This window comes from Emys orbicularis, chromosome 4 (genome assembly GCF_028017835.1).
Source record: "Emys orbicularis isolate rEmyOrb1 chromosome 4, rEmyOrb1.hap1, whole genome shotgun sequence".
NCBI classification, from domain to species: domain Eukaryota; kingdom Metazoa; phylum Chordata; order Testudines; family Emydidae; genus Emys; species Emys orbicularis.
Genome location: NC_088686.1, coordinates 148918437 through 148990525, shown reverse-complemented (window position 1 = coordinate 148990525; position 72089 = coordinate 148918437). Strand labels below are relative to the sequence as shown.

The following is a 72089-nucleotide window of genomic DNA, read 5'->3' as shown; positions in this document are numbered from 1 at the left end:
CATAGCGAGGCAATCAATGCCTCTCAGCAAGATGCCCAGCTCTGATTGCTACCCTGCTAGTCATGCCCACCACCCCGTCTGCGTTAGCCTGAAAGGACCTGAGTGAAACCGCAACAACGGAATCCTGACCTGTTCTAGTCTGAACATTTAAAATCTCTCTCTGCCAGAAGAGAGAGAGGGACAGCACGTCTGAAAAGAGTTGAGGAGGAGGTGAGAATCTGATACTGTCTCATTCCATTCAGCTCGGTGTCCGGAGTGGAAGGCTCACGTCAGGGGAGTCTGCACAGCCCAACTGTGGGGGTTTATTTTCTTTTACATTTCAAAGAAAACATCCAGGCTACAGCAGTCATTGGAGAGTCTTAGGCTAATTGTCAAGGTTTTGCAAGCTAGCAGCCTTGGGAATGAGAAGAGAGAAGCCCCAGAGCACTGCAGCTATTTGCATTCCCACTCTTTCCCCCTGTCCTAGCCCTAAGGCAGAGGAGACTGGCTAGTGGGAATGCTCAAAGCACTCTGGACTCAAGGGACAGGCTGAGGACATTACTTCAGCAGCTCCAAAGCCCTGAGGCACGATGGGAAGGTTGGCTGCAGAACCTCCAGTAAGGGCTCAGTCCAGAAGCCTCACAGCACCTTCAGACTCAGGCTGCAGGCACACTGGGGTAAGCCACGGAACCCCGCAGGAGGGACTGCTGAGGAACACAGCTTTGCTTTAAATCTCTCTAGGCTCTTTTCATTCTGTGGTGTTTAAAGACATTTGGGCTCTGATTTCCAGATGTGCTGAGCACGCGCAGCTCCCACTGACTGCACCTGAATTCCAGGTGGTCAGGCCCTGCAGGGGCACAGGCTGCTATTACTGCATGCTGGCTCCAATACTCCCAACATCAAGGGCTGGGCTCTGGGCATTATTTTGCCTGGGATCATACAGGCCATCCTCGAAAGGAAACCAGGGTAGCTATCAATGTCCTTATAGAAGGATGGGGAGCACAACACAGCCCCATGCCCACCAAAAGCCAAACAGCCACATGTCACCAGCTCCTCATCCTCAGCCAACCTGCAGTGACCCGTAGCCCAGTTCCTGCTGGTCCTGTCCATCACATGTCTTATTGTTGCAGCTGGGAAGATTCCTTCTGCTATCAATGCCACCTCACTTGTCTTCTGCTAGCCTGAGATTTCTTGACCTGTACTCAGGTTGGGTGGGTGGAACTGGGCTGATTTACCCCAGTAGCCTTTTCCAGACAACTGCTCATCATTACCTACTGGCTGAGATAGGCCTGGTGTCATCACATCCAAGACAGTCTGTTCAGACTGGCTGCATTATTCATATTCAAGGTCACACTGATGCATCTAATTGCACTGAATCAAACTGAAAACTGAAGTGCCAAGTGCAATTTAAACTATTACTGTGAGTTCCTCTTGGCTAATTCACCTTCTTCAGCACTGATGAAGAAAAATAAATCAGCATCATCGTTCGATCCCAAGCAGAATCTAGTGCATTGTGTAGAGGCAGGCGCAGCAAGGGGGGTCTGTGTGAACAACTGCAGAGAGCAGTGACTGTTGGACGTATGCAAGGTGCAGCACCCACCCTTCCTCCCCAAGTAGCGATGTGATCTCCCCCCCCCCCCCCACTGCAATACCACTCGAAGTCAGGAGTGGACAATACATTGCTGTTCATCAATTCCCTGCAATAATTCCCATCCTGTGCCGGTACCGTCCAGGTCTGAGGGAAGGGATGGCACTGGCCCTGGAGCTCACAGTCAGAGGTCAGGGCAGGAAACAACGCAAGGGGATTTACTCTAGAAGCCAGCCAGACCCACTCCGGGCAGCAAGTCAGTAGTGGGTCTGCAACAGAGACTTATATGTACTCCAAGAAAGAGCCTTGTGGCAAGCTTAGGGAGGCCGTGCCACGCCGTGCCTCACCTCACGAGTTATGGCTGGCATTGCAGCAGTGCCTAACAGCTCCGAATCAGGACCCCAACTGCACAAAACACACAGTGCAACAGGCCCGGCCCTGGAGAGCTTCCATCTTTTCTAAACACCTGGAATGGCATCTCTGCCTCTGGTCAAGGGAGATTGCCCCAGTGCTCAGGGCCGACGGAAACTTGCAAGGAGGAGGTCAACACAAGACGGGGGGGGAAGTGGCCTTGGCGGCGAAGTGGCTTTGCTTCTCCCCCTTTGGGCATTTGCAGTCCCGGTTCATTTGTGGACTGGGTGGTTTTGTTTCTACTCGCTACTTCACTGGTGACATCTGGCCCCTTCTGTTTAGTTTCATAGATCCATAGGCCAGAAGGGACCATTGTGATCTCCTGGGCTGAGAAACTCCCCCAGTGGATCTGCCAGTGAAACCCTCGGTTAAAAATGATAATGACTATTCTATCGTTCTGAAAAGGTGATGACATCAGCCAGCCCAATTTGCTCGCAGAAATGTGAGTAGCAGCTCCCTTCTACCCAGCTGCTTTGCTGTAAAATACCACATTGAGAAAGCACCAGAAACTTTGGGTGCTGTGGGATGAAGGCGAGATAATGAGAAGAGGAGACAGATGGGAAGGGATTTTTTTCTGTTCCTTCCCCCCGGCCCACCCCTTTTCTCCACTGTCTGAGCCGCTTCACTTTGTGTGCAACAGGAAGGAGATTTTATGATGTTTCCTTGGCATTCTAGGGCCTGTATCGATTTCTTTATAATTGCATAAAGTCTGAATTGCATGATTCATGATCCCATAGTCTCTTCTGCACCAGATGGGAATTTCATAGAACTCCCATCACAACGTAAAAAGAGTGTACGATATGAATTGTTTAACGCATTAAGTGTCTAGGACAGAAACACGAGCAAGGGCAGAACAAGCAAAGGCTGGGGTGGAATGGATCCACACATCGGCCTCTGAGGCCGAAGCCATTCCTAAGCTGAGTGCCACCATTCACAGAACATTGCTGCCATTGCTGGTGGCAGAGAAGGTCCATCTCAGATGGACAGATCATGTCTCTCCAGCTCTTGAGTTTACTAAAGGAGAGCTGGAGCTCTTAAGAAATCCCTCAAGAGATTTCCAGTCCCCCTACTTGAGCTGAAAAGCACAAACAGGCTCTCTCCTAGCACACCAGCCCTTCCTCTGCTGTTTGAAGCCAGACCATGCTGTGAATATATACTTAACCTTCAGAGAATGGTTCCTCTGTTATTTTAGATGACCTGTCCCCAGCCACCACACTAGGACCAACGGAGAGTCTTCAGGGCAGAAATGTGGTCAAAAAACATATAAATGACCTTAATGACAACAGCAACAACCCAAAGCCTTCTGAACATACAAATTAAAGTTAGCAGAGACCCTCTTCCGGCTGCCTCTTCGCATTCTAGCAGGAATTTGTACGGTGCTTGTCACAGTGGTTGTAGGTGCCACTTTACACAGTCTGGATTGGGAACAATGAAGCCCAAAGCAATAAATGAACATAGGGAGCAAATTCATCATGACCCCAGCCTCCTGCACTGGAACCCAAAGGGCAGACAGAGAAACATCAGCGATTTCAGAGTGCTTAGAGCTGAATCAGGGCAGGGGGTGGAGAGACTTTCAATGCATTATAGATATGGCAAGGTTTGGGCTAAACCAGGTTTCCAGTGGGGACTAATTCTAGAAGGAAAGGTCTCCTGCGGAGAGCACTCTAATCTGTCTCTCTCATCTCCCTGTTTACAATGCCATGCCTTTCACCACCTGTCTAAACACCAGCAGCACGGTAACCATGTTCAGTACAATTTAAATGCATCAGCTCCGATGGCAAATATTTCCCTTTGCTGCATCCGTCACTGCCTGTGGCTGGCTAATAGGTGCTATTACCCCAACCTGAGCTGGTCGTGGCTTGGTCATCTCTTGCAGGAGTCGTCCTTCTTGATGCAGAGCCAAATTCCCCAGCAGTGGGAAGACTGTCAAACTGCCCAGAATCAGCAAATCAGGGTCACCAACTTATTTGCCTGACCCCTCCCATGTGGTGCTCAGGGCAGAGGGAGAGGCACACAACCCGCACTGTGCACACCCAGCCTGGTGTTCGGGGTACCTGCACCGAAGCCTGATAGCAGGCAGAACTGCTGCAGTGCGGTGAGTCCGGGGCCAGAGGATTGGTTCTCCGGCTCTTGACCTGGATAAGCAGCAGAGTCACATTCTCCCAGAGCAGCACTTTCTTATCAATAATAAAAGGCAATTTCCCCACACAGGGGCTGGAGATAGGTGGCCATTCACTCTCTTCAGCTGCTGCCGACAGGATGGGAAGGAGCTTTAATAAGATGCGATTTGACAGTAACACAAAAAACAACAACAACATTAAGGAAAGAATAATGGCAAAGGCAGCTGTCAAAAACTTCCTGTTCTGTGACAGTGAGAGTGAAATCAGAGCTGTCAGGCTTAAGTAGTGGAGTGAAGGGCAGCCGAAAGGAAAGGAAAGACCATGCAGGAAAGGCCAGGTACTACCAACTGCAAGGAAGAGAAGAGCACTTACAATTCCTGTTCCCTCTAGCATGGCAGCATTAGTAGCATGAGACACTGAAGGAGAATTCCACTGTGCTGGGTGGAAATCTCTCCCTGATGAGTATTAAACCTGAAAATCTTCCCATCAAACATCCTTCACATCTCTAGTGCCTTCGCCTCCAAGGATCCAAAGGGATGTTCCAACGATATACGCGCGGTGCCCCTGAAACGCAGTCAGCTCTGGGGTAGATGAGTAGCAGTCAGACAGCACAAGCATCACATTGTGCAGGGAACAGGTGCTCCATAGCTCGGCCTCCTAAGCAAGTGTCACTACCTGGTGAGGTAAGAATGAACAGAGCAACAGTGAATCCACAGCAGCGGAGCATGAATCTGGAGAGAGAGAGCGCCTTGTTCACAGAGGGACTGGACATTTACATAGATCATACCAATATCTGGAGACTGAGTGGTAACAGTTAATGTTTAAACGTTTTGGAAAAGCTGTAACACCTCATGCTTCCGGGGTTAAGAATCTCTGACTACTAAGGATGAGGAGGATACCTTAATTCCACATCTCCCCACTCTACAGTTCGTGCACCCTCCTCTGGAGCATCTGGTGCTTTCGCCATCTGAAACAGGTTACTGGGCTTGGGTCTGACCCAGTCTGGCTACCACTACATTCCTCTCACCTCGTCCAAATTCCTGGAGCAGAGCAGCCCCAAATTCTGTGCCTCTGGCCCATTGTCAGTTTCACCCAGGTAGACACTGGATCCTGAGCGACAACATTTGGGAGGAGAGCAGCTTTTGCTGGTGTGTGTTTGAAGCACTACAGGTATTGGGGCCTCATTAGCCATTTCTTGGTACGCTGGGGCTCCTAATGGGTGTGGCTTGAAGCCATACGCCTAAGAAAGTCCAGCGCTCAGGTTCCTGATCACTCTGCATCCTACATGCACCTTTCTACCAGCCAAGACTGAAGGGACAGAGAAGCCGTTACAGTTAAAAGAGCTTCAGCAGCAGTAGCATTTGCTACCAGATCAGCTGAATGAGTCAGCACTTCCCACCTGCTTCACTGGACACTGGAAGGACGGAGAAAGATGGAATGGGATGGAAGATGGGATAGAAGAAGAGGTCGGGGGAAGGTGTGATGTCAACTAAGGCCTTGAAACTGGGGTATCATCATGGCTGGTGATTACACACGGAACATGCTTCTCCTCCCACAGAATCTCTATCGAGATCAGATTATTGCTAAGTAAGTAAAATCTGTTTATTCACATTTGAATATCGGTGACATCACTGCAGAATTTTTGGAAACCTTCTTGACCCAATCGGTAGCTTCAAGCACTCAACAGCTGACCTCCCAGTGGCCTGCCACACATCATCTATCCATCTCCCTCACTGATCGTCCCCTACAATCGTCCTCTGCCACCGTTCCTTCCATGATAACTTCCTTGAGAAAGTTATTTCCCTCTCTATGCCTGATGTGACTAAAGTTTGTGCCTGTTGATTCCTGACAGCAGGGTCTGCTTCTCTCCAATAATATTTCTAACAAACATTTGTTTTCTTTTCCATCCAGGCGAGAAGCAAGAGTCTTCACCAGCACTACATCTCCAAAGCTTCAATTTTCTTCTTGCCAGCAGCATTGGTTTCCCATGACTCACATCCATGAATTGCTATGGAAAAATTTAAGTTTACCAGTCGAATCTTTGTACGTTTTTAGAAGTCATGGCTTTTCCAGACTTTCACAAGGGAAGCCATCATTGAGCAAGCCATTCCTTGTCTTCTACAAAGGGATCTCACTAAACTGGGTGACTGGGCAATAAAATACCAGATGAAATTCAGTGCTGATAAATGCAAAGTAATGCACATTGGAAAACATAATCCCAACTATACATATAAAATAATGGAGTCTAAATTAGCTGTTAGCACTCAAGAGAGATCTTGGAGTCATTGTGGATAGTTCTCTGAAAACATCCACTCAATGTGCAGCGGCAGTCAAAAAATGCAAACAGAATGTTGGGGATCATTAGGATAGGGATAGATAATAAGACAAAAAATATATTGCCTCCATATAAATCCATGATACACCCACATCCAGAATGCTGCGTGCAAATGTGATCACCCCATCTCAAAAAAGATATATTGGAATTGGAAAAGGATCAGAAAAGTGCAACAAAAATGATTAGGGGCCCGGAACAGCTTCCGTATGAGTAGAGATTAATAAGACTGGGACTTTTCAGCTTGGAAAAGACGACTAAGGAGCGATATGATCGAGGTCTATAAAATCATGATGGGTCTGGAGAAAGTAAATAAGTGTTATTTACTCCTTTTCATAACACAAGAACTAGGGGTCACCAAATGAAATTAATAGGCAGCAGGTTTAAAACAAACAAAAGGAATTATTTCTTCACACAATCCAGAGTCAACCTGTGGAACTCCTTGCCAGAGGATGTTGTGACGTCCAAGACTATAATAGGGTTCAAACAAGAACTAGATAAGTTCATGGAGAATAGGTCCATCAATGGCTATTAGCCAGGATGGGCAGGGATGGTGTCCCTAGCCTCTGTTTGTCAGAAGCTGGGAATGGGTGACAGGGGATGGATAACATGATGATGACCTGTTCTGTTCATTCCCTCTGAAGCACCTGGCATTGGCCATTGTCAGAAGACAGGATACTGGGCTAGATGGACCTTTGGTCTGACCCAGTATGGCTGTTTTTATGTTCTTATGTTCTTAATTTCTTTGGAACAGCCTCTCTGGTTGGATATGTCTGATCCCAGATCATTTAATAATTTATATCATACACTTTTTTTTTAAAGTTGTGATGGGAGTTCTATGAAATTCCCATCTGGTGCAGAAGAGACTATGGGATCATGAATCATGCAATTCAGACTTTATGCAATTATAAAGAAATCGATACAGGCCCTAGAATGCCAAGGAAACATCATAAAATCTCCTTCCCGTTACACACAAAGTGAAGCGGCTCAGACAATGGAGAAAAGGGGTGGGCGGGGGGGAAGGAACAGAAAAAAATCCCTTCCCATCTTTCTCAGGACTTTCACTTCCATTAGACTGGAAAGAAGAGCAAGTTAGCCATATCTGTTTAGCCATTTGCAGGATATAAGAGCAATGGAACATTCAGTGACGTTGGAAGACAACATTAAAATTGGTAAGAGGAATCAGACATACAATGAACATGTGGAACTCTCTGCCACAAGATATCACTGAGCCTAGGAGCTTAGTAGGATTCTTTAAAAGATTAGGCGGGTGTCAAGCTAATGAGAACATAGAATCATAGAACTGGAAGGGACCTTGAGAGGTCATCTAGTTCAGTCCCCTGCACTCAAGGCAGGACTAAGTATTATCTTAAGACCATCCCTGACAGGTTTATCTAACCTGCTCTTAAAAATCTCCAATGATGGAGACTCCACAACCTCCCTGGGCAATTTATTCCAGTGCTTAACCACCCTGACAGGAAGTTTTTCCTAATGTTCAACCTAAACCTCCCTTGCTGAAATTTAAGCCCATTGCTTCTTGTCCTATCCTCAGAGGCTAAGAAAAACAATTTTTCTTCCTCCTCCTTGTAACAACCTTTTACATACTTGAAAACTGTTATGTCCCGTCTCAGTCTTTTCTTTTCCAGACTAAACAAACCCATTTTTTTCCAATCTTCCCTCATAGGTCATGTTTTCTAGACCTTTAAACATTTTTGTTGCTCTTCTCCGGACTCTGCAATTTGTCCACATCCTTCCTGAAATGTGGCGCACAGAACTAGACACAATACTCCAGTTGAGGCCTAATCAGCGCAGAGTAGAGCAGAAGAATTACTTCTCCTGTCTTGCTTACAACACTCCTGCTAATACATCCCAGAATGATGTTTACTTTTTTTGCAACAGTGTTACACTCAGTTGACTCATATTTAGTTTGTGGTCCACAATGGCCCCCAGATCCCTTTTTGCAATACTCCTTCCTAGTCAGTCATTTCCCATTTTGTATGTCACTTAAGAAAGGACAGAGTATTTATGGGTATATAAACCTTCCTGTCTCAGGGTACAATCCAAATACTGCCTGGACAATAGGGCGTTTTCTCGCATCTTCCTCTGAAGCATCCTGTACTGACCAGGGACAGGAGACTTGGCTACACAGACCACAAAACAGCAGTTTTTAACATTTGGGGGTTTTGCACTTACACCTTAGCGTCTGACTTGCTCTGTGCTCCAGGAACACAGCCTCTTTGCAGTTATCAAAATGCGGCAATTTCGAGCACTCAGCAAGAGGCAGCCCATCATCCGGAGTGACCTGGGGTTTCATAGCTCATGTGCAGTTGTCTTGGGACACCTCCTTGAAGTTAACAGCTGAACACGCTGCAGGCTCCTGATGGAAGAGAGTGGCGATGACATAGGAAAAGAGCCAGTATTTTCTAATACCTTTGGTAGACATTTGCCAAAGGCCACAGGAAGCAGCAGCATAACCCGAGAATGGCACCATCTATAGGATTTACGAGCCAGGGACATGTGAAGCCTGAGCAGAGACTGGAATGCTGATGAGCTCTGCTCAGGCTGCTCTGGGAGCTCTTTGTAGGTTGTTCTTCTACAAGTGTGGATTTCATGCTGACTTGACAGCCCTGGAGACTCTCCCAACACAAAGCTCCCCCTCCACGCACTGCCCCATCAGAGTGCCTCAGTAACCTCACCCCAGGTCCCCTGGCCTCTCTGCTGGGACTGCCAACGGTGCCAGTTGCTGCATCAATCTGAATGACACTAAGGAGCTGAACTGAGACCCTCCATGCTGCAGAACAGCCATCCTCAGAGGGCAACAATTTTCAGGCATGGCCAGCCTGGTGACTAAGCAGCAAAAGGCCCCACTACCCAATCTCTGAGCCATCCAGTCCAGCACTGGGAATGTTGTCTTGCCTCCCAGCACCTTGCAGTGGAGTGGGGGAGGCCCTAGATACAGACATTGAAGGGGATGTGCAGTTAGCACCACCTAATGCCAGAAGCGAGGGAAGTCAATGTGGCAGCATGCCAGTGGCTAATGGATGCAGATCCCTCGGCCTGGCCATTAGAGTGAAGCAGGAGCCTTTGATCAATACCGAGCACTGGGAAACAGCATTTGGAAAGTGACCTTTCCACCTGGCCTTCAGTCTGAGCAGCTGCTGTTACTGTTAATAACGCCTCAGCTCACTCCAGCGAGGCTCAAGCCAATTAGACCCAACCCAGGCTGGCGGGGCACTCTCCCTTTAACAAGGTCACTTGATTTATAGATGTTTGCATATTCCCCACCTTTAATTTGATCTGGTGTCAATGATTCAATTTTGCTCACAAAAACCATTGCGGTTAATCATCATACTGTGGAGAAATCTATCACACAATCAAAGCGCGGAGCTCTCATCATCTGAGAGCACTACCCCCTTTACTGGAATGCAGATTAGCAGGCAGCAGCCGCACAAAGCACTACAAGCATCTCGACAGATAAGATCTCATTAAGATTCTATTGTGTCTCAAAATTTATAATTAAAAACCGAGGGCAAGTGACTCCGAGGCCCCAGTACTGACTAGATTTTTTTTTTTTTTTTTTTTTTTTTTTAATACTATCAGCTGCATTTTATGAACCACTTTAGTACACAAAACCCAGAGAAAGAGAGATTTGGACCCCTTGGGTAAGTACCCTGCCGTGAAGAGATGCTGGAGCATTGCTGCATGATATTAGCTCCTTTAAAATCCCCACACTAGGCTACTGTGGTAAAAATGCTTCCATCATCGGACTTCAGCAAATCCCCTTTCTTCCCAGTGAGGGCACAGGAGCCCAGTGAGGGGCAATGGGGAAACCTAGCACCATAGAGAGACACTCAGTTCTCCACCAGCCAGGCCTAGCGTTAGAGCGGCAACAGGGTTTTGAGACAGGTGCTGGCACTGTACACAGTATGCATTGAGTGGGCTAAGGGCAGGTCGGAAGCTAATGTGGGTCACGGTAAGTCTAACGGCATTAAGGAAGCTTGTGGATAAGGAGGCAGGAGATATGGCTTCCCCACATCATCTGCTCCAGCACATCAGGACCACTGGCAGATTTCTAAGTGGAGTGAGTGGGCAGTGGCAGTGTTGTCCCGTGGAGGCCTCCTGCAATTCTGGGCCCCCTCCTCGTGACCTCTCACATACGGCTCAGCGTGACCTCGCATGTACGGAGGATGCCATTTTGAGGCCCGGGCAGCACTGAGCAGGACGGAGCAGATGACACCCGACAGGCTGGATCTGGCTTTTATTGCATGGGTTGCAGGTGTCGAGCGCCGTCACTGTGGGTGGGCACAAGCTATCCAAGCCAGAGAGGCTTTGGTTAACATTTCATGTGTGTCACTCTGCTCCTTTCACTGTGACTGCAACAGAAAGGTGCACAGCATAGAGGGAGATGTGGTTATTGGACACTAGAGCAAGTATTTTAGAGCAGGGTGCTTCTTAGCAGTGCGGTTGCAGGAGAACTCAGCCGCAGGATTGTAATGGAATTTAAGTAACCTGAGCACCTGTTGTGAGAAGCACACTGAGGTGCTGGCTAAAGAGAATGTAGTGTCCCCAACACAATCGTGCCAACACCGAGGAATGCAGGTGAAAAAGGGGACAGTTAAAGTGGTCATGGATAAACGCACCCAGACAGGACAGACCAGTTACAAGCTGTTAGAAACAGGCCTCAGGAGCTCTGACAGCCTCTTCAGGCAGGGACCTGTGCCAAAGTAAAGGCAGATATTTAGCTCTACCTACCCCAGACACATGTTTACACAGCAGTGGTTTGCAGATAGCTAGACAAGAGACTCCGTTTCCACGGCCAGTGAGTCAGATATTGGATCCCAATGGGACTGGTGTTCATTCCTAGGTTGGGTACATTGTTCCACTTGAGTGTTTGCTATCGTGTCAGGTTACACTACAGCTTGTCGCCTTCATTTACTTTGCACCGTGTTGAATTTAACATGAGTTACTCCAGCACCATGGCATCAGTTACGTAACTCAATAATTAACATTTCAAGAGAGCACGGATTAAGGTTTCAGTCAGCGAGGCCCATTCAGGGAACAACGCTGTCCCAGGGACTGGGGAAAGCCGACATGAGAGCCCGCAGTTACGCTGCTCCCTTCCAGGGGGATCAGTCTGCCAGCCAACACAAGCTAAACAAGGGTTCCAGCTGGAGACCTACTCCCTGATCTTTCAACAGAGGAACATCTTGGATGGAGGAGTGACCTCGTCCTTTGGCCACTCACCTCACTGCTCATTCTGTAATTTCCTCTCCTTCATTCCATTGGTCCCCTATTTTTTTTTTTTAATTCAGTAAAATAACTAAGTGTTTTTTCCCTCCAATTGCTTTTGGCTATACAATGCCAACAGCCACTGGTTTGACTCTTGTACAGCATGGGCCTGGACAGAGCTGGGACCTCTGTCTTCCATTAAATTGGCATGTAAGGCCCTCTGGCATTGCACACTCACTGCTACTGTATATTAGGTGGCCTGGGGCAGAACTTATTAGTTAGTGTACTTTTGGAACACGCCAGCAAACTAACAGCAGTAGCGAGACTATATGCACCTCTCTGCAAAGAATGCAGTGAAAAGCCAACACCGCAGGCATGGAACAACATGCTGAGAACCAGGGACTGCTCCTTGCTCTGTGTAAGAGGGATGCTGTGCTAGGAGGCACTGCACCCCTTAGATGATCAGGAAAGTCTCTTTGTAAATGGTAGATGATGCAAAGAAGTTTGTTCAGATGTCTGAGCACAAGAGAGGAGGAGGAAAATGCAATTCGAGCCTTTCCTGTATTTTATGACCATGGTGAAAAACCAGGCAGAAGACAAGTTCCATTTACGAGGACATCACAAGCCAAGTTTCTATCAGCACAGATATTATTCCACTGCCTTGAAGCAGAGGCTAGCAGGGAAGTGTACTCTGGAATTTGCACAGGAGGGGCTGGGCTCTGTCTAACTGAGGTTCTTGTCTGGTCCCCATTGCCATACTCATATGTATAGCCTTTACCCTCACAACCCTGGAGAGGTCGGATAGCGCTATTATCCCCATTTCACAGGTGAGGCACAGAAAGGTTACGTGATTTCCCAAAGGTCACACAAGGTCTACGGTGGAGCAGGGAACTGAACCTGGATCTCCTGGGTCCCAAGCTAGTGCCCTAACCAGCGAAATGCCGTTCTCTGTGAGCGACAGGGGATGGATCACTGGATGATTCCCTGTTCTGTTCACTCCCTCTGGGGCACCTGGCATGGGCCAATGTCAGAAGACAGGATACTGGGCTAGATGGACCTTTGGTCTGACCCAGTCTGGCCGTTCTTATGTTCTGTGCCATAGAGTTGGTTCAATGGCAAATGCAGCTGGCCCCCAATTCCAAACCAAGGCACATCAGAAAATAAAGGTTCTGCCTCACAGAGCGTAAGGCTGGAAGAGACCGCTCCAGTCATCCTGTCCAACCCGCTGCCTAACACAGGCCAGAAAATTTCATCCAGAGAGTCCGGCAGCAAGTGAATACTGGAGCCCAGTAACTGTTTGATGGTAAATAATGTAGGTGAGGAAACAAAGGGAGTTTGGATTTAAATCCTGTTTATGCATCCCTCTCAGGTGCTTCTCTGACCCCCAGGACTGCACACACTGAATGCCTCATAACTGTTAACATACTTACCTTCCCAGCACTGTGAGGCAGGGCAGTTCTGTTATCCCCACTGTTATACAGCTGGAGGAGTGAGGTAGTAAGAGGCTAAGGGACGTACCCAAGATTGCTAAAGATGACTCTGCTGAGGGTTTGGGACAGAGTTTGAAGCAACTCTGGAAAGGTTTTTTCCTGGATGTCTGCAGGGTACGAGCTAACAATTCACTCCTGAGAACAGCTCATGCAGTCAGAGTTCTGCTGAGTGTGAACCTAGCTCCCGAGCCAGATTTGGTCTTACCCCTGTACCCAACCCTAAACCAGAGCTGATTGCCTCCTTTTCACTATTCCCCGGTGAATTTCTGCATGACAGCCACTGCAGGAGAAAGATTTCCACTAGTAGAAAGAGTTAGCCAAGCCCAGGGTTGTTTAAGATGTTAACACCAGTCCAAAATGTAGTCTATGAAATGTAGTAAAGAGTTAAACGGCTCACACGTCTGGCAAGACAAACAAACAGGGCTTAACGAAACCTTTATTTGTAAAATATATTTTTTAATTTAAATGCAAATGGGGTGCTGCATTGTGTGCAGGTCACTCATGCCAACACGCTGCGCAATTAGCAAGGCTGCATCTCAGGAAGCCAAGACTGCTAATGGGCCAGCACTTCCCGTGCATTTGTTTTAAGTTAATTAATTTTTTTTCAAAAAAGGATGAGTCTTGCTTTGCAAAATACACGCCGGACTCCATTCAGCGAAACCTCCCACAGCCAACGATGGGGTCAGGGACACACTCACAGCAGCCCATTAGATATTAATCGAGCGGGACACAATGATTTCTGTATCCTGGAAAGCCTTTTGGCAAGCCACAGATCACAGCCCAGTGGTCGATACAAGCTCCCAGTCTGGGTCCTGCAACAGTCAGTGCCAGATGAAATGTTATGGACAGTAAATCTGAGCAAGGCTCTGGGAGACTTTTCTAAATACTAGGATGAATTACATACAAGTCTTCTAAAGAGACATTAAACATAATGTGAAACTGCACCTTAAAAGTGATGAACAGGCCAGTTTAGCAGAGCAGTTCTTCCTAATGCTGCACGTAAGTTATAGGCAAGTTAATAAAAACCCTTTTGTAGGGGATTTCATGTGGAGAAAATCTCCCTGTACCAAGAAAGATGAGCTGGAATTGGGTCATTATGATCCATGCCCTTCAGGGACGTGCTAGAACTTACAAAGCCTCAGATGGTGTTTAGCTCTTTTTCTTGCTGGTCCAACTCTGCTCTACTGCGGCCGCCATTATCTGCTGAAGGCATCTGGACCTCCAGCAGCATGGGAAGCAGTGAGGAGCTCATTGGTAGTGGCCAAGCGGCTGTGTGAGCACTCTGCTCCCAGCCTGTCAAGCATGTGCCAACAAGCAGCTGCTGGAGTTCGAGCAAAGCAACTGAGGTAATGTATATTTACAGGAATGATCTGAGTCATTGGCAAAGGGTGGCAAGGGACTGGCTCAGTGAACTGAAAAGAATTTGTGTTTATGGCTTCTGGAAATCACACAGCAGCTCATATTAGTGCTACCATGAGGGCCTCAAAGCCAAAGGAAGTAATAAGGATTGTAAAATGACCGCATGAGCAAAATACATCACAGTTACAATCTATGGCTGCTCCTCCGCTTCTCCTCCTAGGCCAATTTGGTTGGGAAATTCACCTTGCCCTGGGACAGGCTGAGGAGGGAAGTTCTGCTGGGAGGCTGAACATGCTGCAGAGTCCACACCATCCTACGCTCCCATGACTTTAGAGCACGAGGGAAGGATATTTGGGTCTCGTTCATAAATCTGACAGTGGTAATGGATGTGTGATGGATGAGCTCTTGAAACGTTTTTGAGCATCTCACATTAGAGAGAAAGAGAGAGAGAGAGAGAGAGCGCGAGACTCATCCACATGCAACAGAGCCAACCTCTCCTTCTCCCCACCCCAGACATATGCACTTTCTAGGGGGTTCACTGGGCTTCCATTTCTTTGCTAATCTTTCTCACTTGTGCAGGATAAAGCAATGAGCTCTGCTGAGCGGGGACATACTGCACCACACACATAATGGGGAGCTGCTAGTCATATGATGCCCAGTACCCCAGAAACCTCAGGGACACATCAGGGACACCCCAGATTATGGGACCGAGTGGCTTAGTGGACTGCATACTGAACCCTCCCACTGCCCCAGGACACCAACTCTAGCCCAGCCTGGGTAGGGACTGGGTGCTGTTACCACCTCCCAGTTGGCTCATGACCTGTGTAGAGAAAAATTGGTAGCCTCTAGCACCTGCTCACCTGGTAATACTGTAATGGGGGTCACTGACCTCTTGAGCGCCTCCTGCTGCTGCATGCAGTACGGCAGCACTTGTCCCACTCCTGGTGCCCCCTGCAGGTTGACAGCCTCGCTTGGTGGATCTTCAGTGACTCAGCCCTCTGGCCAGGTCACCCAGTCAAAATGAACCCCTTCCGGGGTAGCAAAAGGTCCAGCAAAACTGTCTTCCCTCACCAGGGTCTTGAGCCCCCACTCTGTCTGCACCCCTTCACTCAGGCTTCCAAAGTAGCCTTGTTCCCTTCTCAGGGCTTGGCTTAGGCCTGACCCCCCTCTCCCAGGGTTTATACCACTTCACTGGTGGCTGGGGGGGGGGGGGGGGGGGAGGGGATGGAGAGAAGAAAAGAGAGAACCTGGGCTCACCCACTACTCTGGGTTCCAACCCAAGGATCCTATAAACAGCAACCTCTTGCTGCTTCTTCCCTGGGCCTCTTCCCATCTGGCCCTTCATCTTCACCCTTAGCTCAGGGCTGAAGTTCCTAGGGCCTCGCTCTTCTGCCTTATACAGACACAGACAGAACCAAGCTCTGGTTGTCTCTTGAGCGAGGCCAGGTGAGGCAAGGCATGGCCTGTCCTGCCCCGTCCCTACCTTCTGGTCCCAGCTCAGAACTGTCTTGCTACGACCCTGCAGCTCCTTTTACCAGAGCCTGCTGGGCTCTAATTAGATGCTTCCATAAGGCCTCTAGTCAGACCTGGAGGCCCCACCTCCGCTGCTCCTTTCCTGGGATGGGATGTAGTAGGACCATAGGGCTTCCATCAGGAGACACCCTGTCATCAACCCCCCACTGGCTGCCTCAGCAGGGAGCGCAATGACTGCCTAGCTTCTGGAGGTGGAACTCCACTCCCAGACAGGGCCAGGCACACGGATTGGGCAGAGTGGGCAAAAGCTGTACTTGTTCTGTAGTTAAAAATACAGAGAGGGCTTTGCTCTCAAGCCGGCAAATCCACCAAGCACTGAATTAACTGCCAAAGGCACAGGCTCACAGCTGGGAGCTTCATCTGCCCATGGAGATTTTCACATTCCAACTAAAAATCAGGTATGCCATAACTGTATTTTGTGCAACATTCCTGCTTCAATGACAGCTCCGAAGCAAGCTTCACCAGAGACCAGCTGAGCCCATCTCTAGGCTGTGAGGAAGGGGATTAGTCTGTTCGCACCAAGCTGTTCCCTTCATTTACAAGAACACTTACCATGGCTTTATCTACATATGCGCTTGCTGTTTAAGGAGCTGCTTTAACTGGAATTATACAGAGGCTGTTATTGCTTTGCAACAGGCACTTGCCGAACGGTAGCAATCTTGTTCCAGAAAGGAATTAAATTGGGATTTTAGGGAGAAGAATGTAGGCAGCACAGCTCCTCAAAGGGCAAGAATTCCTGTGGTGTAATGATTTAACTATTTGGTCAGTTCTGCTTCATGCTCCAGCAGCAGCTAAGATGGTCACTCAGATTGTCAAGGCAACAGGTTCAGGGGAATTCACAGTAACATGGGATGAGTGAACAGATGACACACCCAACAGTTTCTCCACGTGGGAGAGATGCAGAAGCAGCAGGCAAAGATTAGCATGGTGGTTCTTTGCAGGGCGTCGGTACTTGTTTCCCTGTCCACAGTATAAAAGCAGCGAACATGAGACCTGCGCACATGTACCACATAGAGAGAAAGAGCTGGAGTATTGCACCCTATCCAACAAGTGATCGTAAGGGCTCTGACCTAACCGAGCATCAGGCAGGTGAAGCAACAAAGTCAATGTTACATAGGGGGCCACACAGAATCCCAGATGTTAGAGCATTTCAAGCCACTAGATGCTGCAATTTGTCATTTAAATTTTTCCCACAAAACACTTCTTAAAAGACAAACTAGAGAGAAGCAGTGTAAAGACAAGGTGTGTCCCCCAGGGCTGGGAAACACGGAGACGGGGGCTAACTCACCATCCTTCTGCTCTGCTGTTTCCTTCTCCTGCCCTGGCAAACAGACAGGCTCACCTTGTGGGTTACCCACAGCTGTGATACTGGGCTAGGGGCCAGTCTGGAACTGTGAGAATGCTGGTGCTGGGAAGTGACACACCAAGTCCGATGCATGCTGTGGACAGGAGAAACAATGATACATCACTACCCTCCCTAATGCAAACTCAGGGAGCATTGCTAATTACAGAAAAGCAAGAGCCAGCTCAGATCTCCAGTTGCAGGTCACCAGCTCTGCTAGGCTTTGTAATTAAGCGAAGAGACACAGCACATATCAACCTAGGAACCTGCTCACTAACAGACACTTTGTCGGCTCACAACAAGCTTTCTAGACACAGTGCCATCACTCACCTAAACAGCTCCAGGCAATTTGCCTGCTCCCAGCACCTGGGTTGCATCCTGCCTGCTGCCAACACCCATTAGTGTCTGTGCTGGCAGATGGGTGCAGGCCGCTTTGACAATTCCTTGAACAAGGAAAAACAAAAAGCAACAAGTAGCCATTGGGATAGTCACGCTCCACCACCATGGAGTCACTGTCTGGTTACAGGCCACATCATAACAGTGTGACCAGTTCTATGTATGCAGACTTCTCATTGGCCAGAGACTGGAAAGTGTGTGTATCCAATGTCATTTAAGCTCACTATTCTGGGCCTCCCCAGTCCAGCACTAGGTTTCCCTAATGATACACAGCTGCCATCTGGCACCACTCCCGGTGGAATTCAGCCGGCGAATTCAGTGAATGCATCTCAGTGCCTGCTGCTAAGAGCAGAACATGGCTGTTACCAGCTCTCCGACCCCTCATAGCCTGCTCCTTATTCTCCACAGGGAATCCCAGACAGAATGCACTGACAGTCCTTGTATCCTGCTGTTCCACTGAGCAACAACTTCACCCTCTGCCAACAGGTTGCAGTGAAGCCACAGGCTCCTGCTGACCATGGGCCCAATGGGTTCCACAGAAATGCCCTGGTGCTTTAGTGCTGCATGGGGAATGTGCTGGGCGTTGCTGGATGCTATTTGAGTGGCTTATCTCCCTGCCTGCAACAACAATGGGTGCCTCTTGTCTAGGGGATCCTGAACCAGCACAGCAGCCCCTGTCCCTGCGGTGGAGGAAAGCAGCCAGAAAAGGAAGGGTAAATATTAGCCACAGGCACCAGAGCTTACCCCCGACCCTGACAAGTAATGTCATGGAATCTTTACTATCTGGGTAGTTCAGAGAGGGCCTCTTGCAGCAAACTGCATAGAGCTCAGATTCTCAGCCCCATATACTCTGCTGGGATCCAGGCCTGCATGTAGCTAGACAGATGCTATGCCCACTAAATCATCCCACCCAGCTAAGTAATTGCCCATGCCGATGGCCTGAGTCTCTGCAATAAAAGCTGCCAGCTGCTGCACATCTCTAGTGACTCAGCTATCTGGACTCTTGCTCACTAAGGGACAACTAACTTGCCCAGCACCCAGCTCAAAGAGCGAGACCAGGTGCCGTGCAGATGTGCGTGGGTGGGAGTGAAATACTGCGGAGATTGCTCCAGCCCAATGGCTGTGGAGCTGCTCCATGTGTGGAGGACAGAAAGATGCACGTGGGAATAGAGCTCAGCAGAGAAGGGCATGCAACCCCCTGCATCCCCCCCCCCACCTGTGCAAAACAATTGCACCAGTTCTGGTGCAAAGTGGGGAAATCTGCTCCTATTGTGGTGGCCAGGTATAAGTCCAGCTGTTGGGAGCACAGCAATGTGGTCTGCACATCAGGGCACAAGGAAGCTGCAGCCCTTCCTGTCCCCGGTGTTTGGGATTCGGCAGTATTTATCACTGAGGGATTGCATTCTCTCTCTCTCTCTGCAGGACAAAGCGGCCGCCAGCCTGTGAGATAAACCATGCTGTGAAAATGTTATTGGCTAGAAGGGGAAGCATGATCCTCAGAGCCCTGCAGCAGTGTCAGCTCTGAGCAGAATGGAGATGAGGCTGAGAAGAGAGCACTCTCTCCAGCACATACAGATCCACCACACTGTCCTTTTAGCGCTCATCAATAAACATTTACAGTTTAATCAGCATACATCCCTTTATGGAGCAAATCAATAGCTGTTCATTGGGAAGAAAATGAGCTAAATAGTAGCCTTAAGAGCATTTCTGTTCCCTGGTCTGGGTCCAACCCTGTGCTGCTGGATGAAATGAGACTTAAAAAATGAAGTACATGGACTTTGAACAGTTCTCTGTAACACTGTTTGATGTTCTCCCATTTCCAGGGACAGTTGTGATTCTGCTCAGATGCTAAGAGGAAGAAGCATTACAGCTCCAACTATGGATTAAAAGGAGCAGCTGTGGTCAATGGATTGACTATATTGATGGGGCTCAGGACTCCTGGGCTCTAATCCTGACTTTGCCATGCCCCTGTTGTGATCTCGGGCAAGTTCCTTACCCTCTGTTTCCTCATCTGTAAAATGGGTTAATGAAGCTCATCCACCAGCATAAAGTACCTTGGGAGTTACAGATGAAAAGTGCAAAGATATATGATGGATTCTCGTACCACTCTTAGCTCTGTGACAGCAAGGCATGGCTGTACCCTCTGTGTCAACTACCCACAGATCCTTGCTGCCTCCTCTTGAGATGCTGTGCAATCTATTCACACTGAGGAATCACGGGCACTCTGACCAGCTTCCAGCTCTTGCATATATACTTCCTGCCATCCCATTGATACACACTCCGACACACCCACTCACACACAGACATATATGTACATGATGGATACAGTCAAAAAATCAGGGAGCTTTCATGATGCTGACATCTGGATTCAAACAGCTGCATGCTTTCCGGGGTGAGGGAATCTGGTCTAACATATTTTGCAGCTCTTGCTTCAGGGTAGATGCCATAAAAATTAGGACTTTGGGTTCAATTTGTTCAGTACACTTTTGTCTAAGAACCATAGTTTCATTCTGAAAAAGGATTGCGTCTCCCTCCCAGCTTCCCTGCCAGGACGGGCAGGGATGGGATCCCTAGCCTCGACTGGGGATGGATCACTGGATGATTCCCTGTTCTGTTCATTCCCTTTGGGGCACCTGGCACTGGCCACTGTCGGTAGACAGGATACTGGGCTAGATGGACCTCGGTATGACCGAGTAGGGCCGTTATTATGTTCCCCTATGCGCAGAGCAATCGCTCTGGCCCATGGGGTTTCAGTGAGGTATGTGGAATCTCACAAAGATGTAAGAACCAATTCCCTCCGCAGGTGGCAGGGGCTGCATTCAGCCCCTGCCATCTCACTTCTTCTCTGCTTCCATTACACCCGCTTGTCCCTTTTTTATGAAGGAGACGGCCTGAAGGACTTGGAAACTTGGACTGTTTTGGGTACAAAGGGAAAGCTGTCATCATAAAGAGAAGAAATTTCTCCTCTCTTTCAATAAGAATCATCACTGACTGGCAAGGATCCCACAGTCAGCAGCAACAACTCCCTCCCGCCCTCCAGTTACTGCTGAGAATAGGCTACATGCTGGTGAAGAGGGGCAAAACCATTACAGATGATGTGACTGAGACCTGGGGGCACCTCCCCCAGTCTCACCTCCCGCACCAGGAGGCTGGCAGCTGCAGCATGCGTTTCCCAAGGCAGGTTTAGGCTCAGAAGCATAAACTAGGGTTACTGTCTGTGGAGAAATATGAGAGCTTGTTCCCCCTTTCCTCTGCATTACTACAGTTCCTCTAAGCTTAGGTCCTTTCCCCTCTTCCAGCTATTTCCTCCTTTGGAAATGCCCCGCTGAGTGTTAAGCTGATTTTTCTTCCCACATTGTTTTACTGTGCGGTGCTTGGCAAAGATGGATCCCGTGTAATGTTACATAAACTGCCCCTCTGAATCATCTATCACAGTCAATTATTGCATCCCCAATGCTAATGCGCCATCTAGAGGTCATCCTGCATAGAACATCGTCCCTTACCCATGGAGATGAGCTAAAGTCTCTGTGACAATTAATGTCCCAAAAATAAAGGCATGTGGTGGTCTGGGAGGAGGGTAGATAGAGGATTAATGAGCACTGTAGCTTCTACATTTAGAGAAGCTTCTGAAAGGGACCATAAAGTGTTATAGGGATAAATAAATTCTAGCAGCCAGAAATCAGGGAGAAGAGAAGGCGTTCTAATAAAATATCCAATTATTTTCAATCACTGAAGGATTAAAACACAGAGGAGATAGGAGCTGCAACAAAAATCCAAAAAAAAGAAAGAAAGTCATTAACAAAATCCCAGGTGGATGCAATTGTTTTCCTCTCTTTGATGGCCCAGTTTTTTAATCTCACCCACACCAGGCTGCTGTGTTCATTTTTAAATATGCTTGGGTAACAGACTATTAACTATTCACAATCTCTTCAATAATTTTTGGTTCTCTGTCACTACTTCAGGGGCTGAACATGATGAACAAGCAAGCTCCTAACTTGCTAGCGAAGGCAATATCAGAACACATTTTTTTTCAGGCTCTCCTTACAAGTGTGCTAAGGTGCGGCCCTTCCCAATTGCACTTGGTTTATGAAGTGAGGCGCTTGGGGATACAACACTCAGGACAGGGGAGTTCTTCTAACAGTAGGGCAGTTCTGCTGCAATGAGGACAGTGCAGTCAGCCAAGGGAAGTTAGAAAAACAGGGTTTAGAAATGGCACTGTGGGGACCACCCTCAGAGCCAATGCCAAGTGTTGCTTTCTTCGGAGTATCTCAAAGCACTATCATTAAGCAAGTCTACCCATTTGTCAGACACAAACAGCAGGAGCCTGTGAGGGACTGGCAGTCAGGTATAGAATCGGGAATCCCTACACCCAGGCCTCTGCTCTGACCTCTCGGGGTTTGTAGCAGAGGCCTGCCCCTCATCTGCAGCAGAAAGCCGCACAAGTCCGCAAAGGCAGGCAGGCAGGCACCAGAGCTAACAGCATTTATTTGCTCTGGGTTTGGGCCCTGTTCTGCTCTCCTTTTTCCTCTCTCCAGAAGCTTTGTACAGACCTATCCCAGTGCAGCCACCCTGATGTTTAGTTCCCTTCCCAATAGAAAGCTGAGCCTTAGAGTCCCAATGGGTCCTATAGGCACACATGGGAACTGAATGAGGCGCACGTAAGTAGCTGAGCGATCACATGGAGCGTCTACCAAGTACACTACAAGCCTGCACAAAGCTACCAGGCGAGAGCGGCAGCTAGCTGATCGCCCTTCCGCAGCTGCAAAGCCTCTTTCAACAGCTGGCAGCAAAGCCAGGCCTACACGCGGGTCAGCTAGCGCTCCTGGAAAAGCACAGTGCAGGGCCCGGCATCTGGATTTTACTCCTGCCAAGTTAGTCCCCTGGGTGACCCTGCTGCTTGGCTCTGCTGCAGCAGCAGCTGTGTGTGGGGGGGGGGGGGGGGAGGGGGAGGGAAGAGGCCAAAGGTTCCCATATGTCACACTCCCATAACCAGTGACATGCCAAGTGACTAATACAGTCATGCACACTGCTCTTTGCCACTAGGGCTTTGCTCCTGCAAACTTCCCTTGTAGGTCAGAGCAGACCTGCAATAACTGGCAAGACCCTGCTTTGGAGTAGGTACTAGCTTTGGGGGTGGGATTTTAGCACAAAGCTTAGGGCAGAGGAAGCTAGAGCGGGGCACAGAGCTGCGTCAAAGCAAGTGAACACAGCCAACAGCAGCGTACAAGAGGGAGAATGGGGAAGGAGGGGGGGGGAGACAGAATGGTTACACATTCCTTCCCAGAACAAGAGACAGTGCAAGAAGGAATATATTGAAAGAAAATGGGTAAACTAAGCAAAGGGAAACAAAAACCTACCACAGTTCTCAGAGAAAGGCTGGCACAGCTCTCTGGGAGATGTCCCGTCTCCCGCTTCTGCGGTGAACAGCTGGGGGCTTGCTCACATCACCAATCGTAGGGACACCTGGCTACTAGGACCTGGAACAAGAATACCAGCTCATGTCAAATCAACTGACAGTTGCCAAAAGGAAACCATTTGTGGTCACTAGCGGGATATGCATGTCTGAGTGGAAAATAGCAGCAGAGTGGCTTGCCCTGTACAGGTAGCCTAGACATGGCAGGTACCCTGAGCCTTACAGAAGTGCACACACCCTCCAGCCACAGGGCAAGGCTGGGGGAGTTTCCTACTAGAAAAGTGTTACAAAATGAAGATGACAAACAGAATGATTTCTTCCTCCACTAAAAGCAATTTAAAAAAAAACAGACTGAAAAGATAAATGGCCTGAAATGAAAGTAATTCACTTTTCCAGATGGAAGGCAGGAGACAGGAACAAAGCTGGTAATTAAGAATCATCTGCTATGAATACTAAATGCCTGCCACAGCATGCACAAGAAGGGCACACAAGCCACGAGGCTGCAAATCTTCCGAAACCAGATCATTCTAGTTACATCAGCTCAGAAATCCTAGTTACAATGTCTGAATCTTGCTACTGGCCCTTTGCTGCAGAACTCTCTCTTGGAACCTAGTATGAATGAGCCATTAGCTAGCCAGCTTCAGCTAGATCATCTCAAATACCTTTTCCTTCAGGAAGTCTTTCCACAGGACTGATACCATAAACACTAAGAAGAGTAAAAACTTCCCATGCATCAAGGGTTCTGCACATTCTCTTAGAAGAGATGGACTTTCAGTTTGACCAATGACACTAACAACGGACAAGTAGCCCACGGATCTGTTCGGACACTTAGATCTAATCTGATTTTTAGCTATGATTTGCTAACAATACATTAAGAGATTGTACAATCATGTAAGCAGTTGTACATATATGAAATATATAAGACTAATTCCAGTTCAATGTTTGACCTGTTCTTCCTCACTATTTGCAAGGTTTATCTTGAGTGGTTCTCCTTGGCCAAGCTGTCGGCAAACATTAGTTGCGCTTATTGTATTGACTACTTTCTTGCAGCTGAGCAAGAAAACGAGCATCTTGAAAATGCCTGCATCACTGCTAGCCTAGAGTACATTCCTGTCCTCTTACCAGGGGAAAAACACAGCCCTGGTTTACGCTTCCACAGGTGAGAACGGAAGACTGAAATACTGTAACAGACTATATTAAACTGGGTATGTGTAGGAGCCACCCCACTAGTAGGGCTTGCAATACGCTATATCACTCCAGTGCAGAGGCTCTAGATGAGGGAGGGCTGCAACAGGATATTTGATAAAAGTCTAGGAATCCTTTTTCAACCCACTACACTAACTACATCCTGTGTTAGGAATAAGTGACACCTTGCGCATTGATGCCAACAGGCTCTTTCTGTCTAATGGCCCGTTAGGCTGTCCCTATAGCACTCGTGCTATGTTGCAGTTTTAATCTATTTGCACGTAGACTGCCACTTGCAGTCATTTCTTCCCAACCTATCCCCACATTCTTAGGCCTGGTCTACACTAGGGGGGAGAGGGGTCGATGTAAGATACGCAACTTCAGCTACGGGAATAGCGTAGCTGAAGTCGACGTATCTTATTTCAACTTACCTCCCGTCCTCATGGCACGGGATCGACGGCCGTGGCTCCCCCATCGACCCCGCTACCGCTGCTCACCCTGGTGGAGTTCTGGAGGCGACAGGAGCGCGTTCGGGGATCGATCTATCGCGTCTAGACGAGACGCAATAGATCGCTCCCCGATAGATGGATCGCTACCCGCCGATCCGGCGGATAGTCTGGACGTACCCTTAGAGATGGAAGTGGATTAAACCACTCAGCTCCCTCTAATGCTGTGTAAGGCTGCAGAATGGATCAGCAACTGGCAGGATCAACGCTTGGGAGTTCAGACTCTTATGCTCAAATCTCACCTATTGAGGATATGGCTCAGTCCCAATGGAGCAGCCAGCTGCCACTCTGCTACCACGTATGGAATCCAGCTCTGGAACCAGGCGATGTCCCCTATCCAGGGACAGAAGGGATGAGAATTGCTGAGGACCCCATACCCTTCCAATTGTTCAAATCAAGAATATGCTCATGAGGGTCACTTAAATATGAAGAAACATCCACCTTTCATATTAAGAGAACCAGTCCCTCTCCCCCCTTGACTGTCACTCTCATGTGGAAGGACCTAGTTTTGCTGCATTTTCTCTGGAAGATTTAATTAAGTCTGTTTTTTGTAACTGTTGCGTGTCCTGTATGCAATGGAAGCCACACCAGAGACTCACACTGTATGTAGTGTTTTATTGAATGAAGGTAAATTACAATAGACAAAAGTATGTTACACATGCTATACAAAATATACATTCTTATAAGTGAGAAAAATAGAGATACTAGGAAAGAGCAACAGTAAACGAGGGCAGATCTGTAGACAGTGCCTTAGACACACCCATTATTAGAGCTGCTTCACTTTGGCATTGATTGACAAAGATGGGTATGTTTATGGGAAACAGAATAACTTCTGTTATTCTCTGCAAGTTAGACAGATCTCTTGGTAAAGAGATGGGTGAATGTCTTAGCAAAACACAGATAGCTGCATCATCCTGTTTCTAACTATGTAATTTAGGAGCTGTTGCTCTTAAAACTGCAGTTGGAAACAGTCTGTTTTTCAGAATGCAAAAGAAGTCCATTGGTAAGTAGCTTGCCCAATTAAAAGTCAAGGCTACATACAACCAGCTTAAAACCACTTTGAAGAGGCCACTGTTTATGCCAGGACACTAAGTAAATCTGTTCTATTGCAGGTAGCATAACTTACAAGCCTTAGACCTGATTCTGCACACCTTACAAGACAACACTGCCTTTGACTTCACTGGGAGTTCTGAGTACCAGGGCAGATCAGGCTCCCTAACCCATCACGCACTCTAAGTTAGCATCAGTGGGTTGCACAAGCAGAGAAGCTAATGCCATGTTGACTTGTGCTCCATACAAAATAGAGGGAGGGGGAAATAAATGTTTGCCAAATGGAAAAGAGGAAAAAACACAGCAGAAATGAAGTGTTATTTTTCTGCTGCCAAGAGATCATGGCTCTCAACATGCTGTGGACCAGCTATGCCACATTGACCTTTATCGTGTATGACCAAATCAGGCAGGAAGCCTGGAATGATGCAAGCTTCCCCTTGCAGCAATTTCATAATTGGCACTTCTGATGTGAATTTAGGCTATTAGGGTATGTCTACAGACTTTTGGAGTGAGCCTCCCAGCCCAGCTCAACAGACTTGGGTTGCAGGGCTTGTGCTAGTGCTCAAAAAGTAGCTGTGTAGACAGCACTTTGAAGTTGCAGCTTGGGCTCGGACGCTTACCCCCCTCCCTAGGCTTTAGGGCCCGAGCCGCAACTTCCAAGTGCTGTCTCCACAGCTACTGTCAGAGAGCTAGCTTGAGTGTTGAGCTGCTTTGGGAGGCTCACTCCAAAATACTGTGGAGAGATACCCATAGACAACAGCCAGGTTCTTTGGAACACAGGTAAGTTCAGGTCTAAAATGAACAATATGCCTTCCTAGATGGAGTTCAGAGAGAAAACTTAGGGTTTCCGCCCCCTCCCCCCTATCAGGTACTTAAGCATTTCCCTTTGAGCTGTAGTGAGTGTTACATTTAATAGCCCAAAAATATTGAGAACTTCAAAGCACCAAGGGACTAAAATGCCAGCGTTTAGTTCTACTTTATCTGAACATCAAAAACAACTGACTCCCCTCCACAGTACAGCGGCTGGACTACCTTACGGTTTGCTTTAAGAACTATGGGATAACTGCCACTGCTGAATCTTTGGTCCTTGTTTGCCTGGATCTGACCACCAGCCATGCCCGAGAAGGAAAGTAATGGATATTTTCAAATATGTTTGAGAAGCCTCACTTACCCTGTAGGTGAGCCAATCTCTGGCTCAAGTAAGTTCTAGCTGTGGTCTCTGAGAGGGGGAGTCACCTGAGATGCCCCAAACCTTACAATCCCATCCAAGAAGTGAACAGCAGGAGAAGTCACTAGTTCTTGCAGAGTTCTACCTTTTGGTTTGATGCAGACTGCGTTTTTCCTTCTAAAAAGGAGAGTCACGGTGCTGATTCCCCTACTCATTAGTGGATTTTCTATAGACTGAACAAAGGCATCAGTGATCAGGAGGAAAGCCCTGGGGATCTTATTTACTGGAGACAGCATACACCAGGAAGGATAGCACCAGCAAGTGCTTTAGCTATAAGCTCATTGTGTCCTTGAAGATGCAAAATAGATGGAAATCAGGAAAAAACCAGGCAAAATGAGCATCTCTACCTAGATGATTTTACCAGAAAGTGACAGCTTTTTAGGCAGTGTAGGATATTATTTCTTTGAAGCATATATATATATATATATATATATATATATATATATATATATATATATATATATATATATATATATATATATATATATATATATATATGTTAGGTTATTGGTGACACTTCTCTGCCTGTGCTGCTGGGGAGAAGACAACATTCATCGAGTGGTTCTGTTGCTAACAAGTCACACAGGGAACCTCAGCAGTGAGGGGAACTGCTTTCCAAATCTAGGGAAAAGATGGCTAGTAGTGGATTTAAATTTTAAGTTTCCTCATTTTTCATAGATGAGTCTCTTACTCTTTAATAACTTAGGGTGAAATCCTGGCTTCATTAAAGTCAATGCAAGATTTTGAACTAACTTTAATGAGCCAGGATTTCACCTCTGATATTTTGACAGATAGGGGTCATTAGCTTTCAGAAGTGCATATTCACCACTGCTGTGGAACAGCTTACTAGAAAACCCACATAACACAATACACCATGACATCCAACACTTCACCATGGACATCCACTTCACAGCTTGCCCCCAGTAATCTAAATGTCTAAAATTTGACTGATGCATATTCAGTACTCACCCTTTTGCAATGGATTGGAGATATTCAAATATATTAAGGGCTATTATAAAGAGGATGGTGATCAATTGTTCTCCATGTCCACTCATAGTAGGACAAATAGTAATTGGCTTAATCTGCAGCAAGGGAGATTGAGGTTAATTTTTGGGAGAACTTTTTAGCTCTAAGGGTAATTACAATCTAGAACAGGCTTCCAAGGGAGGATGGGGAATCGCCATCATTGGGGGTGTTTAAGAACTGGTTGGACAAACACCTGTCAAGGATGGTCTAGGTTTACGTGGTCCAGCCTAAGCGAAGGGGGCTGGACTTGATCTCCTGAGGTCCCTTACAGCCCTAGATTTTGTATGATTTTATGTCCAGCCCCACACATATGGTGAGTAGCTGGAGGTTTCTGGTACAGCCACCACCAATGATATGGCTGCATTTGTGATCAGAATTAGGCTTCGATGTTGACACCTCACTGAGATGAGAGGGGAAATTTACCCTTGATTTTTTTTTTTTTTTTTGGGCAGACTAAGGTCTTGTCTGCACTGGATATTTCAGCCATCTGTGACCAGCCACTTGTGCAAACATCTCCTCAAGACAGGAAAAAATGCTATAAGCCATGATTTGTATACCACTTTCAAGTAGGGAGAAAGTTGCACTGGTGAAAATAGTAGCCAAGTTGTCTGTCTACACTAAGCTGGTATTTGCATTGGTGCAGCTTAACTTTACTTGGAAGCGCACTATACTAGGTGCCTGTATCGGTGCAGCTCACTGATGGCTGGCCATAACCAGGGCAAGTCGGCCCTACAGGTAGCAGAGTATCAGGCCATCCAGCCAGAGCTCTCTGCAGTATATGGCATAGAAAGGCCTTTTTATGAGGACATTTTAGATCTTGGCAGAGTCTAAAGACAGGAGCTACTCAGAGCTCATTGATTTTTCACACCTAACACTACTTTCCCAGATGACTATGAAGAAAAGTCATTTTGCATATTCGGGATATTGCCAAGGTATGTCACCATTTTAATCTTGTTTTGCTCGCTGCTTACAAGAACTCCTGGGAAAGTCGAGATTAGGCTCTGGTTTGTTACTTCAGGGTTTCTGTGAGACTTCATGCTCCACGAAAAATGGAGGTAATGTTTCATACAAATTACAGAACTTTTCAAACAGATGTAAGTGGGTCAAACTTGGTGTCCAAGAACCCCGACCACGTAATGAAGAGGGAGCAGTTTACATGTATACTGTCAAGCCAGAGGCATACACAGCTATATGTAAATCAATGCTATTCACTAGGGTGACAATTTCACTGACATGCCTACACATCCACTTCTTCCCAACATGAAAGGATAGATCTATCCCTGAAGAAACAAGCTTTCAGATCCACAAAACCTAATCAGAACAAATCTTTATGGTTTGATAGCCAGTTCTCAAGATTACAACAGGATGTTACAGTATTTTTGGCATAATAAAAAATATTTACATTACGGCCAACACATTTATATGTGTAGTGTATACAAAATATTGATGAATGCAAATTTATTTACAACTAGAGCAGCAGTTCTCAAACTGTGGGTCAGGACCCCAAAGTGGGTCGCGACCCCATTTTAATGGGGTCGCCAGGGCTGGCTTAGACTTGCTGGGGCCCAGGGCCAAAGCCAAAGCCCAAGGGCTTCTGTCCTGGGCAGCAGGACTAAGGTTACAGGCCTCCTGCCTGTGGCTAAAGCCCTTGGACTTTGGCTTTGGCCCCCCGGCCTGAGGCAGTGAGGCACTGCACTCCCTCCAGGGTGGCAGGGCTTTGGCGGGCTCAGGTTTCAGTCCCCCCTCCTGGGATTCTGTAGTAATTTGTTGTCAGAAGGCGGTCGTGGTGCAATGAAGTTTGAGAACCCCTGAACTAGAGCACTACTTTACTCACAGGAGAAAAAACAACCCTCCAAAAAGTTACCAGTTGACACAATGATGCAACTCCTGCTAGCAGACTAAAGGAACAGAAAGCTGGCCAAGAGCTGTACGCTTGCAATTACTGGAGAATTCTATGGGGAGCATGAAAGGCAACATGAAACAGCTAAGCCTTCTTGATAGAATTTCAGAACAGACAGCCTGTGTTGATATGACATCATAATGCTCATGCCTTCCAATACTCTTGTAGTGGAATTCACTTCATTCACCAAAATTGTCCAACCATAAATTAATGCTGTGGATCCCCATCTTTCCAACACAAGTAAATCCAAGAGACAAAAGCTTGTGCCATCATCCCACTCCTAGCTGAGAGAGTCTGTCTTGATCCACTCAGCTTGTAATTGTAGACATGTGTATACAGCATCTTTGGGCAAGGGGTTAATCCTGAGGTAGAAAATACAAAGTCAGTTGATCTGAATTTGCTTCCAAAGCTTCACTTTGCTGTTTTTTATGTGGCTTCACTAAATTCCTGAATGTTCCGAGTCCTGTTAAAATCAAAGTTATGTTCACGTAACCTGTGGCAAGGTCTGGATGAAACAGCCTGTTCTCTCTCACCGTCAATGACTCCCTCACTTCGGAGAGCTTGAGGGGCCTCCTCATGGATTGACTGCTGCTGTGGGAAGCGTGAGTGCGACAACCCTAGGTCTCTGTTTAGTCCCCATAAGGGTAGCTGAAAAGGTTCTGAGAGAAAAAAAAATGGATAGGCATTTGAGTTCATGATAAATGCACCAAAATTCTAAACAAGGATTCTTTAGTCTCCATGTGATTTGGCAATATGACATTCTTAACAAGATTATTTTCTATTTAGCTTTGAGGGCACATTTTACTGGAAGCCTTCCCACTGTAGCAATCTGTTACTGTAACCAGCTACAACATGCCTGCAAGTTTCTTCAAAGGTTCTCTGGAAGAATCACAAAAAACCTCGATTCTATTAAATGGACAACGTTTTTTTCTCGGGTGCTTTGGAACATTAGGAATTCTATTCAGTAAACACACAAAAGTGCTATTTGGATTTCCTGTGGGATATCTGTGTGACTCTAAAGCAAAGACAATGTTGGCCGAGAATTATACTTGATGATGTATATAATTTTTCTCAACTCCAGGAGCATTTGGACATTTGGTGCAAAGCTTCAGATTTGTCTTCATTCAAAGTGCAGTCTGGAGAGGAAGTGTTCAGTGATTAGATTAACTACCCCACACACAACAACTTGACCAGATAAAATTGGATTAGTCCAGTATGAATATATAAGGTAACAGGCAGGCTTGTGCCGTCGGACTGGAAGAAGAGGATGAGTCATGAACTTACCATTATTAGTCTGCTGGGATGAGAGTTTCTTCTCACTTATTCGGTCATGATGGGTAAGAAAGGCAGACATTTCTCTGTCTACTATAAGACTATCCAGAGTGCTGGCTTCATGTTGGGTGTGTGTTGGATAGGTCTCCTTGGGCACTTGTACCATGAGACTGGACAATGTGTGATCCAGTGGGTCCTCTTCTGTGATGTATGCATAAGGACAGTACTCACGGGTCCTGGAGTAGATGTTTGCATTGTCGTAACAATCTGAGCAGATCACTAATGGCCCTGTGCCACCTGACACAATGGGGGAACAAAAAATATTCTTTGTTTAAAAGAGTAGGGATGCCTGGTTTCTACAGTTGCTTTTATAGACAGGTATGATCATGCAATATCACCGTGTCATAGTGAGAAAGACCCTGACATAGGATTGGTTCTGAACTCCACAATGCATGCTTGCTTCTTTTGGAAAATAAGCTGCAGGAGAAATGCGCCATGTTCACATGCATAGCCACCCAAATTCATGCTAGCCCTGTGACTCAGAGCTTGCCTGGGAGAACAGAAGCTTACTGTGGTGTCAAGCAACCTCATATTGCCTTGTAAGTTCTAAGAGCAAAGACGTTCCAGTATCTAATTAACATGCATGTCTTCCTAAATCACATTTGTATTAAAACAGTTCCTTACCCTACAATTACTGTGGTTCTTCGAGTGCTTGTGTCTATTTCCCACTCTTGATGCACATGCTCCCCCCATGTTCTCCAGATCAGAAGCTTTTAGCCAGGTTCTGTTGGGGTCACACCTGCATCCCGAGTACCTTTTGCACCCCCCACCTCCCATCTGAGAGCATGAAGGGTGGATTGGGGCCAACCATCTCTCAGTTCCTTCACCAAAACAGAACACAGGTCCTGTAGTAATAAGGCTGGAGGACAAGTCATGAAATAGATGTGTATGGACAACATCTTGAAGAACCATAGTTATTGTAAAGTAAGTAACTGCTTTTTCTTCGAGTGTTTGTCCATACAAATTCCACTACTGGTGATCTTAATTCCTATCTAGCCTCCTGTGCTAGTCCTGTGAAGTTTGACACTTCTTGCCAAGTATGATTACATAAAATGGCATGGAGTGCCTGGTAATTGGCAATCCTAAAGTGGAGGCTGACAGAGGGCAGAGTAGCTCTTGGTTCAGAGGCGACCCAGGCATTTGAGCTCCTTTTCTTTAGGTGTTGCCTTGCAGCTTTTCTGTTCTGTCCTCTCCTGAGCAGCAGTGAAAACAAGGGATCCAGATGTAGGATGAGTGTAAAAATACTAGAATTCCAAAGATGGTACCTGGGACCTTCTGTCTGCCTTTTTGGATGCTGGGGGAAAGCGATGCAGGCATCTGCCTCGGGAGCTGTGCAGTTGCTAACTGTCCCTCGTTTATGGCATAGCCAGCCAGCCAGGCACTGAGGTGCGCAAGAGGTTTAACAATTTGTGGGCTATCTACTGCCCTATATCAATTGGAATCTCTACTGTCTCTGCCATCTGATGAAGGAAGTCAAATTTTTAAAATTAAGATTGAATGCTATTCTAAAAGATCTGCTCTAGGAATTGTTTCAGGGAAGTTCTAGGGCCTGGGTTATACAAGAGGTCAGACCAGATGATCACAATGGCCCCTTCTGGCCTTGGAATCTAAGAAAAGCGCTGTAGTCCTCAGGGTGTGATGGAACAGATGGGACAACAGCATCAGGTGAAGATAAGATGGCAGCAGGGCAAGTTCAGCTGACTGATGAACTTCAGAGACTTGCAATTGTTGAGGGTCACTAATTGACACCTGTGGGCTGATGCTGTTTTCCTTCCTAAATGTAGTACTTTACATTTGTCTTTATTGAATTTCATCTTGTTGAATTCAGACCAATTCGTCAAGGTTGTTTTGAATTCTAATCCTGTCCTCTAAACTGCTTGCAACCCCAGCCAGCTTGGAGTCATCTGCAAATTTTATACGCACACTCCCATTTCATTATCCAAGTCATTAATAGAGATCTTGACTAGTACTGGACCCAGGACTGACCCCTGCAGGACACTAGATATGCCCTCCCAGTTTGACAGCGAACCACTGACAACTACTCTTTGAGTACAGTCTTTCAACCAGTTGTGCACCCACCTTATTAGTAATTTCATCTAGACCATATTTCCCTAATTTGTTTTATGATAATATCATATGGGACTGTATCAAAAGCCTTAGTAGATCTGGGAAAATCTTTTGTTGGTACCCTACACCCTCTGGTGCCGAAGAAATAACAGTGATTGATATAGCTAGGGGAATGTTTACGGTTTATGATAATGGTGACTCAGAAGACAGATGCTACTAGATCTGATGCTGTGTATCTCAGCATCAAGACCATCAGTACCATGAGCAGCAACTGTGAGGTGGATGGGACAGAACATTTGTGCTAACAGAATTTGTACCAAAGTAGCTGGTACTGGAGCAGAAAGCCTTGGTGTCAGTATGGAGTGCCCAACAGGCAGTGTCGCAGAGAGAGACAGATGGAAACTGCTTGAGTGCGGTCTTTGGCCGGTACTGGTATATAGAGAACAGTGTTTTTGGGTGCAGAGGAACCCAACTTGGGTCCTGTGCTACCCTTGTGAGAGGAAAGCTGCAGTGATCTATGCCTCTTTAACAGGTTCTCAGATAAAAGCCTGTTCAGAAGACGATGACTGCATCCTGTTGCTTTCAGCAAATGAAGACGACTTGAAGTGGAAGCAGCTTCTCAGAAGCTGTGGCATTAGAGGCAGTCATAACATTCATAGTAAACTGAGTACTTCTGGCGCAGGACTGTTCAGCTCTGGGTGGATATTGTTTACCCTGATCAGAAGCTGACCTCACTAACTTGTCTAGAAGATAAGTTTTAGGCAAGCTTCCCTAGCCTTATGGGTTCTTTTAGAAAAGATGGAGCATTTATCAACAATATGCCTCCCAAGGGATGCAGCACACTTACATGAAGGACAATACTTGAACATCAAAGATTTTTGCTCAACCATAAGGGCTGAAGCCCAGTATCCAGAAAAGCTATCCAGAATGGAACCGAATACATGACTACCCAAAGCGACTCAACCTCTGATCTACACTGCATAGGTAACATGTACAAACCACAAGGGACAGGCACATTGCTCTCAGTCCTGTTCTGCAGCCATGGGCTGCTCCACCCTTTGTGCCGCAGGGGGCAAGGAGGGCATTTGGGCACAGACGCAGTTCCAATGAATTGCCACCGATTCTGATCTTAAGCATGTGGGGAGCGTGCACCCCCAAAAAGGAACATATATATATGGACCAGCACTCTAAGAAAAAGAGGTAGGGTTTTTAAATTTAGAGTAAAGAAAATTCTAAAATTTCTAGAGTCTTCTAAAACATTTAACCTTCAGTGCTAATGCCATTGCCTATTACCCTGCTTTGCGTAATGCTGCGATGCAAAGGGGCATACTTACTATCTGTTCCCTTGTGCACATAGCCGTTTGCAGGAGGCATAAGCTGTTGATGGCTTCCTGCCTCTGAGTTGCTGTAGCCTTCTTGAGGTTCAGAAAGAGTTCCTTGGGAGGATAAATAACTGGGAATATCTGCAGGTAAATTCATCTCCTCTGAAAGAGACACACAGAGATTAATATTGACTATCTCAACAGTAAGTGATAGGATTTCAAAGTGGTGCTGATGCTATTCAGCAGACTAATGCAAACATACTGAGAAAAGGATTTCATTCATGTGCCATCCCCTTTCTCCTCAAGAAATTAAAAATCCACATATCTGCCTAAGAGATACTAGCCAAAAAGCAAGCAGAACCAATCATCATCTTACTCTAAGTCTTGCGAGTGTTCTCACCCAGACATACATTTAAAATTCTTATTTACTCCCAACTTTGTGAACTTCATTTGTTTCCCTCATTTCAGAAGAGCACCATGATTGACAAGGTATAAAGTGTTTAATGTTAAAGAATGCACGTTTGACTTCTTCCTCTCACCAGAGAGAGAGAGAAAGCCTGAATCTATCCAGTTGACCCTGTGCATAAACCAAGAGGAATTCAGCGGTGACAAACAAAGGCTTCCCCCCCCTTAGGTCTCTTCCTTTACATTCTTTATGGAATTATTTCATTTAGTCATAGGTTAAAACACAACAGAAGTAAGCTGGCCTTGTATTTTACGTACCTGTGTTAGTGATGCTGTAGTCTTCACTTTTTCTTCGCATGTGATATATAACTATAACCCATACCAAAGAGGTGCCCACAACACAGCAGACTACAACAATAATCACAATGCCAACTGTCGTCCAGCCATCTTCCTCATGTAAAATACCACTTTGGGAGGAATCACAATTTGGGGAAGATAATACATTTAGGTAAATATGGCCACGCTCCGTGCCAAGTGTGTTGGACATAATGCATGTGTATTTCCCAGCATCCTCTAACCCAGCATCCACAATGATAAGGAGTTGATTGGCAGCAGCAAAGAAGTGTCGTTCTGTTACTGTCAGGGGCCCATCATCTTTAGTCCAGTTCAGGCGAGGGGCTGGACTGCCACCAGCTATACACTGCAACACGGCAGTTTCACCTCGGGTTACTGTCCTGTCTTCCAGAGGCCTAACAAACGAAGGAGTTTCTGGATATGGTGGAGAGGAAGAAAAGTTATTTTAATATTGTAAAGTCAAATAGAATTAAAAAGATAATTGCACAGAATCTCAATTGCAACCTTCCTATGTGTAGCAAATAATATTTAGAATCCAATCCCAGAGTTTGAAAATAGAGATGGGCAAAGAGAACAGTGGCCAGGAAATACTGTGACAGATCTGATGTGATGGAAGACACTTCCATGAATGGTGGACTCCCTGGAACTGATCTGGACAGAGCTTTGCTGAATACACCGAAGGTAACACTGCATGGGGTGATATGAAGTCTTTTCCATTTCTATAGTTTATATATGACCTTAATGTAAAAAAAAGGGTAGAGGATCTTTAAAAAAAAAAAAAACAATAGGAAGGAAATACCACCAAACACAGCCCTTCTGGTGGTATTTCCTTCCTATACCAGCTCAGCATAGTCCAGGTCGCCTGTGATTAAGTTCAGCTCCCTGAGTTAAAGCTGGAAATATCAAATCTATAAAATCAACCTAGTCAAGAAGTGTCCCCATAATTCTCTCCCCCCAAACCCATGCCAACATAGACAGTAAATGAAGCTGCAGACTAACTGAGCAGTGAGTGATTGATCAGAGGTTATTTCATTAAGCAGATTGATATGGACAACAGGCGACGGGAGCAGCATTAGAAACTGTTTCCAAGTTTGGCATTCAACTTCCCCAAGATAATGCGAGTCAACAACAGGGAACTCTGCTGTAGCCACGCACATCATGAAAATACATTTCTTCCATTGTTCTTTACTGCAAAATGCCATCTACAACTAGATAAGTAGAACACTGGTCCTTTGATAGCTTAGTCACATTTTTCAAGATGGCTCAAACTGCTACCTGAAGATCAGAGAAACATGCCACTCTGGTAGCACATTAACTTGCATCCAATTCACTTAGATTCCCTATCAACCTCTCATGTAAGTCAGCTACCATCATCACAAAAAAAGTTAAGTGAAAGGACCTGTACAGTTCCAGAATTGTGCTTTGCTTACCTAGCACCGTCAGTGTGGCATTTGCTGATAGACCTCCTGCGATGTTTTGTGCCATACAGCTATAGATTCCCATATCTTCTATTTTTACATTTGCAATGAAGAACACGTCGTCCTCAGGCATAACATGCATTCGCCTCTCTCGTGCTGCAGGGAAGTCTGTGCCACCGTCTTTCTGCCAGGAGATCTGGGGAGAGGGGTGGCCCTCAGCAGCACATTCAAGTCGGGCCATGGCCCCAGTACGGATAGTTAGATCCATAGGGGTTTTCAGAAAGGAAGGCAGCTCTGCAGTGGAGGAGACATGATGAACTGAATGTGAAAAATTTTTCAGATCAGGGCATACAATAGCCAAGTTCTTCTCTATACTAGAGGAGTCTCTGAACTGTAGCAGATCTTACAGACTACTGAAATTCTTTTAAAGGATTGTAGGAATTATACAAATGCAGTATATTCTTTTATTTAAAATTCTATAATGGAAAACTAAATCTGCAATGCCCCATTAAGATCATCTTAGTGGGGGACAAATGTCCCAACCACTACCTCTCAGTAAAAGGTGAAAGCAGCACAGCTTAGCTTAATTCACAAGTCTTTATTTGCTCATACTTTTCTGTCCCCTGTAAAAGAAGAGGTGAATTATACCTTAATAGCCAATAGCAATATCATACATGGCTCTGCTAAATGCTCACAGGCTTTCCACCCACTAGGAGAGTCAGTGCCTTTGGAGCAAGCCAGACGAAACTGGTGTCTCCTAGAATGGATTTCTGCTCTGGATGGACAGTCCCCTCCACTTAGCTAGTGTTCTCTAAAGGCTTGGTTTAGCATGTTTCTCGGCCATCTTCTTTTAGGTCATGACAACAGAAGTCTTAAATGGGGCTAAAATATCTCAATACAATGGTTGTTTCCTCAGTTTTATGTGGTAGATCTACTTGTGTCTGTCTCCCTCAGCTTTGCAAGTGTTTATAGGGGAAGGGTGGCTGGCTCAACCAACGGGGGGAGCTTTCAGTTTAGAAACAGTAATGCTGCACCCATTTTACTGGACTGGAGAGAGAATTACTCACAAATTGTGACTAGAGCTTGGTGAAAACTTTTGCGTTTTCAAAATTTGATTTATTTTTGCCAAAAAGTGTTGCAATTTTTTACCACTTATGGAAGTGATAGGTTTGAGAACGATGATAAATGCTGAAAATATCATGCAAATTTTTCAGCCACCTCTGGACATGACTCCTCTCCACAGACCCATTACAGAAGCAGCCAGTTTTATTCCTGCTTTTGTGAGCCTCTTTATGGAGTCTGAACAAACATTGGAACAACTTCAATGAGGGGAAATCATAAGCTTTTGTAAATCACAACTAGCTTGAAAAACATTTTTCTAGATAAAAGTTTAATTATAACCTCAGATGAAAAAGAAATGAAGTTTCTCTTTTGTTAGTATATCTGCTTACCATTGACAGTCAGTTTGGCTTTGTTAGAATAATTGGAACCAAAGTGATTGGTGACAATGCACTGGTATTTTCCTTCATCGGTGAAATTCACATTGAAAAGATGCAGGACTGTGGTGTACTCAAGGACCTCTCCATCTTGCTGTTGATACCGGGCAAAATTCTCAACTTCTGCATCATACAATATTTCACTGTCTTTACGCCATGCAGTGGACATTGGTGAATCACTGGTGCTTACTGCAGTGCAAGTCAAAGTCACATTCATGCCTCTTAGAGCAATTGTGCTCTCAGGATGTACTCTTATCTGTGGTTTAGGAAAGTCATCTGTGAAAGGGATAGCAAGATTAATCAGGTTTTCCCTTCAGCATGCAGCTGATGTTGCAAGAAAAATATTGAAAGGTATTTTATGTGGAAACAATGCTGTTTGTATCGTACGTAACATCTGCTTCCACTGCTTATTCCCCACATTAAATTATCTTCAGTTTGATATCAGTCAGCTGCTGGGGAAATGAAGCTGCGAAACAGGATGATGACAACAGGTGCGGGCACAGAGAATAAGCAACAAGGACAGATGAGGTGAAAGACACCTCAAGGTCTTCACCAGGACCCTGTATTTTCCACAGTTACCTGGATTTGCTGCAGATTCTATACACAGATGCATAATTCTTACACAGAAACTCTTATGGCAGCAAATACATCTTTATAGGCATCACACAATGTAAACTGGTGGCTTGCTGCGATATGTCTGCATACAAACAACCTAAAGAAATCTCTCTGAGAAATATAAACTGTCCCATTCCTCCCTAAAGAGTGTTGACTGACGTCTGACAACAATTTACATGTCAACATACCTATTTCAATGCTTACTGTTTTAGCAAAAAGCTTCAGTTGTGCTAATCCATTGGCAGATGTTAGGTTGGGAACACTGAGGTAGGAATTAGGAGCTCAAGACCCACCAAAGATTGCTACTGACCATAAAAGGAGGTAGGGTGTTGGGGAAAACAGACATGTGGATGGATAAGAATGGCCAGGTGGTTAAGGTGCTAGCCTGGAACTCAGGACACATGGATTAAATTCTCAGCTCTTCCACAGAGTCCCTGTGTGACCTTTGACAAGTCACAGTTTCCACCTCAGTTTCCCCATCTATAAAATGCGGATAATAGCACTTTCCTAGCTCACAATCCTTTCACAAGGATTAATATGTTCAAGTTTGTGAGGCACTCTGATATTATGACAAAGGAAGCCAAATAAGTATTACACTCTCCAGGATGCCCAGACTATCCTGTGGTACCAAAAATTTAAGCTACCCATGCCCTCCTAGGTACTAAGAGAACCACTATTACTGGGTTCAACACCTTCTACAAAGTAGACAATCAAGAACTTGAGCCACATCAAATTTTCATAGTAAACTAACGGATCCTGTCACAGGACTTCCCCTCTTATAGAATCATAGAACTGGAAGGGACCTCGAGAGGTCATCTAGTCCAGTCCCCTGCACTCAAGGCAGGACTAGGTATTATCTAGACCATCCCTGACAGGTGTTTGTCCAACCTGCTCTTAAAAATCTCCAATGATGGAGATTCCACAACCCTGACAATTCAGAAATTTTTCCTAATATCCAACCTAAACCTCCCTTGCTGCAATTTAAGCCCATTGCTTCTTGTCCTATCTTCAGAGGTTAAGAACAATTTTTCTCCCTCCTCCTTATAACAACCTTTTATATACTTGAAAACTTATGTCCCCTCTCAGCCTTCTCTTCTCCAGACTAAACAAACCCAATTTTTTTCAATCTTCCCTCTTAGATCATGTTTTCTAAACCTTTAATCGTTGTTGTTGCTCTTCCCTAGACTTTCTCTAATCTGTCCTCAAATGTGGCGCCCAGAACTGGACACAATACTCCAGTTGAGGCCTAATCATCGCGGAGTAGAGCGGAAGAATTACTTCTCGTGTCTTGCTTACAATACTCCTGCTAATACATCCCAGAATGATGTTTGCTTTTTTTTTTTTGGCAACAATCTTACACTGTTAACTCATATTTAGCTTGTGGTCCACTATGACCCCCACATTCCTTTCCACAGTACTCCTTCCTAGGCAGTCATTTCCCATTTTGTATGTGTGCAACTGATTGGTCCTTCCTAAGTGAAGTACTTTGCATTTGTCCTTATTGAATTTCATCCCATTTACTTCAGACCATTTCTCCAGTTTGTCCAGATCATTTTGAATTATAATCCTATCTTCCAAAGCACTTGCAACTCCTCCCATCTTGGTATTGTTCACAAACTTTATAAGTGTACTCTCTATGCCATTATCTAAATCATTGATGAAGAATCTCTTATAGTAGACTATACAGTGCCTCAGTGTAATAGAAACCAGGGAACTTGGGAAAAATATATAGCCCTGGAAAGAGCCAAACCAAAAAGCAATGGTAGGCCCAGTGATGCATGCACACGCAAATTAATTCTTTATCTCCATTAATTAGCCCAATAATCTCCTTCAATTCAACATGAATGTCTGGTTTCCAAGAAGGGTGCATTTCTACTTAGGCACTACCATACCCCTAAGTCAAAGTCATTAAGAATACAAACCACAGACAAAGTCTTCAGGATTCACATGGAGAATGCTTTGTCCCACTAGCCATTCGGGGTGAGCACAGCTAACATTTACAGCCTGTTGTAAATGGTTGTCAATGAGCCACTGAAGCAGCCATTTCAACTGGCAGTCACAGAGTAGGCTGCTGGTGTTCAACATCCTGCAGAAACAAGGTTAAAAAGGAAAAAGTCATTCATTTTATTTACTCGTTTCTCATCTCGGATATTGTGGTGACATAAAGCAGCCGAACACCATTGGCACATACATACAAAGCGCCCACCACCACGGTATCCGGATCTTAGGATACCTACCGGCTGCTGTCAGTAAATGCCATATCAGGAAGTCTTTACTAGACTGAAAAAATTATTCACCCCTTCTGGAGAGTGAATCTGGGGTTTAGTTAGAACCAGGAAGGGCATGTACCAAAGAATAAGGGATTCCTTTCAGCAATATCCACTCTTGTCCATGAATGACAACCCCCACTTTAAAAACATACAAGACAGTGAATAAAGTCTCACATGAGCGCCTAACGTAGAAAGCATGTCTCACTACCTTCCTTCTCTCAGTGAAGTTAATGTGAAACTAACTAATAGCCCATCTGGCCAGGATTAACTAAATGGATAATTTTTTAAAGACAGATTACATGATATTCAGACTTCATCTTCTACAGAGCTATGAATTATACTCCCATAGAATATCACTGGGTGTGTGGGTCTCTCAACATTATATAACATTCTACATGTTTGAAGATCACATGTGGCTTCGGCAAGTGTATCTGCCGAGCTAGTAAAATCCCTTTATTGCTGAAGTTTATACAAGGCGTTTCCCCCCTAAAGGGGGTTCAAAACATGAGGCTAGTAAAGCCCTCGGAAAGGTTTCCATTTGGCCATTTCTCCTGTTCACTGGCCAAGTTCCAAGATGCTTTGAATTTTTTATATGGGGAATATCATCTGAGGCTTTTGTCTCTTAATTGTCTGAAAACCAGGCTAGATTTTTGAGCAGACAAGTCAACAGCTTTAATTTAGTCTCAGAGGGGCCACATGAAGCATTTAATTTTGTAATAAGGAGTGGGGTACTGCTAAGAGCCACATTAATGACCATAACAGCATCAGTCTGCATGTTGGACCATTAAGGATTATAAAGACTTCCTCTGTGTTCTATTTCAAAGCAGACATGCACAAATATTAAAACCTTTTTTTTAATCCGCCCCCCCATTCTAAAATGTTTTCAGAACATTCCTCACTTTACATTTTTAGTATATATTTTACAGCAGAGAAATTTGATTCCACCAAGCCTGGTGGAGTACAGTCCTAATTTGCAACCTGGTTCCGTGCCATCACAAGGGATTGTCAAACAGAAAAATGCAGATAAAAATTTCCCAACACCAAGTGACAAAGCCAATTATAGACACCCAGAAAGTCTTGGCTCCTGCCATTGTGGGGATAACAAAAGCTAACCCCAGCTTTTTATTAATCAGAGCACTGCTTTAAACACCCACACCCCGAAGCAAGAGTTCTCATGAACTGCTCTCAAGATGAAAGAGCAAAGGAGTTGGAAAAACACTGCAAGGAAGTATTATAGTTTACAGTAATTATGTTCAGGACGAGAAGATATAAATTCTAGCAGGCATTAGCTAAACCCTATAGCCATTGTTAAAAATTTAATTTTTACATAGGAATTACCACCACTGATGCCTACTTTGTTTTACTGATATTTTGTAACGGAAGTGGAACATATTTAAGCAAAACTGTAGGAAGGTCTATAAGGGACACAATATGGTCTAACTTGTAATAAAGAAATATACTTACAATTCACTAAAGTGAGTCCGAGCAAAAGCATTTTCTTGGATAGACATTATTGCATTGTTGTTCAAATCTCTGTAAATTAAGCAAGAAGAGTCACAGTGGGAAAATTTCATTTCATATTCTAACACTGAGTAAGTTGTGACATTTGCATGTTTGAAGAAGAGACATGTCTGAGTTTGATAGACAGAAAAAGCTACAAGAACTACAAGACAAAGTACTTACAGATGTTCAAGTGCTTCAAGACCAGAGAATGCTTTCTTTGTAATTGATTTGATCTGGTTTCCTTGCAAGATTCTGAAAGACAATCCCCCCCAGCCCCCAACAAAGAAGACTTTAACAGACAAAATATTTTAATACAATATAATGTGGCGTAGTGTCGGCCAATGTGAACAAGGGCTGCTAGGTCTCTCCTTACCTGTATGCAAGTTTCCCATTAGTATGAAGGAGTTTTGCATGCATACCAGTGACACTCCCACCCAAGAACATGGTAACTGCTTTTCCAAAAGGATTTTAAAATAAAGTCAAATATTCTGACAAGAACCTGCTGAAGTGAACCAAAGGGCGCTAACTAGTAGCCCTTTCAAAGGATGAAAGTAAATTTCATTAGCTCTGACTGTTAGGAAGTCGAATCGCCAACAATGCTTTTCAGCAAAGCTTTTACCTGAAAATCTACTGGCACTTAAAACTTTCCTCAGGTATAGCCCAGACAGTAATTTTAGAATGCATAACAGACTTCAGGTCTCAAATCATGTTTTCTGAAATGATAGTGGAAGCGATTTTATCCTACAAGTACTTCCATCATTTTCAATACTACAACAGAGACACCCACTCCTGAACACTATTGTCAAGCAAGAGTTCAATTTCCTAGCCTTAGTCTAAGTTACTTAGTACAGGGACCATACTGAATACAAATGCTCTTAACAGAAAAGGCTTTGCTCAGACATAATCATATTTGTGTTCAAACTATGCACTATTAAAAATATTTCTGGCTTCATTTCTATTCCAATGCCTTGGAAAGAGGTCATTTCCGGGGCTTGTAATACATACAATTTGTTGAGTCTGCTGAGACCTGCAAAGGCTTCATTTGAATCTTCTATGGCCCAAGAGATCTCGTTGTTCCGCAAATCTCTACAAGAGTAGAAATGCCTCATTTACATGCCTGGGAAAAATTATATTCATCATTGCTAGTTACTAATGACTGGGGATACAGAATTTCTTTGTGTATAAGTAGTACTGTGCTACTGCATAGTACTTTACAAACACTGAGCCTCAACATCCCTGCAGGAAGATAAACACCCCATTATACAGATGGGGAAACTAACGGTGCAAGGTGGGTAAGTGAATTGTCTAAAGTCACAGCATCACTGGCTGAATCACAAAGAAAACCAAGAAGCTCTGAGGTACAGTCTCTTGACTGGATATTTGGTAAAGACCAATAGTCTGGCTAGTGATCACCATGTGACAGGACTATTTACTAGAGACTGGGAGGGGCTCCTGAAGTGAGTTGGTTTGTGTAAGTGAATTAAGCAATAAGTTCATAGTGTTAATCTTCAAGTGACAGGCTTGTGATAACGTTAGCATATTAAAAGATTACATACAGGTTGTAGCGTAGGGCTGCCAAGCATGAAGTAGGAGATTTGCAATACAGCACGGGTGTTCTGCTCACAAATCTTGTTACCAGCTAATGGGATTTCTGCTTGACCCCTGCACGGCACTTCTGCCCTTACAACTTAGTCTGCTGTTCTATACTAAAACCAATACAGCACTCCCTGGTTTAGGAGGGATTATTAAATGATTCACTGGGGGGGGGGGGGTAATAATAGATTCAGTAAAGTTCCTTTTAAACTAAGTCAGATTTACCTAGGATTTTTCCTTTAGGGAGGGACCCTTCTCATCTGCCTTTTAATATCTTAGCATATAGAGGTATTTGCAGATATACCGGTGAGTTGTGAGGAGAAATATTAATGCAGAACAATTGATGTTTCATTAAAATATAGGCATTTATCAGTACGATAGCGCTCATGTGCAACAAATCAACTGCCATAAGAGCGCTAAATAAAATTAAGGACAATAATAGTGAATGGGCCTAATTTAATATAAAAAAATTATTTCCTTTGCTGTATTTATGGTGAAACAGAACCATTGTAAGCATTGCTTAGAATGGAAGTTTTACTTTATAGACATTAATATACTGAAACAGACCAAAAATCTACCTAGTCCAGTATTTTGCCCGTGGCAGTAGCCATTCTTATTCGTTTTGTAATACTGAAGTAATTGGTTCAGCACCTGCAGAAACACGTTCCACAGGTAGGAACCATTTATTAACTTGCCTTTTAATCCACTTAACTTTAACTCAGGATGCCCAGAATTCCACCATTACTAACGAAGAGCTAGAATGTGCAACTTGACTCACGCTGGCGAGTGCTGGTGCACACAACAGACCCATCAACTACAATGGGTAGCAGTGCGCATCACTGGGAGCAAAAGAATTAATGGACACAAATCTGACCTCAGGAATCATAATACTCAAAAACCAGTGGGAGAACACTTTAACCTGTCTGGCCATTCTATGACAGACCTGCGGGTGGCTATCTTAAAACAGAAAAACTTCAAAAATAGACTCCAACGAGAGACTGCTGAGCTGGAATTGATATGCAAACTAGACACAATCAACTCAGGATTAAATAAGGACTGGGAATGGCTGAGCCATTACAAACATTGAATCTATCTCCCCTTGTAAGTATTTTCACACTTGCTTCTTATCAAACTGTCTGTACTGAGCTATCTTGATTATCACTTCAAAAGTTTTTTTTCTCTTACTTAATTGGCCTCTCAGAGTTGGTAAGACAACTCCCACCTGTTCATGCTCTCTGTATGTGTGTATATATATCTCCTCAATATATGTTTCACTCTATATGCATCCGAAGAAGTGGGTTGTAGCCCACGAAAGCTTATGCTCTAATAAATTTGTTAGTCTCTAAGGTGCCACAAGTACTCCTGTTCTTTTTACTGGGAGCAAAGACTGCATAATCTAGACCCAAAGTAATTTTGATGCTAAATTAGAGAGTTTCCCTTTGAAGACTTGTTTAGGGGATAGGCAACATACACATCCCTAAAGTGAGGTTCTAATCAGAAAGTTGTTCCAAGTGAGTGACGCTGTGGTTACATGGGAATAAATGTAGCACAACACAGTAGTAGGAATATCTACTTCTAGAATACTCTATAGGTCAGCCGAGTTTACAGCTTTGGATGGTTAATGCCCAGTCAGACATAATATCATAAAGTAAACAAGGTGATAAGATTTAAGACTTTTGAACTTCTGTTCTGTTTTTAGATATCTGATTTCTATTTTGCACATATTCTTAATCCACGGAATATATAACCCATATCTTATCTGCAGTTTCTGTGTGGTTACCCTACAAGTTTACTATCTTTAGAAGAAGAAGCGTTTAAGAGCATAGGGCACAAAGAATAATACTTAAGTCAATCTTAACACACACACTGGGCAGATGGAGAACTAACAATGGAAATGAACCATTAAATTGTGTGTCTTGGTGAGCATATACCTGTGCTATTTGGACCAATTTGGTGTTTTGTTTTTGTTGGTAAAGCACCAAGAGGGAAGGGAGAGGGGGAAATAGAACTTCATTGTGTGAGCTGACAGAATTTGCTCCTCATGCGCGGTGAGGCATGAATGCTCAGAGCCTTGTTAATCACCATTGCTCCCTTGTCTGCGAACATTCGGCGACCCTGAACCAAACGGCCTGCCTGTTAGCTGTTTGACGCCCCTTAAGAGCCCAACAAAACCTACTAATTAATCTGCTCTTGTTCTTTTTCATGCTACTCTAAATCTAAGAGATTAGTTTTAATTGTTTCATTAAAAGGTTGCATTAAGGTTAACAGAATAGGACTGCTTACATAAGTGTCCAGTGATTTTGCCTAAATAGGCACTTTCTTAATGAACTGACAGAAGGGTTATAAACTTGCACTCTTTTCCAGCTAGCTTTGTGTAGAACCATTAGAAGCGTTCAGCTCTGAGGATGTTTTTAGCAAGAACCAGGATTGAATCCTTATTGCTGGATAAATCCAGTCACAGTTACATGTATTAATGAAGCTATAAAAATATGTGCACAGTTACACCTTAGAATAGAGGTGGCAAATCTTTCTGCACTGTTATGTTATATACGCATTGTGAAGTGAGCATGTGTGGAGGGCAGAAAAGGGGGAAGGCTTAAACAGTAATTTTTATGCCTAACATGGATTCACTATTTATGTTGGTTTACATGTTTATTCCCATGGTACCCAGTCACTGTAAACTGAGTGAGTTAAAAGCAACATTTGGGCCCAAGTTGACAAGGCATCCTCACAGCTGATACTTGTGTTGGCTTACTGAACGAAAAGGATGATTAGACCACCTCCAATGGCCCCTGCAGAGAGGTAGCTCCTCCAGAGCAGGTTTTCAAGTACCCTGGTAGGATGGTGTGCGCTGACTCTTGCTGTTGTTTAACAGGATATTCTCCAGGGCTATCAAGCTGCTGCCTGCCGCCAGCACTAAAGTTAGTGGGTTTTTTTTTTTTTTTTTTTAAAGCTTAAGACTCTGGGCAGCAATTACTCCTACCGACAGCCCTCTCAATCCCCCCATCCCTTCAAAGGCAAGATGGCAGCACAGCAGGGACTAAGGCTCCTATTGAAGGCTTTACAGGCTTGCATGATCAGTAGCAATCACAGCCTTTGCTTTACAACTAAGGAAGCTAGCAGAAGTAAACAGGAATTTTTAAATTGGAACCTTTCTGCACTTACAGTGTTTGAAGATTTGACAGCCCTTTAAAGACACCATCGGCAATGTGAATGATTCTGTTGTCACCCAGATTTAATTTCTCCAATAAGCCAAGTCCCACAAAGGCAGACTGATCCAGGCGGGTCAGCTGGTTGTACGACAAGTCTCTAGAAACATTAAGTGTACACAGTAAGGGGAAGAGACAAGAGACTAACTGAAGGCAAGAATATCAGACAATGAGGTCATCAGAAATCAAGACTCCCTGTTCAGATTTATTTTCACTTAAACATTCTATTAGAATGTTTTGACAAAGGCCTAGCAAAAAGAGATGCAGCATTTTCTATGGCTGTTCTAGCCAATCTGTTCTTGGTAACATCATGAAGTCCCCACTGAAATGCAGCCCAGCACTTACAGTTCAGAAAGTCTTTGGCAGAATTCCCATGCATCTGGACTGATCCTGTTAATGGCATTTTGGCTAACGTAGAGTTGTTGCAACGTTCGTAAGCCATACAACCAGCCCTTGTTTATTTCTGTCAGGTTATTATGTTCCAGTTCTCTAAAGAATTAGAGAAGAAAATGTTTTCCAAGTAGACATTCAATGAGTAACACATTTTTATAGCACTTCCCATCAGTTGATCTTAGTGATTTGCTAACATTAAGCCTTGTAGCACTCCTGTGGGATAGACAAGATTATACCCTGGTTATAGAGGCTAGAGGAGTAAATGGATGCCCACAAAAAGGGTAAATGACTGCCCAAGGTCACAGTGAACCAGTGGCACAGTCAGAATCCTGGCTTCTATTCTTAACTCAAAATTCTCTGTTCTATCCAGTAGAAGATATGGCCTCTTGTTTTAAATCAACTCTATTAAAATCTCTTGGTAGCACTGCTTGAGTGATACATATGAGATCCCTCTGTGTCAAACACTCATACACCTAAAAGGCAAGACCTTATAGTTAAACCACTAACATAAAGCAAGTCCAGGATTATTAGCACTCTCACTTGTACCTGGGTATTAGAAGACTCCAGGTCGCTTCCCCTTCCCATCCCCAACCCCTCACCCCCGTAACATTTTTTTAATGAAGTAGTTTGCACAATTTCATTTCTTAGTTCTTCATATGATGGCAAGAGTAGTAAAACTGAGTGAGAGTCTGAACTTGAGATTCCCTTGGAAAGTTTCTGGGAGACTTCCCAATGGACTTTGAACTTATGGGGACACCAAGCTTTACTATCAATCATACCTTAGTTGGAAGGCAGTCCTATTTGTAATGCCATCAGATAATCAGAAATGATTGTTTCATTTCTATATTCTTTGGAGAACAGTGGTTCAGGGATAGGTTGGGAAGGCAAAATGCATACCTAATCATAGCTTTGGGACAGCACCAATAGCTGGGGCCACAACAACAGGGTTGAGGCTGTAGGGATTGATATGCAGCTACCATATATGGATACAGTTTACTCAATAGCTGTGCATTACAGTGAGAAGACTGGAGAAATCTTAAGAATACTGGCAACAGATTCTATCAGTGGAGTAGCGAGAGGGTGACACTTTCTGAATCACCTTGGTGAATGGAGCTAAGCTGGCAGAAGGGAGAGAGACAGTAATAAATTTGTTAGTCTCTAAGGTGCCACAAGTACTCCTGTTCTTTTTGCGGATACAGACTAACACGGCAGCTACTCTGAAACCAGTAATATCTTTACATCCTCTTTGGAGTTACCATGAAAGATGTGAAGCCGTAAGCTTCCACAGGGAAGAGTAGAAATGTAAACACATTTCCTGTACTACTCATCAACTATTCCAGTGAAGCCTGGCATCATGAGAGACACAGTGAGGACCCACTTTCCCCGTTGGTGCCTGAAGAGGATACCTAACAAAATGCTATGAGCAGCCATACTTACAGTTCTTCCATATTATCCAATCCAAAGAATGCTCCATCCATTAGTTTGCTAATCCCATTGCGCTGCATTTTTAATGATTTTAAGGATTCCAGTCCCTGGAATGTAAGACTTTCCACTATTTTAATCCGGTTCCTTTTAAGTTCCCTTAAATAAAATAAGTTAGCCGTAAGTGTTTAGATATCTTTCACTAAGAAAGACTTGCATCTACCAAGAACACATTCTCAAGCAAATGATACAATTTTAAACATTGTTCATTGAGTTTAAGGGACATCACTTACAGGAATTGCACGTGAGGCAATTTGAAGATCTTTGGTGGAATCATACTAATTCTGTTTCTGTTTAGTTTCACCACCACTAGAGAACTGGATAAGTTATCAAGGCAGCCTGCTTCTAGGGTAGTTATTCTGTTGTTACTCAGATTCCTAAGAAAGGAGGAGAAAAGATTTTCTCAACATAGAAAATTCTACTTTAAAATTGCATAAGAACATCAAACTAATATTTGTATTACAACTAATTTCTTGTAAAGTTATTTGGTCTCATCAAGTCCCCAGTTTCAGGAATTCAAGTTCTGGTATCATGGGTTAACCTATTTAATCCAAAAAAGGACAACAGGCAAGAGCAGGCATGACTAAGACAAGGACAATCAAGTGACCTGGCCAAGGTCAGCAAAAACCAGGGTAACTAGGAAGTTACCCAATGCTGGCTGTCAGACTCAGGCATGTTAGTTTAAGAAAGTCACTGCTAGTGTAGATGGGACAAAACCCTTTTCAACACAGCCTGAGAAAGCATGATTATGACTTGGTACCATTATGTTTTAAGTTACTTTGTCCCATCTACATTAGCAGGTGTACTGTTCAGAGGGACACATTGCTCTATGCAATAGGTCAGTATCCTACTATAGATGGGACCTTTGACCGTAAGGCTCTTTGAGGCAAGGGATCATGATTCCTATCGGTATGTAAAGTACAAACACGTTTATAACATTGCCTACATAAGCAGCACATGGCTAGTCAACAATTCAGCCTGGGTGGGGAAAAAGACTTCTTCTGACTCCCACTAGTCCTCATATCCTTTTTTTACCATGGGGGAAAAGGTGATGTTAGGTTGTACTACAATGTAACTATATACTTTCAGCACACTACAGATCAGTTACCTCATTATACTTACAGGTACTTCAACTGCATTCGTGGGAATGAAGAAGCTTTAATTTCTGATATGAGGTTAGAGCTAAGGTCTAGGTTCTCCAACGAAAGGTAAAGTTGGAGCTGCTCAGCATTTATCTCTGGAATTGTATTGTGTACTCTACAAACAAAAGAAACAGCAGCAACGTGAGGACAATCACCCGACCACCACTAGGGATGAGCACCATAACTAACTAGGGGTCCAAGGATTAGGATTAATAACCCATGTCTGAGTTTAGAAAAAAATCTAACGTACCATTCCGGGTGTTGATTAAGATCCATAAAGCCTTATTTCAGGTCCTGGCAATGTTGGAAGTCCCCTCCCCACAACTATCCTGACAGTAAAGGTGGTTTTTTTAACTGTCAGATTTTAGCCCCTGGGGGGCTGGAGATAAGCTGTTTCCTGTGGGAGTCCTTGAGTCTGGGACAGACACCCCCACCCCCGCCCTGCTTCAAAGCACCTCAGGTTTGTTTATCAGAGTGCATGACAGAAATCCCCCACTCTCTTCCCCTCACCCCTACCCCGCACTCCCAGTAGCTTGCATTTGCAGGTGATTTAGAGTTAACTTTTGGTGTGTTACTAATGTTTTTTGTGGGGATGTGTGCTTTAAAAAAAAAGTGCTGTACATCTGCCTTGAAGCATTTTAAACAAAAAGATATTTAAACAAGTTTAGCTTTTAAAAAATTAGCTGCTTTCAATTCCTTTGAGACAAACTTTTTCACTTGCTTATAAGAGAAAACAATTTTTTCAACTCTTTAAATATTTACTTACAATGACAGAATAGTAATATTAGAAGTTGGTTCTCCAAAGTAGGGAATTTCACTTAGCTCATTGTAATTCATCTTCCTGAAAAAGAGATTTCTTTACTGACACTTCAAAAAGGGAAAAGCCGTTCTAGACAGCTGAACAACTGAAAGATTTCTCTTGATATAGCATTGTGAACACTTTAGCTACATGAATGACATTTTGCAGTAGACAGTGCTGGTAGACCCCTTAAGAGCTAGTTTAGAAACAAAAGTTTGGAAGATTCAACAATCCAAAAAACAGAACCGCTTTAGGTAGTTAATTTAATTTAATGGCATCTAAAAATTAGCTACATTCAAAACAAAGTGATGCCCTGTTTCTATTTTAAAATAATACTGGTCTACAATTTTTGAGAAGTCGTCTGCTTCAGAGATAAAATGTGCTATTTATTATGTATTTTGATGTGCTGAATTCAAATATGACAATTAAAACAACTGATTGGCTACTGTTTCTAAGATATTTAAGTTTTTACATTTTATATCTATGTATATTGTGTAGATAGTAGAGTTTTAATCATAAATTGTAAACCTAGGTCTTTTCATGTGTTTATGGTTGCTTTACATGATAATATTTCACCTGTCCTGTTTATGTAACACTTTAAAAATCAGCAAAAGGGTTATATAAATAAAATTTATTATGAAACAAAAGGCAAAAATCTATTATGTACATAGTTTAGTCCTATTCAGTGTCTACTCGGCGCTTCTTGGCTTGTCTCTTGTATTCATTAAATGGAGCATCTCTTATCACTGTCCAGCAATAGTCTGCAAGCATTGATGGGCTCCATTTGCCCTGATAGCGTTTCTCCATTGTTGCAATGTCCTGGTGAAATCGCTCACCATGCTCGTCGCTCACTGCTCCGCAGTTCGGTGGAAAAAAATCTAGATGAGAGTGCAAAAAATGTATCTTTAGTGACATGTTGCAACCAAGGCTTTTGTATGCCTTGAGGAGGTTTTCCACCAACAACCTGTAGTTGTCTGCCTTGTTGTTTCCGAGAAAATTTATTGCCACTAACTGGAAGGCTTTCCATGCCGTCTTTTCCTTGCCACGCAGTGCATGGTCAAATGCATCATCTCGAAGAAGTTCACGAATCTGAGGACCAACAAAGACACCTTCCTTTATCTTAGCTTCACTTAACCTTGGAAATTTTCCACGGAGGTACTTGAAAGCTGCTTGTGTTTTGTCAATGGCCTTGACAAAGTTCTTCATCAGACCCAGCTTGATGTGTAAGGGTGGTAACAAAATCTTCCTTGATTCAACAAGTGGAGGATGCTGAACACTTTTCCTCCCAGGCTCCAATGACTGTCGGAGTGGCCAATCTTTCTTGATGTAGTGGGAATCTCTTGCACGACTATCCCATTCGCAGAGAAAACAGCAGTACTTTGTGTATCCAGTCTGCAGACCAAGCAAGAGAGCAACAACCTTCAAATCGCCACAAAGCTGCCACTGATGTTGGTCATAGTTTATGCACCTCAAAAGTTGTTTCATGTTGTCATAGGTTTCCTTCATATGGACTGCATGACCAACTGGAATTGATGGCAAAACATTGCCATTATGCAGTAAAACAGCTTTAAGACTCGTCTTCGATGAATCAATGAACAGTCTCCACTCATCTGGATCGTGAACGATGTTGAGGGCTGCCATCACACCATCGATGTTGTTGCAGGCTACAAGATCACCTTCCATGAAGAAGAATGGGACAAGATCCTTTTGACGGTCACGGAACATGGAAACCCTAATATCACCTGCCAGGAGATTCCACTGCTGTAGTCTGGAGCCCAACAGCTCTGCCTTACTCTTGGATAGTTCCAAATCCCTGACAAGGTCATTCAGTTCACCTTGTGTTATGAGGTGTGGTTCAGAGGAGGAGGATGGGAGAAAATGTGGGTCCTGTGACATTGATGGTTCAGGACCAGAAGTTTCATCCTCTTCCTCTTCCTCGTCTGACTCAAGTGAGAATGATTCTGGTGCATCAGGAACCGGCAGTCCTCCTCCGTGGGGTACTGGGCGTATAGCTGATGGAATGTTTGGATAATGCACAGTCCACTTTTTCTTCTTTGACACACCTTTCCCAACTGGAGGCACCATGCAGAAGTAACAATTGCTGGTATGATCTGTTGGCTCTCTCCAAATCATTGGCACTGCAAAAGGCATGGATTTCCTTTTCCTGTTCAACCACTGGCGAAGATTTGTTGCACAAGTGTTGCAGCATATGTGTGGGGCCCACCTCTTGTCCTGATCTCCAATTTTGCAGCCAAAATAAAGGTGATAGGCTTTCTTAACCATAGTGATTATACTGCGCTTTTGTGAGGCAAAAGTCACTTCACCACAAACATAGCAGAAGTTATCTGCACTGTTAACACAAGTACGAGGCATCTCTGCTCACTTTGGCTAAACAGAAATGTGTCCCTTTGCAAAATCAAACACTGAAAAATAAGAGAGCACGACACTGTATGATTCCTAGAGCTGATATAGGGCAATTTCTTCAGCAGAGTGATGTAAGCTTCGTTATGATTGCATCATCCATGACTTCTAGGAATAACATGATGCAATTCATATCATATATGACACAATACCAGCTTCAGATTGCATCATTCATTGTTTTGCCTAAAAAGCAAGTACTGTCCAAACCCAGTCATAGATTTATTCATAGATCCAGTCAAAGATGTATTTTAGTCATTTCTGGTTTAAATTGAGATCCCTTCCCTTTATAACTCACTTATCCTCCGCCATTCCCAAGTCAAGGGTCGTATATACTGACCCAATAGCATATCTTGAAAACTAGAGCCAATCAACAATTTTAAGCATCATTTTCGTTCTCAGTGACCCAGAATTAGTAAAGTTTGACTACATTTATTTCAGAAGCATTTTGGCTGTAGAGCAGTGTAATGGAATGAGTACTAGATTTCTACGCTTCCTGATGAAATGTGGTTCTGAGGGTGGAACATATCTCTGCCTTACACGTACTGTGCTACTAAAATAGGGCTGTCAATTTCTGCTACCTTGCTTCAGATATTTTTTAGTAATTCAGACCATCCTGACGTGCCTTAGGAATCGGAGCTTAGAAATTGACAAGTTAGAATCCTAAATATGAACATGCAAGAACTCTGCAACAAAGTGTTTATTTTAAACAATGATAACTTAGATTAACTTACACTTCTTGCAGTATGTGAATAGACAAACCAATGCTCCAGTTAGAGGACAGTAAGTGATTATGACTTAAGTCCCTGGAGAATAAAGAGAAAAGAGATTATTCTATAGTCTGGACCCAAGTAGTTGTGTGCTGTACATTACAAGTTGTTTCATCTAAAATTCAGAAGCAGTTCAAATCCATTTTCATATTTTTTGGAACATATTATATTATTACACCAAACAATAAGAAAGGTTCCCTCTAGCTTACTATATTTATTACTTGGAAAAATCTAGTTCTTTATGCCATTAATGGACTAACTCTGTTTTTTAAAATAAATATGGGTTGACAGATAAAGTGATCATATGAAATATTCGCCATGAGCACTTTCTGGAAGTTTAATGGCAGTTTTCCAAAGCTCACTAGGAAAGACTCCCCACACCTTCAAAAGATGTGCTGACAATACCCTTTTAAGATTCCAGCAATGCCTCTGGGAAGGTTTTTGCAGTAGTGACCCTGTTTTCTCACCCTCCCCAAGGGTAAAACCCTTGACAGATACATATATCTTAGCAGTTAAGGCGAGTTATTTTAAAGAACAATTCCTGCACAAAGAGCACATAAGCAAGAGACAAACAAGAGGTAGGAAAAAAGGAATGAGGGCACATTCAGAAGCACTGTTTTAGCTCCAGTTTGTTTTTGTTTATGGAGGACACTAATGAGAAAAAGGGAGGACAAATGGAACAGTAGGAAGGGAATGTAAGAGTTTGGTAGATAGAGAAACAGGAAAAATTAAGTCTTATCCCAATTCACTTCACATTTTGTAAAATGCTCTGCTTTTGCCTCAGACCTAACATGTCAATTGTTATACAATGGGGCCTACAAACCCAAGCAGACATTGCAGCCCCATCGTGCGGGACACTGGACAAGCATATAGTAAGACTGTCAGCTCTTTGGAGCAGGGACTTACAACGGTTACCAAAATCAGGCTGACAACAGAAATGTGGTTTTAGCCTTAACTATGGAGAGAGAGATAACTGTCGCTCCAGAATAAGGTTGTATTAAAATATTTTTTTAAAAATCCACCTTGTTAATGCATTTTGGCTTCTATCCAGGGCAAAGCTGAAACCCAGGTGGCTTGTGCTGACAGCCCAAACATGGTATATTAGAACAGGGCTGGCAACAACAGCAACTTTGTGAAACAGTACAGATAACAGAAATGGTAACGGTTTATCTCACCCTAGCAAGCACACCAACGACATATGCCTACATGTTTCAACAATGTCTTTATTAAAATAGAAAGTTCTGTCTCACGTAGCTGGAGTCACACCTGCTTATCAATGAAGTATTAGATACTTTCATTATAGCTTTAGGCATGATACAGTTAAATTAAGGTGGTATCAGCAATAGTAGCTCTCCTTTTGTTAGAGGGGCGCTCCACTCAGATATGACACACACAGTCACACTTTATACATTGTTTATAAAAGGTTAAGTGATTAATAGAGGCTACAAATATGTTACAGATATAGGCTGTATGAGTTATAAGCACATCAGCAAGAGGTGGTGCATATGGCTATAAGCATTTTGACCCATGGAACAAGCAACTGCTTCGTTTATAAATGGTGTTCTAATGGCTATTTCTAAATAGAATCTTAAAGTGCAATCACACATGCCATGCTTAAATTAGGCTTGCACATTAGTAGCTAAGAGTGGGTTTTGTTTTTGTTTAAAGAGAAAGGATGAGTCTCTTTATAAAATACCAAATTTGAATATAAAATGATTTCAACCATTTAAAGTGAATTCCATGATTTCACAGTCCTTTGGCATTTTAACAACTTTCCAGTTTGAGTGAGCTCACATCTGAAACCTTATTTGTTAACTTTTCCCTACACCACAGAAGATTGTTGTGGCAGACACTGACCTTATTTCCATCAATAAAGAGAGAGATGGGGATTTGGGATAAACACTGAATGGGATCTTAAAAATCCTTACTGGAGTCCTCCAAAAAACTTCTGAGCTTAATTTTATGCCAGAATCTGGGAACATTGTTTATGCTTCAACATTGAATGGGACACAGTCTAACCAGAGATGCATGTACTTTCTTGAAAACTTGGTTCTCTCTCAACTCAGAATTTAGTTGAAGACAAAAAGGGCATTATCTGAAATTATACAGCTTGTTTCGAATGTTTGAGACTGCTGCATCCAAAGACAACAGCTGGCCTCAAATCATATGGGTACCTGCTAGAGGATGGGGAGGGCAGGGCATGGTGCACACAATGTCACTAAACACTTAACAGTAAAACAAGCACATATCACATTATATAGAAATATTAGCAAGTGTGGGGGAAGTCAGAAAGATTGATAAGTGCACTCAAGCAAATGGATTTTTCTTGCATGCAAGCTTGTCGGAACTTCCTACACTCAAGCTAAAACAAGTGCAAATAAGTTCCCAGTTGCCACACATGGAAAAACTGATTATATTTTTGCAGATTGATCAATCACATGGTGACCTTCACCATTACCTCACTTCAATTTTCTCATGAACGGAGAATGAAAATGCCATAACATGAATCAGGAGGGGCCACAACAGTAACAGAATAATTTACTTCTCATTCTAAAAGGACAGCCTCTCTCTCAAAACTGATGTTTACTGGCTGTTTGTGCTCTGACCATCAACGCCACATAGCCTGTGGACTAAAAACTTCCCCAATTGTTTGCTAACTCTGGAAGGCAAATGTGCCAGAGGACTAGAGATAGGATACTCAGCTAGACAATCTTTTCTGACAGTGGCCAGTCCCAGCTGCTTCAAAAGAAATTTCAAGGAACACCATAAATGAGAATTATGAATAACTGACCCACATGGGACGTTACATCCCAAATCCGGGTGCATAGTGGCTGTAACCTGACCCGTGAGGGTGTACATCTCTTACAATGTTTTTAATCCTATCTAGTGTAGCTGTGGATGTTGCATGCCAAATTTGTTTTAATCCTGCTAAATTCTTGGCCACATCATCTTGTGGCCATGAGTTCCATGTGCCTGAATGCTCAATGCATTATCCAGTTTTTAATTCATTTAATGTGTGTTGATTTTGTCTCATTCTAGTTTCATAATCAAAGTGCCGCACGGTACCAAGTTAAATGCCTTACAGAAGTCCAAGTATATTAAATCAATACTATTCCCTTTATCAAGCCTGCAATCTCAAAATGTGATAGATCTTGTCAAACTATTTCCCATAAATCCACATTGATTGACATTACATTACCCTCTTAATTATTGATTAATGGAGTCCTGAATCCGCCATTTCATTATTCCGCCCCGCCCCCAAGATAGGCTATCAGGCCTAGGTAGCTGACTGTGTTTATCCTTTTTAAAACACTGGCACAATGTTAGTTTTCTCCCAGTCCTCTTGAACTCCCCCAGTGTTCTGAGAGTTCTAAATGGTCCCTACAGCTCCTCCAGTAGCTTTTAAAACTCTTTGGTAAGAGTTATCTGGACATGCTGATTTAAAGATCTTTAGCTTTAGTGCTTGTCTTCCACACAAACTGTGGAATCTAATCAATACTAGGGATATTGCATCATAGGTAACCATGTTTTCCCCCCCTTACATCCCAAGAGAAACATTTGGAATGATGGCTTTCTGAACACTTCATCACAAGTCCATGTTTTTAGAACTCATTTATCCAGGGGGGAAAAAAAAGCCTGCTAGAAGCTTTATCTGCCAATAGTTTGGGGGAAATTTATGCAAAGAATAAGATAAGAATTTCTGGTGCTTTAAAGCAACAAGGGGCAGAACTAGGGTGACCAGAGAGCAAGTGTAAAAAATTGGGACAGAGAGTGAGGGGTAATAGGTGCCTATATAAGAAAAAGTCCCCAAAATCAGGACTGTCCCTATAAAATCGGGACATCTGGTTAGCCTAGGCAGAACTGATGTCAATATGCATGGGTGTCAACATTTCTTTCGTGTTAAGAGATTTAATTCTTAATTTACACAAAAATGCAGGTAAATGACTGAATATTAAATAGCTTTTGTGCATTATAGCTTTTTGCGTGGATCCAGAACATTTAAAGTAGTTGTGGAAGTAGTTGTTTTCCCCACCCCAGATGCTTTTTGCGCTAAACTCCAGAAAGCCATAACAGAGAACATATACTTAATTATTGTTTACAGCATTTGTCAGATTGCACAATCTTGCAAAGGAGCCAACACCATTTCTTCCCATTGCATTCTGTATGAAGGTTTTAAACACACCCCTTTATCTGCTTGGAGAACGATATAAGTACTTTTGTAAGCTAGAAAACCTGCCCTCATTAAATAAAACAGATGTTTTTGTTTTGTTTTTGTGATTAGCTACCTGATGAACTACAGTTATTCTTCAGGAACAGAATATTTTCCTTGGAGAAAGTCTGAGTTAAGACATTCCCAAAAATTGCTGGCAGCAGTTTTCAAGGTTTGTTAAATCTTATAATAGCCTGGTTAGCAGGCTGTATTTGTGTGCTGAACTCAACTTTGAAGCTCCCTTTATCAGTTCTTACTGTTTACTGCAAGGAGGGAACATACCTTTTGTGTTGCATTACCTATCTACAGGGTAGTGAGCAGAAGACTGAGCGTGTTAACTGAGACATGCCCTACTTTTCACAGTTCAGATCCCTGATTCCTGTCAAACCTACAGCTTTTCACAGGCAATTCTTGTTTATGACTATATACGTAAGCTATGGGATTCCAGAACTTGTTATAGATAATTGAATATGGGTTTTGCATTTATCTTCCAAATGGATGTTATTAAACAGTTTTGAGCATTTAAATTCTCCTTTCATCAATCCAATGCAAGTCAACTGGGCCTAATCTACATAGGGAAATTGACAATGTTTTGGTCCAAGATAAGGCCTGCCCATTCTTTTATACACAAGGGCATTTGATTTCCCTCAAACTCAGGCCCAGATCCACAAAAGTATTTAGGTTCCTAACATCCACTGATTGCAATCAAAGTTAGGAGCCTAAATACCTTTGTGGATCTGGGACTTTACCCCTTCTCTTCCACACAGCAGTAAGTGTTATGCAACGATGATTAGTATTTATGTTTAAGACAGTGGTGTCTAAGGACAAGACTTTCAAGGACATAACTGAGCAGTCCCACCCACCCCCAGTCTGACAGCCTCTGTGCTGTTAAGGAGGATGAAAGTCATGTGGAAGGAGATCATCAATCTTGAGTGGAGGGAAACCATTCCATAGTTGGGACCCTCCTTAAAGACAATGTGCTGGTACCCGCTTGCACTAAGGATACCCCTCCTGGGGAGGGAACCCTAGTTATTAGGAAGATCCAGGAAATAATAATAGGGGATTTGATTATTAGAAGTATAGATAATTGGTTTGTGATGACTAGGAGAACTTATGGTAAATTGCCTGCCAGGTTTGAAGGTTGTGGATCTCACGAGACATCTAGACAGATGTATGTGCAGTGCTGGAGAGGCACCAGTGGCTGCGGTATGTGTGGGTACCAATGACATAGGGAGGGGTAGGAGAGAAGTCCTGGAAGCCAATTTTAGGCTGCTAGATAAGAGATTGAAGTTCAAGACCTCCCATGGTAGCATCCTCTGAAATGCTTACAGCTCCACACACAGGGCCAGAAAGACAGGCAGAATTGCAGGGTCTAAATGGCTGGAGGAGATGATGGTGTGGAGTGGAGAGTTTTAGATTTATTAGGAACTTTTGCGAAAAGGATGAGCCTATTAAGGAAAGATGGGCTCCACCTAAAAAACAAAAAACAAAAACAGATCCAGACTCCTGGCATGTAAAATTAAAAAGACTGTAGGATATTTTTTTAAACTGGGGCTAGGGGAAAGCTGACTGGTGTGAAGGAGCATATGGTTCAGGCAGACATCTGTTGGGGAAGAATTTATTAAAGGGGGAATCTCTATATCTAGTAAAGAGGATAGGAAAGGAGTTGAAGTACAGGTAGAAGAGAATGGAACAGTCAAAATGATTGCAATACCACACCTATGATTGCATATGTTGCCACCTGAAGTGTGAAATCCATGCAAATTTCATATAGCCATATAATCTGTCTAGCTGTATAGAAAATCTATAAACTCTTACAAGCTATACCAGGGGAATTCGACACTTTTTGGCTTACCCAAAACTATCACAGATACTGGCAAATGCCTTGATTAGCCAAATAAAAAATTAAGTAGTTACATTTTCACTGTACCCAATATTAGCTTTAATTACAGTTAAAATCTGTAGATGTCCAAAGAGGTTGTTCCAATAAAGTAGTCAATTGCATTTCTATAACACCTTTAAATCTACAACTCACAGGATCCCAGAGAGCTTCACAAACATTGAATTGCAACCATTAACTAGTGCAGTCCTGTCAGGTGGTGCAGGGAGAAGAAATAAACTGTCAAAGAACAAGTCAAATCCAATTTTTTAGAACGGACCAGTAGCTTTCTAATATGTCACGTGGACTACACTGGACCCCAGGTTTCAAGGGGATATTGAAAAGTTAACTGCATGAATCTCAGTTTCTCTCTTTCCAGAAGATGAAGGGCAGAATCAACTGGGATTAGAATTGGCGTTTCAAATCTGATGCTCAGAACAAGTCATTACCTCATACCATGGACTGTGAAAGAAAGAGGTTATTAAACAGTCTGGAGCATTTAAATTCTCCTTTTATCAATCCAATATAAAAGACAACTGGGCCTAATCTACATAGGGAAATTGAGACAATGTTTTGGTCCATGATAGGGCCTGTGCATTCTTTTACAGGTAAGGGCATTTATTTCCTCTCAAACTTTGGCCCAGATCCGCAGAGGTATTTAGGTTTCAGAGTATTTAGGTTCTTAACATCCAGTCTTTTCTCCATCAGACTAAAACCAGAAACTTCACACAACACACCTTTCTTGGCAGTCAAGGAAAGCAAATTTGCACTTTATAGCAATAAAATACTAATGATTAGAGTCACTTTCTCATCCACAACAATACAATGATGTCTCTCCTTTCCCCCAGATATCAGATTATATACATTATGGTTCAGTTTCTACAAAAGCATTACCTCAAGACACCTCTTCCTATTGCTAAACTATTCTGTAGTATATATATTCTACAAAAGAAAACTGCAGCTGGTACGGGAACCCACAAGGGGAGAGGCAACTCTAGATTTAGTCCTGAATGGAGCGCAGGAGCTGGTCCAAGAGGTAACTATAACAGGACCGCTTGGAAATAGTGACCATAATACAATAGCATTCAACATCCCTGTGGTGGGAAGAACATCTCAACAGCCCAACACTGTGGCATTTAATTTCAAAAGGGGAAACTATGCAAAAATGAGGGGGTTAGTTAAACAGAAGTTAAAAAGTACAGTGACTAAAGTGAAATCCCTGCAAGCTGCATGGGCGCTTTTTAAAGACACCATAATAGAGGCCCAACTTCAATGTATACCCCAAATTAAGAAACACAGTAAAAAACTAAAAAAGAGCCACCGTGGCTTAACAACCATGTAAAAGAAGCAGTGAGAGATAAAAAGACTTCCTTTAAAAAGTGGAAGTCAAATCCTAGTGAGGCAAATAGAAAGGAGCATAAACGCTGCCAGATTAAGTGCAAGAATGTAATAAGAAAAGCCAAAGAGGAGTTTGAAGAACGGCTAGCCAAAAACGCCAAAGGTAATAAAATGTTTAAGTATATCAGAAGCAGGAAGCCTGCTAAACAACCAGTGGGGCCCCTTGATGATCGAGATACAAAAGGAGCGCTTAGACGATAAAGTCATTGCGGAGAAACTAAATGGATTCTTTGCTTCAGTCTTCACGGCTGAGGATGTTAGGGAGATTCCCAAACCTGAGCCGGCTTTTGTAGGTGACAAATCTGAGGAACTGTCACAGACTGAAGTGTCACTAGAGGAGGTTTTGGAATTAATTGATAAACTTAACATTAACAAGTCACCGGGACCAGATGGCATTCACCCAAGAGTTCTGAAAGAACTCAAATGTGAAGTTGCGGAACTATTAACTAAGGTTTGTAACCTGTCCTTTAAATCGGCTTCTGTACCCAATGACTGGAAGTTAGCTAATGTAACGCCAATATTTAAAAAGGGCTCTAGAGGTGATCCCGGCAATTACAGACCAGTAAGTCTAATGTCGGTACAGTGCAAATTAGTCAAAACAATAGTTAAGAATAAAATTGTCAGACACATAGAAAAACAAACTGTTGAGCAATAGTCAACATGATTTCTGTAAAGGGAAATCGTGTCTTACTAATCTATTAGAGTTCTTTGAAGGGGTCAATAAACATGTGGACAAGGGGGATCCAGTGGACATAGTGTACTTAGATTTCCAGAAAGCCTTTGACAAGGTCCCTCACCAAAGGCTCTTACATAAATTAAGCTGTCATGGGATAAAAGGGAAGATCCTTTCATGGATTGAGAACTGGTTAAAAGACCGGGAACAAAGGGTAGGAATTAATGGTAAATTCTCAGAATGGAGAGGGGTAACTAGTGGTGCTCCCCAAGGGTCAGTCCTCGGACCAATCCTATTCAACTTATTTATAAATGATCTGGAGAAAGGGGTAAACAGTGAGGTGGCAAAGTTTGCAGATGATACTAAACTGCTCAAGATCGTTAAGACCAAAGCAGACTGTGATGAACTTCAAAAAGATCTCACAAAACTAAGTGATTGGGCAACAAAATGGCAAATGAAATTTAATGTGGATAAATGTAAAGTAATGCACATTGGAAAAATAACCCCAACTATACATACAATATGATGGGGGCTAATTTAGCTACAACAAGCCAGGAAAAAGATCTTGGAGTCATCGTGGATAATTCTCTGAAGATGTCCGCGCAGTGTGCAGAGGCGGTCAAAAAAGCAAACAGGATGTTAGGGATCATTAAAAAGGGGATAGAGAATAAGACTGAGAATATATTATTGTCCTTATATAAATCGATGGTACGCCCACATCTCGAATACTGCGTACAGATGTGGTCTCCTCATCTCAAAAAAGATATACTGGCACTAGAAAAGGTTCAGAAAAGCGCAACTAAAATGATTAGGGGTTTGGAACGGGTCCCATATGAGGAGAGATTAAAGAGGCTAGGACTCTTCAGCTTGGAAAAGAGGAGACTAAGGGGGGATATGATAGAGGTATATAAAATCATGAGTGACGTGGAGAAAGTGGATAAGGAAAAGTTATTTACTTATTCCCATAATACAAGAACTAGGGGTCACCAAATGAAATTAATAGGCAGCAGGTTTAAAACAAATACAAGGAAGTTCTTCTTCACGCAGCGCACAGTCAACTTGTGGAACTCCTTACCTGAGGAGGTTGTGAAGGCTAGGACTATAACAGCGTTTAAAGGAGAACTGGATAAATTCATGGTGGTTAAGTCCATTAATGGCTATTAGCCAGGATGGGTAAGGAATGGTGTCCCTAGCCTCTGTTTGTCAGAGGATGGAGATGGATGGCAGGAGAGAGATCACTTGATCATTGCCTGTTGGTCCACTCCCTCTGGGGCACCTGGCATTGGCCACTGTTGGTAGACAGGATACTTGGCTAGATGGACCTTTGGTCTGACCCGGTACGGCCGTTCTTATGTTCTTATATATTTTGGAAGATTAGCTGTCACTTAAAGTCAATTTCCTGGCTAAACAAAGATCAAGAAGCAGGACAGATCTAAAAATGACAGGTTTCAGAAAATGAAGCCACGTGTAACAATGATGCTTTTCCAAAACAAATTCTGCTTCTTAAAGTTCATTTCAATCAAAGGAAAGAAACAGCTACCTGCTTTAACAGCTGTGCAGTTATTTATTCAACTTAATATGTAGCAGGAAATATGTCTCCTGCTGAGCATTTAGCAAGCCCTGGTCACTTCATCAGAAAATGTAAACATGGTTCAATCCAGACTATGAGACGGATATGCACACGCATATTAAATATATAGGGTATTAGAATTCAGACCTTTCTGTACCGTCTCACTCACATTACACAGTCAAGGCCTTCCAGCAGCCTAAGGTTGCAGAATTCGCCACATAATTCAGTGATTTGGGGGTTATTTGTGTTCTCTGAAGACAACAGCGGCGGCATACTCACCTGGACTGACCCTGCCAATATCCTTAGGATACAAGGGATTTGTCTGAATTCACTTAATTAGCCATTGCATTACTCAGTCGGTGGCAGCAGAAATAACTGGGTATTAGAAGGCGGCTCAGCAGCCCCATAATTGCAGCACTTAGTACCAACGGGGGTTGCTAGCCAGACAGCGGCACCCCGCGCACCGGGGGAGGCTGCAGCTGGGGCCGGACAGGCGGAAGCCCCGCGGGCCAGGGGCTGTGCACAAGGGGGCCCCGCCGAGACCGGGCGGGGCGGCGCAGCGAGCCCCCCAGCCGGGGCGGCCTGGCGCGCAGGGAGGCGGGGCAGGGCAGGCGCCTTAGCAACGGACCCCCAGCGCGCGGCCGGCCCCGCCCGCCCGTACTCACAGGCCCGTGGTGCCGGCGGGCAGCGGCGGGATCCTCCGGCGGCCCGGGCCGGGCCCCCCCGGCAGGCGGTGGCGGCTGCAGTCCAGCAGGCCGCGGCGGCAGGAGCAGGGCGCGGCGCAGGCCTCGCCGGGCGGCTCCCCGGCCGCGCACACCCACAGCAAGAGCAGCAGGGGCAGCGCCCCCCGCCGCGACCCCGCTCCCCGCATCCTCCCGGCCGCGGCCCTGCCCCAGGCGGCTACGGGGCGCACAGAGGCCGGGACAGCCGCTAGCCCCGCCCACAGCGCGCGGCGTCTGACCTCAGCCCGCACGGGGGCGTGGCCAACGAGGAGAAGGGCGGGGTTTCTAGACCAGCCTGGTGGGCAGTGACAGGCAGCAGGGGGCGGGGCTACAAACTGGCACCTGAAGGGGGAGGAGCCAATAGCGGAGGCGACAACATGAGCGCTCTAAGGGGGCGGGGCTAGGGGGCGGGCTAGAGCTTGACAGCTCAAGTGGGAGGAGCCAGCCTGGGGAGGGGGTGGGGCTTTAGTCCCTGGGTGGGTTCTTGGCTCCAACGTGGAAGGACATTGACCCAAACCCTTTACTGTAGGGAAGATGGGTGAGCCAAAACCTGGTGTGCTGGGAAGATGTGGCCATGCTACTGCTCTTGCTGTACCTGTTCTGGGGATAAAGTGAGACTGCTGTCTCCAGGGCTCATAATCCAGCACCAGGCACCAGCCAGAAGCTCATCTGAAAGGTGTCATTAACAAGCTATACCAACCAAATATAACATTAAAATTGAATGCAACTTCTAAGGCAGGGGGCAGGGGAAAGAAAACACAAGACTCAGCCATTGAACAAAGTTCTTCTTAAAACCCCTCCAGGCAAAGGGGGTTGCTACCTTTAAAATGATATTTCATTTGTATAGCAATAATCTCCCCTGCAGAAATGCTGAGCTGAACATTGAATCAGTGGGATATCGTCAACTTAAAAACCACATTTCCATCTGAAAATTTCCTTCTATCTGTCATTACAAATAACCCCTACGATTTCTATAATGAAGAAAGGTCAGAGAGACTTCTCTATTTTTCCCTACCTTTTTTCAATTTGTTTACTTTATGGATAGTCCACTACACTGTTTTGCAGATGGTCAGTTGCATTTCCTGTCTCTGAAGTGGTATTGGGGCTGTGCCTTTAAAGACTGAGGTTCCCAGACAGGGAGTCTGGGGGGAGGGCTGTGAAGCTCTTGCTTTTATGCACAGCCAATTGGAACCAGACTCAGAATAATGCAGATCTCTTGCAAGCATTTTAAGCAGAGTGATCACTCATCACTACCTCATACAATAGCACCATGGCATCACATCACTCATGCATAGACGGCTCTGTGTATATTCTTCCGCTGGCTGCGCAAGAGGGTGTAATCAGTAATTTTAGGGGGCACAGTGCCAATCTATAATATAATATAGTGCCACTCTATAAAAAGGGAAATAAAGACAACCCAGGAAATTCAGACCAGTCAGCTTAACTTCAGTTCCCGGAAAGATAATGGAGCAAATAATTAAGCAATCAGTTTGCAAACATCTAGAAGATAATAAGGTGATAAGTAACAGTCAGCATGGATTTGTCAAGAACCAAACGTGTCAAACCAACCTGATAGCTTTCTTTGACAGGGTAACAAGCCTTGTGGATGAGGGAGAAGCGGTAGACATGGTATATCTTGACTTTAGTAAGGCTTTGGATACTGTCTTGCATGACCTTCTCATAAACAAACTAGAGAAATACAACCTAGATGAACAACAAGGAGTCCGGTGGCACCTTAAAGACTAACAGATTTATTTGGGCATAAGCTTTCATGGGTAAAAAACCCATTTCTTCAGATGCATCTGGGTTTTTTACCGACAAAAGCTTATGCCCAAATAAATCTGTAAGTCTTTAAGGTGCCACCGGACTCCTTGTTGTTTTTGTGGATATAGACTAACACGGCTCCCCCCTGATACTTGACAACCTAGATTGAGCTACTATAAGGTGGGTGCATAACTGGTTGGAAAACCGTTCCCAGAGAGTAGTTATCAGTGGTTCACAGTCATGCTGGAAGGGCATAATGAGTGAGGTACCGCAGGGATCGGTTCTGTGTCCGGTTCTGTTCAATATCTTCATCAATGATTTAGATAATGGCATAGAGAGTACACTTATAAAGTTTGCCAATGATACCAAGCTGGGAGGGGTTGCAAGTGCTTTGGAGGATAGGATTAAAATTCAAAATGATCTGGACAAACTGGAGAATTGGTCTGAAGTAAATAGGATGAAATTCAATAAGGACAAATGTAAAGTACTACACTTAGGAAGGAACAATCAGTTGCACACATACAAAATGGGAAATGACTGCCTAGGAAGGAGTACTCCAAAAAGGGATCCGGGGGTCATAGTGGATCACAAGCTAAATACGAGTCAACAGTGTAACACTGTTGCAAAAAAAGCAAACATCATTCTGGGATGTATTTATAGGAGTGTTGTAAGCAAGACAGGAGACGTCATTCTTCCGCTCTATTCCACGCTGATTAGGCCTCAACTGGTTGCCAATTTTGGGTGGGCATATTCCTGGAGGTTTCAGCACATGACAATCTTTAATTAAAGATTAATCTTTTAATTCCTGGAGACTCCAGGACAATCCTGAAGGGTTGGCAACCCTACCAGTTGGCTGCAGCCCAGTCCTGCAGGGAGAAATTAGAGCTGCAAGGGGTAACCCACACTGAATCTGGAGGTTGGATCTCAATACAGTTTCCTGTAGTTTGACATGTTGTTGGGCCTTATAGGTCTGCAGCCGTTATATGTTGAGGTGCCTGTACAGTTCTTAGTCCCAAGAAGGAAAATAAGTATTTGTTTATATAGCAATACGTTATAGTTAAGGGGATAGGGAAGTCTGCTGCTTGCCTACAAGGCTGGTGCCTTCCTCTGGTTATTCTAGGAAGCAAGTTTAGAATTAAATAAGTAGGGCAGTTGTGTTTGTGTATAATTGAGATACAATGCAAACAATTCATCTGAGTGCAGGGAAGGGGCAGTTACGGTAATCTCTCAGGGGAATAGGTCTGTCAGGTACTTGGAGATAAACATCATCCTCCTGTAGCAGAGGCCCTCACTTTCACCTCTCTCTAGGTTGAGGGTACATCATGAGGTCTGTCTTAATCCATCTGTGTCCTGAGCTGACTCCTAGGAATGGAATGAATTATGTTATCACCGCTCCTGGGATATGTCTATCCTGCTGTGGCCTTATTAGCCTGATGGTATTGGTGGTAAAGACAGGAGTGCCATCTAGTGGCACAATTGGAAAGCTACATCTTGCATAGAGCAGTGCAATTATAAATCATTAGTATGTTCCCTGATCTGACCTTGCTCTCCTTGAGTATAGTGCAAGATCAGCCTCAGGGTGAATTTAGTGCTGGTGAAATTGGTAGCCCATGAGACTGAATCCTCTGTTTATCCAAAGAACAGCTATAGATGGACAGAGGCAGTGCAAGACTCCCACATTCACCTTCCTTTACCAGTGCCTCTCCCTGCCCTGCCCTCCGGACACTCATTCCATCTTTGTGCCTCATTCATTCCCGGGCCTTTCGGCAGAGGGCTTACCAACAAATCAGCACCAAATTAGGTGGTGACATTTCTGGTTACTTGGCCACTAGGAACAGTACTGAGCGGCCCATGGTGCTGTTGCTTGGTCACTACAGACTTGGGCTGGATTTGAGGTGCTGTATTCCATTATCCGTTCTGCAAACTCTCCCATCCCCTATAAGGGATGCTCTTTAATCTGGCATCTTTTGTAACACTTGCTGAGTTCTCCCCTGGCTCTGAGCAGTAGCTGCTGTCAGCTCTGTTTTCATACAAAGCAGCCGTACGGTCTATTTTACTCATTGCACACACACAGAGTTGCTGTTGTTAGCAGTTACACACTTTATCAGGCAGCCTGAGAAATAAGTGCTTGTGGCACGTTCTAGTGTGAAGAAAAATCAGACCAAATAACAGTTCCATTACGATATTATTTAATAAATGGACTCATTCCTGCCCACATATGCCAGATGCATGTGTTGTGTTATTGTTTTTTACCCCCTCACATCTTAATTGGAGTGCAAGCTGACTACATTTAAATTGTTTATGTTAAAACAAGAACAAATCTGCTTGATAACAAACCCACGCAAATGGAGATGTTTCTTTTCCAAAATCTGTCATCTGCCCCTAATTTGAATGATTTTTAATCTAGTTATTTACAGTCTAGGAGCAGGTTTTCAAAGGGGCTCAGTACACTGGTACAGAGTGCATATGAAAAACCGGCCCCAGCTGTGGGTGCTGAGCATTTGAAAATCTAGCCCGGAACTCTTGAAAAATCAGACTTCACAGACCTGATTCTCCACTGCCTTGTATTTTGTGTGGTCATTCACACCTGTATAAAGTGTGTGTAAAATGCTACCCAATCAACATAGCTGTGTTTGACAACAACTTTGAACAGGTGCAAATGAGTCCTCAAAGGACCAAGGCCAAGGAGAATGAGGGCATTGACTTCAATGGAAGGATGGTCAAGACCTGAGTTTGTAAAATCAGGAAGTGGCTGCAATCTGCAAAGAGCTATTTAATAAACTGGTAATAAAGCCAGGGACTTTTTGGAAGAACTCTGTTTTTCTTAATAAAATACTATTCTTGGGAGAAATTTCCCAACACAGAGAATGAATTCCAGCTCCTGACCTCTTCTAGGACTAGAATATGGAACTCTGCCCCTAGGGCCAGTACTGGGTGGGCATTTTGCTTGATCATTGTTCCCTGGGTTCTCTTCTCTTGGATCCATGTCCACATCTGACACAGGGATTAGCCAATTCCCCCATGAGCAATTCTCCTGAACTGCAGTCCAGGGTACTTCCTAGCTACCAGGCAGTCCTTTGTCTGCATTCATGCCATTCATTTTTCATTGGTGGTTTTCCCTTTAATTTCATTGGTTTCTTCCTCCGTTTCATATGGGAATAGTTATGAGAAAAACATCAATAATGGGTCGCACTAATGACAGCACTCTCCCCGAGGGAGCCAGGAGCATGTAGGCTGCTGTCTGCCATCAGTCTGCTTAATTAGCTTTGCACTACAACCCTGGCACTTTCCAGCCACCTTGGAGGAGATGAATGGGAGCCGTCATTGGAGCTTTGTCCATGAAGTACCTTACATCCTGTTTACTTTAAAAGTCATGATTCCTTACAGTTAGGGTGATATGTATTTGCTCCATAGAGCCTCACCTACTCCTTGGAACTAAGAGGCTGGACCCTGGCATGCTCAGTCTTGGCAGGGAGCTCTTCTGAAAACCTGGCTGGGCCCTAATTGTGGGTGCTGGGAACTTCTGACTGGCCCATGCCTGGGAGTGTATGGCAGAGCAGCAACTGAACCTACACCCCACAAGCCCTAGTTCAGGGCCTTACCCACAGGAGCATCCTGCCTTTCTAATGACCTTGGCTGGCCCTGCTTTGGCTGTTGCAATTGCTCAGGCTTTGGAGGCAGCGACAGTCCATGAGGATGCAGAAAGCTCATGTTCAGGGATTGCTATGAATGTGCTGCAGGCAGAGGGTGCCTCTCACATTGTTAGGGGCACCCTTTGTCATATGCCCTAGCTAAGGAGAAGCCCATCCTGGCAGGCAATAAAACGCATTAAAGATATAAGTAGAAATAGCTGCACCATCATTCCTACAAGGGCTAGCAATGGGGTGTGTGTGTTCCATGCCTGCACCGCTACCTGGTGATCATTTGGAAATTACCAGCTGGTGAGCTCAGGTGTGTTCTCCAGTCGGGGCCTGATTCTCAGGGTGCTGAGTAGACCACAGTTCCAGTTGAAGTCAATGCATCAGTGCTCAGCACCTCTGAAAATCACGCCCCCGTTGGTTGCTCTCAGAGACTGGCACATTCACAGCAATCTCTGAACATGAACAGGGCCTGTAGCTGGAAGGGAGCTGATTCTGCTAGTTCCCCTCTGGTGCAATGGGCAGGTGGCTGTTGTAAACACGCAGGCCTGTGTTGTCAGTGTCCCCGGAACTGCCAAGGAGAAGAACTGCGTTTACAGAGCCTCCGGGCTCTGCGCACAGAACTTTGGACAGGCAGCAGCCTTGTGACTCACTGTTCGAAGGAACACTTCCCCCAGACTGATAACGGGTATTATCAACCACAGCCCACGTTCAGCAGAAAGGTGGTGGGGCAGTGCTGGTGGAAGCTCCCTTCCTCCTTCCAAATGCTGTGTCCAGGGATTAGGAATACAGGAAAAACAAGCCTTGTCCTAATGCCTCTGCTAGTCTGGATCCTGCTGCTGACAGAACACCCACAGTGGCCCTTTGCTCAGCTGGGTTTTGCCCCGTTCTTGCAGCCCACGGGGTGCACGATGGAGAAACAACACCTGCTCTGGGAGCCCCTGACAAAGGGCTGTGCAATGTCCAGACCCATAGGACCCAGTTCCCGTTACACTGCACTGCTGATTCTCACCCACCTCAGATGGAAATGCCAAGATATTTCATTTTTGGGGTTCTTCTGGCTCTCTGATTTTCATGCCCCTGCCCTCACTTCCCTCGGTAGCTGAGCAGGACATGTCGAGGTACAGACCCCATCAGCACCTCTCCAGGCTGAACATGCTTCTCCCACAGCACGCCCTGCTCCTCCAGCCTGCGCAGCGAGGATCTCCTCCCCAGCTCTGGGCACTCTGTCTCCACAGCACGCCCAGCTTGCTGGGATGCAAGAGCCACACTAGAGTTCAGGCCTGGGGTTCCCACCAGCCAATGCACACACCTCTGCAGTCACCGGCCAGTGATGCTTTGTCATAATCCCCTGGCCAGCACCTTCTACTGGAGCTCACTTGGACTGTGCCAGTCTGGGCTAGGGTTTATACTTGATAAACTCTGACTCTTCCTCCAACCACAGGAGCTATTCAGATTTCTGCTTCTCAAAGCAACATGAAACACAACACCGGCCATTCCCCGTGTGTAAGCTGTGGGTCGGAAGACCATGATCTGAATGGAAGCAAGCCTGAACAATCA

The 72089-nt window shown here is 44.3% G+C and overlaps 1 protein-coding gene across 1 annotated transcript; it reads right to left on the bottom strand.

The window, feature by feature from the left end:
* Window positions 1-30513: 30513 nt before the first annotated feature.
* On the bottom strand, window positions 30514-51529 carry LRIG2 (leucine rich repeats and immunoglobulin like domains 2). Its single transcript, XM_065403086.1, has 16 exons — window positions 51455-51529; window positions 50669-50803; window positions 49780-49923; window positions 49502-49645; window positions 48017-48160; window positions 47628-47771; window positions 43875-43955; window positions 43050-43121; window positions 42831-42899; window positions 41019-41182; window positions 38437-38757; window positions 36998-37279; window positions 35532-35981; window positions 34821-34970; window positions 31372-31656; window positions 30514-30746 (listed from the first exon to the last, which is right to left on the bottom strand). The coding sequence occupies exons 1-16, from the start codon at window positions 51523-51525 to the stop codon at window positions 30514-30516; spliced, it is 2889 nt and encodes a 962-aa protein (XP_065259158.1). The 5' UTR covers window positions 51526-51529.
* Between the last annotated feature and the right edge of the window lie 20560 nt (window positions 51530-72089).

Bases quoted from the DNA above. Each gene is read 5' to 3' on its own strand.
- LRIG2 (XM_065403086.1), bottom strand. From the start codon at position 51,525: ATGAATTACAATGAGCTAAGTGAAATTCCCTACTTTGGAGAACCAACT. The intron at 38,758-41,018 runs GTTTGTATTCTT...TCCCTTTCACAG, and splicing joins TCCTGAAGACTTTGTCTGTG to ATGACTTTCCTAAACCACAG. The intron at 34,971-35,531 runs GTACGTAAAATA...TGTCTCTTTCAG, and splicing joins CTACAGCATCACTAACACAG to AGGAGATGAATTTACCTGCA.